At 33.7% G+C, this 72,089-nt stretch overlaps 5 protein-coding genes and 1 long non-coding RNA gene across 16 annotated transcripts in view; 3 read left to right on the top strand and 3 right to left on the bottom strand.

The window, feature by feature from the left end:
• The window catches only part of LTA3 (Dihydrolipoamide acetyltransferase, long form protein), a 13,065-nt gene extending 12,177 nt beyond the window's left edge, over positions 1-888 (top strand). For all 4 annotated transcript variants that reach the window (XM_020693346.2, XM_020693347.2, XM_011078938.3 and 1 more), the window contains exon 23: positions 459-888. In XM_020693346.2, coding sequence (XP_020549005.1) covers positions 459-517 — 59 coding nt within the window. In that variant the 3' untranslated portion in view covers positions 518-888. The remainder of the gene's footprint in view (positions 1-458) is intronic.
• A 4,908-nt stretch (positions 889-5,796) lies between these two features.
• Positions 5,797-8,005, bottom strand: LOC105161297 (3-oxoacyl-acyl-carrier synthase-like protein (Protein of unknown function DUF455)). Its single transcript, XM_011078937.3, has 4 exons — positions 7,639-8,005; positions 7,401-7,520; positions 6,601-6,831; positions 5,797-6,365 (listed from the first exon to the last, which is right to left on the bottom strand). The coding sequence occupies exons 1-4, from the start codon at positions 7,831-7,833 to the stop codon at positions 5,979-5,981; spliced, it is 933 nt and encodes a 310-aa protein (XP_011077239.1). The 5' UTR covers positions 7,834-8,005; the 3' UTR covers positions 5,797-5,978.
• A 4,089-nt stretch (positions 8,006-12,094) lies between these two features.
• On the top strand, positions 12,095-18,917 carry LOC105161296 (S-adenosyl-L-methionine-dependent methyltransferases superfamily protein). Of its 3 annotated transcripts, XM_088880132.1 has the most exons (12): positions 12,119-12,277; positions 12,424-12,502; positions 12,770-12,864; positions 13,346-13,378; positions 13,484-13,571; positions 13,661-13,770; positions 14,315-14,437; positions 14,535-14,627; positions 15,382-15,450; positions 15,866-15,954; positions 16,051-16,148; positions 18,524-18,917. In XM_088880132.1, exons 2-12 carry the CDS (start codon positions 12,455-12,457, stop codon positions 18,680-18,682), a joined length of 1,005 nt encoding a protein of 334 aa, XP_088736258.1. In that variant the 5' UTR covers positions 12,119-12,277; positions 12,424-12,454; the 3' UTR covers positions 18,683-18,917. The 3 variants fall into 3 exon arrangements, with proteins under 3 accessions (XP_088736257.1, XP_088736258.1, XP_088736259.1); XM_088880131.1 differs by lacking the exon at positions 13,346-13,378 and having other exon boundaries at positions 12,095-12,277; positions 13,500-13,571; XM_088880133.1 differs by lacking the exon at positions 13,346-13,378.
• Positions 18,918-36,648: 17,731 nt separating this feature from the next.
• Positions 36,649-53,375, bottom strand: LOC105161295 (uncharacterized). Of its 6 annotated transcripts, none has more exons than XR_016065337.1 (13): positions 53,211-53,375; positions 52,065-52,343; positions 50,895-50,949; positions 50,671-50,825; positions 50,519-50,600; positions 46,086-46,297; positions 40,798-45,963; positions 40,656-40,700; positions 39,491-40,473; positions 38,841-39,393; positions 38,149-38,754; positions 37,719-37,870; positions 36,649-37,482 (listed from the first exon to the last, which is right to left on the bottom strand). It is a non-coding gene; the product is annotated as an uncharacterized LOC105161295 (long non-coding RNA). The 6 variants fall into 6 exon arrangements; XR_016065335.1 differs by lacking the exon at positions 50,671-50,825 and having other exon boundaries at positions 39,491-39,567; positions 39,693-40,473; XR_016065338.1 differs by lacking the exon at positions 50,671-50,825 and having other exon boundaries at positions 52,065-52,175; positions 52,278-52,343.
• On the top strand, positions 36,709-46,743 carry LOC105161294 (transcriptional activator DEMETER). Its single transcript, XM_011078935.3, has 20 exons — positions 36,709-37,501; positions 38,179-40,023; positions 40,107-40,469; positions 41,620-41,710; positions 41,801-42,807; positions 42,883-43,196; positions 43,284-43,363; positions 43,498-43,582; positions 43,660-43,751; positions 43,820-43,888; positions 43,992-44,028; positions 44,175-44,257; positions 44,385-44,816; positions 44,915-44,951; positions 45,039-45,096; positions 45,394-45,533; positions 45,641-45,706; positions 45,901-46,015; positions 46,089-46,127; positions 46,226-46,743. Exons 1-20 carry the CDS (start codon positions 36,709-36,711, stop codon positions 46,327-46,329), a joined length of 5,850 nt encoding a protein of 1,949 aa, XP_011077237.1. The 3' UTR covers positions 46,330-46,743.
• A 5,011-nt stretch (positions 53,376-58,386) lies between the features above and the next one.
• Positions 58,387-69,354, bottom strand: ATVPS33 (Sec1/munc18-like (SM) proteins superfamily). The gene is made up of 22 exons (XM_088879780.1): positions 69,199-69,354; positions 69,058-69,097; positions 68,881-68,961; positions 68,201-68,395; positions 68,002-68,112; positions 67,823-67,888; positions 67,520-67,627; positions 67,372-67,416; positions 66,011-66,067; positions 65,639-65,733; positions 65,145-65,196; positions 64,941-64,997; positions 64,049-64,111; positions 63,868-63,974; positions 61,721-61,843; positions 61,550-61,631; positions 61,380-61,450; positions 60,434-60,514; positions 59,632-59,689; positions 59,475-59,536; positions 59,078-59,171; positions 58,387-58,687 (listed from the first exon to the last, which is right to left on the bottom strand). The coding sequence occupies exons 1-22, from the start codon at positions 69,249-69,251 to the stop codon at positions 58,598-58,600; spliced, it is 1,791 nt and encodes a 596-aa protein (XP_088735906.1). The 5' UTR covers positions 69,252-69,354; the 3' UTR covers positions 58,387-58,597.
• Positions 69,355-72,089: the final 2,735 nt, after the last annotated feature.

Below are 72,089 nucleotides of genomic sequence, written 5' to 3'. Positions count from 1 at the left end.
TAAATATTGATAAGTTTTGTGAGGCCATCTCCTTGGTGTGGCCCACATTTCTCTCTGACTCTTGTCTCTCTCTCTCCCTCTTCTAACCAAAGAAGAAAAAACAAGTAAAGGTTAGGAGGTCAGGTCTTATATTTTTACAAATGTTCGAGTGTCTTTCAATTTCAAAGTGTCAAAGACTCTTGATCTCTAATGCCAATGCTAAAATTTCAAGCACTTAACATCTTCATCTGACATGGGGCTCGATATAGTTCATTTACCAATTACAACCCAAGAAATATTTCTCAATTTGCAATTTATATTAGTTATTCTCCAGTCAGTTTGTTTAAAGTGGTTATGGAAAAACATCTGCCTCATCTCATCTCAATGAGTACAAGAGACGATTAGTGTTCTTTCTTATGTTCGCTTCCCTTTACCATATCCATTCTTGTATGTAATTCTAGAAACAATATGTTTTGCAGGAACGTTCTTGAAAGCATTACGGTCAAATTTCAGCGACATTCGAAGGCTTCTTTTGTGATGGCATAGAAGTTATTTTCTTGCGAAATATAACACTACTAAATAGCCACTGCAACGGGAAATTTATCTGATCACAAGCTGGAATTTCAGCATATTCAAGACGTCCTACAACTCGGTACTGTTTCTTCTATTGTGCAGTTTCCCTTTCCTGGGATTTCTACTGGACTCATAAGGTCAATTTTTGGGGCTTGTACCCACATAAGTTAGACTTTGCCAATATTTAGGCTTCACCGCTCCTGAGTTGTTTTTCTTTGCCACTACAAAGATCAAGCGTAAAATTGCTTGTTTCTGTTCTCCTGTAAGGAAACAATCAACACGCGGAATACGTTATCTGGCGTTTCTGCAATAAATTGATTTCGCGCTCGTTTCTCATTGTCTTTTTGCTGTTAATTTTATCTCCATTAAAGCTGTTCATAATTTAGAATGTACCCAGGCTTTCTGAAGAACTTGTAGCAAGCCCATGAAAGTCGAGGCTTGTTTGCATATATTAGTTTTCAGTGGTCATTTGCTGAAAACAATGTAGTGTAGAATTTGTTGGATGTTTAGTTTAGTTCAAATGGATAAATTGAAGGCAGAGGTTTGGTTTTAGAATTTTGGAGGATAGAAAACGTCATAAATATCATTTCTTGTTTGTGTAGTGTTTTATGTTTTTGTATTAGTACTATATTTGAGTTTAAAAAAAAAAAATATTGTATATGTATATATATATGTATGTATGTATATCTAGGTAATGATTGAACAAAGAGGACCGCAGTAATTTTTCAGCTTACAATATCAAATAAGAAGAATTATTTGAGATTTATTATTTTTTGTTCCTATCATAAAGGAAAAATGTTACTGGATTGTATACAGTGTAAATTACATTAATATCCATTTAGGTCTAAATATTTAAATATTTCGTACCTTTTTCAATTCCATTCCGTGAGGTTAGAATCAAATTACTCCCCAGGAGATTATAGTTCAATTATAAATACATTCACATTCAGTAAGAAAAGTTTACATAAACACTCTCTATAATATAGTACACTAACATTCTGAAAAGATGTATTTGTAATTTTACACAAAATAAAACATATTTATGTATTTAAATTTAATTTCAAGAAATGTCATTATAATTTATCCCTAAATATACAAGGTTAATTGTATTTTATCATCCAAGCTACATTCGTTTATACACTTTGTTTGTTTAAATTTTTCTTTTTGACAATTATTATTTCAACTTTATGAAATTTTTCACTTTGTCATAGTTTTTTGTCACAAAATCACCACATGTTCACATGTGATTTAAGGATTATGCGATGTATATTTTTCATATATGCACAGCATGTGATATTTTTTCAACAAAAATCAACAAAAAAGTCATATATGGTAAAGTGTAAATTTTTCAAAGTTGAAATGGTAAGTAGATATAGAAAGAAGTTTCGATGAATGTATAAAACGAGTATAGTTCGAATGGCAAAATACAATTTACCCAAAAATATAGTTCGAATATATTCATGTACTTTGTATCGAAATTCTTTTTTGTATCAACTTACTATCTCAACTTTGCGAAATTTGCAATTTTACTATAGACGATTGTTTTTTTTTTTTTTTACTGAAAAGACATCACATGATGTGCATATGTAAAAAATATCATATTATATAATTCTTAAATATCACATGTGATAAAAAAAATTTGATTGAAAAATAGTTATAAATCTAAAGTGCAAATTTTTGTATAGTTAATATAGTAAATTGATAAACAATCTGATCCCAAAGGTACACACTCCAATGTCGGTTAATGATTTTAGACCGATCTCTTGCTGCAATGTTTTATACAAGATCATTGCGAAACTACTTGTTCAAAGACTTAGTGTGCTGCTGGACAAGATTATTAGCCCCTGCCAGACAACATTTATTCCGGGAAGAAGCATTGGGGACAACATTATGTTAGCCCAGGAATTGTTCTCGGGCTATAATCAGATGCGTCTATCTCCCATATGCGCGCTTAAAGTGGATATAAGGAAGGCCTATGACACGGTGGAGTGGGACTTCCTATTAGCAGTGCTGTAGTTATTCAGATCCCCACCTATGTTCACAAGGTGGATCAAGGAGTGTGTTTCCACAACATCATACTCGATCGATCTCAATGGAAAGCCTCATGGATTCTTTACAGGAGCGAGAGGACTACGACAGGGAGACCCCCTATCTCCTTATCTGTTTGTCCTTATTATGGAAGCTTTACATCTACATTTCCTACAACGGATTGAGCAGAACATGCTATTCACCTACCATTGGAAGTGTGAGAATTCTAAGGTCTTCCAGTTGGGATTTGCAGACGACCTTCTCCTATTCTGCAGAGCTGATTGTGACTCAACCAGAGTCTTCAAGGAAGGATTGGATTGGTTTGTGGAATTGTCGGGCCTTCGATTGAACGTTCAAAAAAGCCACTTAATCATCAGCCGTTCGGCACAAGTAGTGAAGGACCAGATGTTGGAAATTTTGGGTTTCTAGGAGGGGCACCTTCCAATGAGGTATCTGGGTCTTCCCTTAATCTCTTCTAAACTGTCAATCTTTGACTGTCAACCACTTATTTCAAAAATTGATGCACGAATTACTGGATGGGAAGGGATCTCTTTATCATATGCGGGGCAGGTACAAATCATCAAATCCATGCTTTCGACTTTGAGCTTATATTGGGCATCTGCGTTCATACTTTCTAAGAAAGTTATCAATGAAATTGAGAAGAGGCTGAGGACTTTTTTATGGAAGGGTACGACATCTAGTGGCTACACCAAGGTAGCCTTGAAAGATGTGTGTCGACCGGCGGATGAGGGGAGACTTGGATTCAAGGACTTATCTATCTTAAATCATGTATTAATGAGTAAGAAATTATGTGATGTCATCCGGTGTGACGGGATATCCATCTGGGTTCAGTGGCTTTACCAGGGCCAATTACGGGACACATCGATTTGGACAGTCACTAAGCATGGAGGATCTTGGGGATGGCGGAAAATGCTCAGGCTTCGTCCTTTTCTCCGCTCTATCGTGGACTACCAGATAGGCACTGGAGAGAGATTTTATATTTGGCAGGACCCGTGGCATCCTTTGGGACCACTTATCGAGCGGTTTCCTCGCGGTCCACGCCATCTTGGTCTTGAAAAATCAGCAAAACTCAGTTTGGTGATTTCAGCAGGAGAGTGGCATTGGCCTCTCATCACGGATTTCGAATGCTTGGAGATCACACATAATTTTCCGGTTATAGTTGGAGGTGAGGATCGGGTGGTTTGGAGATATGATGGAGGACAACCTACTACTCAGTCCCTCTACCGATTATTTGACCCCACTGAGCCGAAAGTAGGTTGGTCTTCACTACTTTCGGGCTTCTTGAAGATCCCTCGACATTTATTCATTTATTCTTGGCAAATTATCCACCATGGATAAACCATGGCTCTCTTACCTTGAGGCATGCATCTTATGTGATGAGAGAGCTACAGAATCTCACTCACACTTATTCTTCCGATGCAGATTTAGTCGACAGTGCATTATAGAGATACGCAGACATATTCAATTTCACTGGCACAACAGGAATTGGGCTACAGATATTGAGTGGGCGAGGAGGAAATGGAGAGGAAAGCACATTGTTAATATCGCTTACCGTACACTACTTGCAGCATGTATCTACCACATATGGAGGGAGAGGAACTTGAGGATATTTGAACACACTGAGCGGACACCGGACACTCTGAGTAACCTGATCACCGATGATGTCAGATAGCGGATTCTTAGCGGTAATTTAGCATCATCAGTCAGTACACGAGCATTGTATAGATTATGGCATATCTCTTGGATTGAGGGAGAAACCATCTGATAATCACATGTTGTACTCGAAAAACCCAATAACAGTCACCCTTAAGAACCATGATTACCAAGACCCACACAAGAAACCAGTGAGGTTTCTTTCTCAGAAAGAGTTCACAAAGAACAAATATCGAAGTAGAAATAGAGGGGGATATTAGTCAGTTGACAGAGCTCAAAAGCCATGGATGGCTTTATAGAGAAGAGATATGTAAGGAGTGAGAACTGAAAGGTGGTGGCAGGTTTCCAATGACATTGAAACAAGGTCGCGAAGAAACAGGGAAAATAGAAAAATAGAAGCGACGCAAGAGAGAAATGGGGAACAGGGTTAGGGTTTTGGATATACCAGGTAACTGGTTCAGGTACAGAGTGGACCAAGCAAATTAGTGTGCTGTGACTGAAAATGGGCCGAGCCATCCAGTGAATAGTTGGACTTAAGTTGGGCCTTCCAAAAGGTCATGGGCCATTTATTCAACAAATTCAATAAGTTCAATGTATAAACCCATGACAATTATGTTGATATGTCATTAACCAAATTATTATCTATACTTTTATATAATTGAAGATTACCATTTTGTTGTTTTCAATATTTTTTATTTGCTCTATTTTTTTTAAAAAATTATTTTATTAATTTGTATTTTTCACCTTCTCAACTTCTATTTCTCTTTTTCTTCTCTCCCCCTGCTTTCCAGCAATTTCTCATAACTTTCATCTACTCTTTTAATACTTTTATTTATTCAATTAATATTTATATTTTTTAAAAAATAAGTAGTTCCTAAAATTTAAAATAATTAAACTTGCATAAACATCTAAATAATTATGCAATAATAATTTTTTCCAATTAAAATAATAATTATTTTCTAAGCTAATGTATGAGGGACCAAATCGCACTAAAAAAAGAAAAGTGGAGCACTAAAAGTATTCTCTAAAAAGAATTGATAGGGGTAATATAGAAAAATCACCCATCAAAGGGACTAACTTAAAATGAGTTGAAAAGACGGGGACTATTTTAAAGTTAAAGTTAAATGTCGGGTACTAAAATGAGTTTTACCCTATATTGGACAAATATACACATATAAAGATTTCTAGATTTGTACTTATACGAAGGTAGCATGGAATCTAGATTTTGCTTTAATTATTAATAGGGTAAAAAGCAATTTATTCCTTGTGTTCTAAAAAGAATATTAAAAAAACCCCTCTATAATAAATAAATTAGCAAAAAAAATCCTATAAAAAATTAAATAGACAAAATACCCCCCTTAATTTGATGAGTGCATGATATGTACCCATTTTAAGTTTTCTTTTTATTTTTTTAATTAGATAATTAATATCCTTAATCATGAACTGTAGGATCTTAATTGGTTAAAACCAACAATCAAGATTTTATCTCTTTAAATTAAACCTGTTTATAAGTAAGAAATAAATAAGTATATCCAAAAGATATATAGTACTAAATATTTTATATAAAATAAGTGAAAAATATAAAATAACTTAAATTTATAATTCAAATTAAAATTTAAAATAAACAAAAACAGAAAACAAACACAGTCATGGCTTGTTTGATCATTTTCTCTTCGTATTTTCTGTATAACAACAAAGACAACAAATCTGGTACGGGAGAGCTCTCATTCTGCAGAACCGTCTTTGACAGCAAGAGGTTCATACCATTGAGGTCCGAATCCAGCAGCACTTCTTGCTGCCTCATTGAAAGGTGGCTTAAGCGGTCCACGGAAGAACACCCTCACGCTTGCATGAAACTTTTGAATTACTTCATCATGCATCTTACTAATAATTTCAGCTTCTTCAGGTTCACTTTCCTTGGAGACCAGGGAATCAGAAGCCATTAGTGGACTTTTTGACCTCAGACAGAGATACTTAAACCACTTGACTCCAGTGGCACAATGAGTAATTTCTTCTGGGTAAACAACTTTCTCCAATAACTCGGCCGTTTTGTCATCACCTCCTTTCCGGAAACGTGATATGGTTGTCGGCAGCACATCAAGTCCTCTAGCCTGACAACCGATAAGTGAGGTCATTACTAAACAAGAAACAAGTGAGAGTCATAACAATATAGGCAGAAGTTAAGGAGGCCTTTCATGATCTTCTCAAGCCTGGGTATGATTGGTACTCAATGACAATCACTTGCAATAAGTCAAATGGAATAATTGAAACTCAAATAGGATCCTGCTCAACCACATTCTACCCTCAAAATTCTTTTAATATCCTTTTTCCGTGAGAAATAACTACCTCATGAACACAATGTTCAATTGCCAAACGTGCCAACAGATCCTTTGAAGTAGCAGTAGCTGAATCCCAGAGACCATCATGAGCAGGCAGCGCTCCATAGAAAGATCCTAGTTCCTTAAGTCGCTCTGCAAGCAGGGTGAAGTGCCGGCCTTCATCTTGTGCCACTTTCACAAAATCTGTGAAAAAATCTCTTGGCATGGACTCTTGCCTGCCAAACCGAGCAATTATATCCTACGGAAACATAATGGAGGGACTGCATTAGGACGATGCAGGAAAAAATGAAAGCATAAAGAAATGATTGTGTATTGCTTAGTTGAATAGAAAGACGAAGATCAAAACACAGAAGCAGTTTGCTTTTGAAGATCTCGAGAAGCCAACGCATAATAAGTAACGTCTAGATAACACAAACACTATTCAGCCTTGAATAGTTGACCTACCCCTTTGGGAAATTAACCGGATGACCTTAAAACCTTGCTTTTAGTACCCCATTTAAGCTAGATTATTTACTTTTTTCCTTCAAGAATTTTCTTGTACCAGATCAATGTCTCCCCTGAACTGGATAATAAATTTATTATAAAAATCCTATATCCCAAATTCTATTCTTTAAGAACCATGCAAATCTTTCAATTCCTTAAACAACAACCAGAATTTTTTCTTCAACTTAAAATAAAAAATAAAGCTCATTCATCAAGCAATTCATATCACTTCCATAATCCATACAGTAAGAAACATGGGAATGAATGGAAGAAGGAGAAAAAGAAAATGAAGAACAGCAACGCAAAAATGAAGTAAACAAGTACCCAAGATAAGTCAATGGCCCAACTTTCAGTATGCACAAGACTGTGCACAAGAGCTTGTCTACTCTGTAAACTCCCAGCCTTTCCCAGCTTTGGCATCTCACTAGGAGACACGAGCTTCACCTGTACACAGAACAAATTATATACAAATATATATATTTGTCTACAACAAAAGAATTCGCTGCGGCGTTTGGTCGAACACTTATCAGGTAAACAGAATGCGACAATCGTTTTATCTTACATTGGCGAGCCGGGCAGGGCGAGCCGGTACAGATATATCCACAGAAGCATCATAGGCGCGAGTGATATGTCCTTGCAGCCATTTGTTTGCAACTTCATCGCCAAGCCGAGCTTTCTCAAATGGGTCCGCGGTGTTCAGCACTCTCAGCGCAGCTTCCACCAGACTCTCCTCCGCAACGCCGCTGCTGCTGCTCATTACTTCCTCTGTTGCTTACTTTGATTCTCACGCTGAAGAGATGAAGAAGATACGGAATACCAAGTATATATGTGAAAGATCTTAGAGAGAAGTGAGAATGAACATGCAGTACTCTCAGTGCTCATGCAATCTTGGAAAATAGGAGCATTTTGTAGGGGAGAATATTTTATGTAATTTATGTTTAAGCCCCCATTATTTTCAGTATTTGTAGTTTTTGCGCCTTTATATTTCTTGATTTTAGATATAATTTTCATTTTATATATATACACTCTATTATTATACTATTCCAAACTTATAGTTTTAAATATTTTATTTTATTTTGAGACTTAAAAGAGTATTATATTAACTTAAATTTTGGTTATTCATATTTTTTCAAAATATATATAAATGTATTTATATAGGCTAAACTTCAATTTAACCCTTTTATTCTCCAAAAATACTTAAAACCTCCCTATTGCACACTAGAAGTAACACTAAAAATGGCTAGAAACATGGCCAAGTTGCACAACCTGTTGCAAAAATATTTGGTTTCAATCAATCGAAATGATGTTTTGAAATATTACAATCGGATTTAGAAATCAAAAGCAAATAAAGCTATATTGGAACAAGTAACACAAAGCAATTAGGAACGCTATTTATGACTAGAAATATAAATTGAAAACTTACAACAATTCTCAGTTCAATTGAAGTCGTTAATTTTACCGAATTGCATAATACTGCTTGTCTCTAAGAAAATATACGCCCCGTACCAGTAGTGCACCGGATTCAACGTAATTTCTCCTAGGATAAGACGGTTATAGTTCTTTCGGTTTTAGCACCATACCGAATAACACCTCGATCAAACACCTCGATCAAACACTCAGAAGCTCATAATCAAACTTTACAGCTCAAATCTTTAAAAAAAGAAAACTATAGAGGCCGAGAGAGAAGGGGGAGAAAATCTCAACAACTAGAATTGTTGTTAGCTCTTTTTGTGTTGTGTGTTTCAAGTGAAAAATGGCATGGGCATGCCAAAAAGCCAACCATAAAGAGAGTAATGAAATCAGCCATAAAGGCCTTAATTTGGCCAAATAAAACAGCCAATTTTTGGTCAAAAAACCGGATGTGTAATTGCATGAAAATAATGGTCATGATGAGGAGTAATTTCGCCTTCAAATTTTGAGTTTTTGCATTTGAAAAATCAAATTCAACACAACCCACTCGTCTACAACACTTTTCGTTAAAAATCTAACAGAAATGGGGTATTTTGCTATATTTTCAATAGTAAAGGAGGTTTTTGCCTATAAAAATAATACAAGAAAATTTCGCACTATTTCAACAAAATATAGGGGGTGTTATGCAATTTATCCTCTCTCTCTTTTTTTTTTTTTTTTGAATTTCTCTCCAACATTACTTATATCTATTTTGGTTTGAATCATTGTTGAAATATTTAAGTGAAATGATTTAGTGTAAGACGATGTTTATGCTTAATGTAGTGGTTTTTATTGTTGCAAACAAGACCATATTATGAACTTTTTTTATGCAATAGAAATTAAGTACAATAAAATTGAATAGAAAACAACATGCTCAACTTTCATAAGTTTAAATTAAATAATATTTTTCCTAGTGGACTCATTTAAAAATTGACCAGTAAACATAAAAATCCACCAAATTTCTAGGCTCAACACACAACAATTAAAAATTAACTGAACAAAATCAGGCATAAACAAACACCACAATTTTTCAAACTACCTTAATCGTGGATGATGTGAGGCAGAGTATCCTTAGCATTAACTTAGCTAATTCTGTTAGTACAAGTGCATTATATAGATTATGGTGTATTCCTTGACCTGTCGAGGGAAAAACCAACTGACGAGCACTCTGTTGTACTGTACATTAGTCATAATATTCAATTTAGTTTAATTTTGCTTTCTTCTTTAATAGAGAATGTATCTTTATAGCTACATTAGTCATAATATTCAATTTTTTATTCACCAATTCTATATTTTTTTTAATAGCATGAACATAACAATAAAATTCATATGAATTAAACTAACAAAATTATTTACCAAGCTCAATATAAAAACATACTAAATTATTTAGTAATCTTACTTTTAGATACATATTAGATAATATAAATAAAAATATCATGTCTTATTATTATCTCAAATTAAAATATGAGATATTGATAAGAATATTAACATATGTTGAATTTTGAGTACGAACATAATATAATATTAACTGTGTAGTTAAGTATATAAATATACTTAAAAATAAAAATATTTAAAAAAGACAAAAACCTCGCAAGCAGAAGTAATAGAGCTCGAGTCGAGCTTGAAAGCGAGCTGAGTCTACTTGACTTGCACCCCCTAATATTTGGTATGTATATAATATTGATATACATCATATTGATCATTTCCTTTTCTTTTAATTAATTTTTGTAACTTTATGTGTATTGTATTATATTTGATGCGACTAGAAATGCCCAGATCCAAGAAGTTGATGGATGAGATCCTTGGACCTTTTTGCAAGTTTTATAAGGTGGAACCTACAAAATAAATATTAGCACTATGATAAGTCAATAATTGGATTAGATCAAAAGGTAGTTAAATAAATTAAGAGAAACAATAGATAAATTGTAATTTTGTATTTGAGTGTAAAGTAAAGGTACCCATTTCGAAGGAAGAGATCTGCTATTTATAGGCAGACCCAAGTCCCTTTTCCTTTGGGTTTCGATTGAGGAGGAACACCCGGTTGTGGTCTCACTGGGTGCCTTTTGCAATACGGGAAAAAGGGCACTGTGTAGCTAGTAGTTCGCAGTAAATGACTACTTTCGCTATACAACAACAATAATAGAATTTCTATTGACACTCGCATAAGCGCTGACAAGAATAGCAATACAAAAAATTCAACAACATCAACACAAGCAAGCAAGGTAAAGTACAAAAGCAGTAAATTGAGCGTAATTTCAGAATGTAAATTTCATTGATATCAAAAAACAAATAAACATTGTACAACGATGCAAGATCAAGGGGATCGAGGGGGACACTAGCATGCAAACTACACAAAGCTTCGAAAACTTATTCATATCTGTAATAGTCTTAAAAAGATTTTTTCTATTTAGAACACTAGATACTAAAAAAAGTTGAAATTCGCACCTCAAGAGACACAAAGTCTCCCATGAATAAACATAAGTTTTTACAAGTGTACAAGATAAAATACCTATGCCTAAAACTCTAAGACTGCCGAGTCCAGTATCTGCCTGCGAAGATTAGTGGTCTGCCTGATTGAGCAGTTATGTGGCCCAATGTGCGTCAAGGGTGCCTAGAGTGTGGGTTACCCTTGACATTTTCCCCCACCTGAGATGGTGACATCCTAGGAGTAAGGGAAGCATAGTAGGCTTTGACTAGAGGTTGGAATGCCTTAAGGTCTGTCACCCACTCCCAAGTATTTTCCTCGTTGTCGCATCCCTCCATTTTCACCAAGTACTCTGTACGACATGCGCTTCAACCACCTTCTTCTTCAACTTCGTCAATTCAACTTGTGGGCGGCTGGAACAATTACAAGTTTCATCCTCCTTCTCTATCGAAAAGCTAGAGCTTGAGTTGAGCTCGAAATCGAACCCTTGCGAGCTTGCTCAGCTTATCTTGCACCCCTAAATATGCATGTATAAATCTATACTATTATAAAGGGAGGACAGTTTATTAGACTCACAATGGTAGTCTTAATACTACTACATTAAATTATTATAATATCAAAGTACCATTCAACTTCATAACTAATGTTAAATTAACTACTCAATCAAGTTCCTTTAGAAATTTAATTCTATGCAATTACGTGTACTCTCAAAAGTTAAATTTACTCCTATTTTGTTTAAACTTATTGTTAATCAAAATTGAAATAACATATTAGTATTTATTTTATATATATATAATCAACTTTATCAATATAACATATATTGTATAAAGTATCAATTTTTAAATTAATTTGAATAAAATATGTATTGATAAATAATGCATAAAAAGAATAACAGATAATTTTTGTATGTGAGGTTGTAAAATAATGACAAATTTTAATATAAAATGGTAAATTATGAAAATAAAATAAAAATATTATTAAAAATTATGCGCACAGATACTGCATGCCATCGCATTTAGTATAATGTATTGAGACTAATATACATGAAAATAATTACAATTGCAATGTTCGGATAAACAACTTGGGGTTGATACACAATTTCTCCAAAATAGTGGGCCTTATTTAGTAATATTTTGGCCCCTGGAAAAACTTTCCCTCCTACTGTCAGTTCTCTAGTGCAGGTGCAGCTGATGGGGTTTTAGAGATTTCAAAGATAACGATGCTGAGCTCGTTCCCACCTCCCCGGCCGACGGAGTCGATCCACCATCGTCTAATCGAGTTCGTGAAAACTGCCCTCATCAACATCTTCGTCTCCCCTTACGCCACCGTAACCCATTTTCCCTTATCATCTCTCTCTCTCTCTCTGTCTCTCTCGTTTGGTTAATTTTTGAATAATTACATCGATACGCTCTTCTTGCAGACAGAGGTTTTTTTTAATCTTTTTGTGTCTGATTATGTATGGGTTTTGGATAGGTGTGTGATTTGTATTGTGGGAAAGTGCCAGATGAGGCAAAGTGGGATGAAGCTCAGATTGGTCACTACATTGGCATTGGTAATTTGATGAACCTCTCTTTATTTTTCCAAATGTTTTCTTTTCTAATTCTTGTGTGTCTGTTCTTTTTGTTGGGTCAGAGGTGTTTGAAGGGAAGCTCTAGAAGAGTAAATTTTCTTATCATTTTGACTCTTCATGGATTGTTTAATTGTTCAATGTTGTTACTCTATATACATGGGCTTGTATAATTTTGTTGTTTTTCCTTTCAGTTTAATGTGTTAAACGAGGATTGTTTTTTAGTATAAGATGTGTTATTTCACTTCGCAGATGTGGCTACGTCTGGAGTTAGTGAAGTGCGGGAAGCATGGGAGAGTCGACGCAAGGCTTACACTTCCGAGTTTCTCGAATTTGATCCTTGCATTGTGAGCCCTATAAACTTTTCCATATACTGATATTATCTGTACTTTCCTGTATCTGTCCCTGAAACTGTCAATCTGGAATGTCTTTCTTTTGAATGAGTTGAATTCTGCATGAAGAGATTATCTTGCTTATTTGCAATAAGAGAAAAAAGAGTGGTGTTGTTAAGTAATTTATTGCTGATGTAGAAAAATTCTGGGATTGATCCTGGAATGGAAGGGGATGAAATTTCTTTATTAGAACTTAGGAGTACGACTTTCTTCCTTATCAAAAGGACAAAAGGAGGTGCTTTTGTTTGAGGGCGTAAGAGGGGAACACAATCTACAATAAATGCTTTTAATGTTACACATAGAGGTTATAGAAGCTCATTTTGGTTTTCTAAAAAACAGATTGCAAGTATAAAATTTTTTATATTCCTGATGAACTTGTTTCCCCTCCTCCATCCATATCAATTGCTCACTTTTTCTCTTTTTGGTTTGCTTTCAGTGTGGTCAATTCTATTTCCAACTGGTTTGAATTGTACGTGATCATTTTTGAGCTTTTAATTCTTACTGCCCAGCATATCTTTGTTTTTTGGGCTTGTTTGCTTTTTATATTGATTATTCTCTTTTCACTATGTGATAGAATTATGTCTTTACAGGAAGAGGTAGACTTGTACTGGAAGAACAAGGAAAACCAGGCTGATATTGTTTTCTGCATGCAGCATTTGCCGGTAGGAGATCTTTTCCATCTGTGTTTCTCCTTTCTCTATGTGCTTAAAGACAACAATAGATATAAACCTTTATATCCATGTGTTGCCAGTTATGTGTTGAAACTGAGGAGAAAGTCAGGAGACTGTTGCATAACGTCTCATCTCTGCTGAAGCCCGGAGGTTATTTTCTTGGTATTACTCCGGACTCATCTACAATATGGTATGAAGATAAATTGTGAGAATTTGTTGTTTTCTTAACATATGTACTCTTCTCCAGCATATTTCGATGTGTATACTGCCTTTTGTTGTAAACCCTTATATTTCTTAGCTTTATGGATATTAGAGTTCTGAGTGTCAACCTGATTGGCATTAATAGGTTCATAATGTCATTGTAGTTTTCAATTGATAGTCAATAGTCTCTAGTGTATTTTCTACTGCATGAAAGATCTACTTTTGTACTAACTTTATTTACCGTTTTTAGCCATGTGCTTTACTGCCATCTAATGGAGTGCTATGTTTATTAGTGTAAAATATAATACAAGAAGTTTGCCTAGCTTCCCTCCATATTTTTATGCAGTTATTATCATTTGTATGTAATCTTATTATCAGCAGTCCTGTGTTGAATATAACATTCCTCTCTCCTAAGTTACATCATAAGATCCTGTGTCATGCATTGTTGAGGGAAACGGTTTATCGCTTTGTACATGCTGCCTCACGTGTTCAGACTTCAAAGGTTTTCTTGAGTTGTGGCTTCCTATTTCTAGGTCTAAGTACCAGAAAAATGTTGAAGCATACCACAATAAGAGTGCTGGAATGAAGCCCAACATCTTTCCAAACTGCATTAGATCTGAGAGCTACATGATCACTTTTGAAGTTGAGGAAGAGAAGTATGTATGGAATACTATACAATATCTTATGCTCCATTTCTTTTCATATTTTATTATGAGATTTGATCTCCCTAATATATACTCAAATGTTTTCAAGGTTTCCGTTTTTTGGTAAAAAGTACCAGCTGAAATTTGCGGGTGACATGTCTGCTGAAACTCATTGCCTGGTACATTTCCCGAGCTTGATCAGGTTGATATTTTTTCTTATGAGTTTCTAGTATCAAATAAGATGGTTAGCATTCTCTTTTCTCCATTTGTGATCTGCTGTAAACGCATCTCTAGGGTTCATTTAGCTACCCTAAGCTTGTTGGTTTAAGTTTCTAAAATGAAGATATCTAAATTAGGATACGACAAATCTTGATGCCTGATATTATTCAAGTCATGTTTTCACAACCTGAGCGAACTTCTCTGCATCTAAAGGCTCTAAGGAGGGCTAGGTGTTCATGTGACATACTCTACTTGGGTACTGCACAGCTGGAGGAGTATCCGGTACATTTGCATATGACTGGATACTTCATGCTTTTTTATTAAATAAAAAAATTGGGGGCCAAAATTTAAATAAAATAATATTGTCAAATCTATTCTGAATCTTTTTGTATAATTTATTTAATTTTCATATTCTGTAATATTTGTTATTCTTTCACTCTAACCCAAACTATGACCAAATATGAAAAGATGAAGACAATTATAAGGTTAATGATTGATTAAATATTTATATGAAAGTTGTATTATAATATTATAGTTAAAAGAATATGAGTTCTTAATTAAAAATTTATATTAAAGTTGTATTTGTATAATCATATAATTTATATTATATGTTTAGCACATGTATAGTATGCATGACTCCACTTATTATTTCATTCCTAACTATTACTTTGGAATTGACATTCCATCTTTTTACAAATTTCAAGTTCTATTATCAGATTGATAATTATGCCCTGCAGGTTAGCTAGAGAGGCTGGTCTTGAGTACGTGGAGATACAAAACTTGACTGAATTTTATGATGACAATAGGTGAGATTTTTCTTCATTTGCATCTTATCTTCTTCCCATGTGTTGTTTACTTGCTAGGTAATTGCAATATACTCTTCTAATTTGGCAACATTGTGTTGTTGTAGCCTCATACCCAGATTGTTATATGCAGTTGAAGTTGGAAATATATTTCTAAATATAAACTCTGGCACATTGGCTGGAGAATTCTTTTTCCAAAATTCTTTTTTATTGGCAGAGATCATTTAGGAAAGCTCTTTTGTGGTTTCCTTCATGGACTTCTTTTTGTATTCAACCTTTGGACATCTTTTAACTGAAAATAATGAATTCGATGAGTGTTCTGAAATCTTTACCAAAGCTTTGCGTTACCTGATTTACTGCATGATTCTGGTCTATTATATCAGTTAGACTGCTCACCTTTTTTAACTTGTCTCTTAAGAGCGCAATTGGCAGGAATGCTCATGGATGCTGGTCATAATCTTGTTGATCAAAGGGGAAGACTTCTTCAGAGATCATACGATGTTTTAGGTGATTTTTCCTTAATCCTGCTCATTATTTCTTTAGAATTGATGAGTTTTCTGCATTGCAATACTCTGGATGCATACTAAGTCACCCCTGTTGCAGGTCTATACACCACATTCATCTTTCAAAAACCAGATCCAGATATTGCCCCTCCTCTCATGACGCCATTGTTGGAAGATGCAAGCCACAATCACGATGAGGCAAGTTTTGTGACACTAAGAAGCGCATCATAATAAGGGAACTTTAATTTTGGCAGCAATTAGTTCCATCACTAACTGAGTAGCTGTCCATGTGGTTCTTTCCCAAAAGCATTTTAATCATAGATTGGCATACTATTGCTTCTGTAGTAGGAAAGATTTGATTTCAGAAGCTTATATACTGCTCATTCGGATTCCTCCATTATTCTTTGACATTTAATTTCTCTGAGTCTTCTTCTTTTTTTTTTTTTGAAATATATATAAAAAAAAGGAGGGATAAGTTCAATATGTACCTGGAAAACCTTAATGAGAGTAAAAATGACATTTAGAATCCCCAAATTCTTGGGAGGAAAAGATAAGAAACTCCAGACAAAAGGAAACAACAGGCAATAATGCTATGGAAATCATAGATCATATAACTTTTAGTAGCAACAGTGTGGATTCACACTAAAGCAGCTATCTTATGTCACCATGAAATCCAATTTTCCTCGTAAGATTATGGTTTTACGAATCCAAATCAGAAAGGACTTATATATATAGCACTCTTAACTATAGAAATCCAAACTATGCCTCAAACCGGACATTGTACTTGTTCCTATCAAGAGTCAGTCAGAGGGTATTTTGCACTTATAGTACATCTGTTGCTTTTATGATGAACTCTTTTAACTTACCATCTTCAGTATCAAAGACATGGAACAAGACAAGGAAAGAAAAATTAGTTCACAAGATACTGCAAAAGGTCTAGATGAACAATCTTATATCTGGAAGAAAAAGAAAGAAGACGAGGAAAGAAGTCAATCTCATAAAGAACCATTACCAATAGAAGTCGCAGCTGCAATCATAGTTGAAGATAAGGACTCACCAGAAAGTTCTAGGATAAGGAAAAGTTGAAAACTTAGAAAGAAGAGTTAGAGAATCAACATATCAAGAAGGAAATATTAAATGATCAACAATCTTGGTACATAGTTTACATAATTAGCATAGAGGAAAAATTATGCATCTTTCGTCATTATGTAAAATCCACATAATTATTTTATAGATTATTTTCTATAATTGATTTTCAGTTAATTATATTATGTATTGTGTTTAGTCAAAATGTTCCGCTTTTCCATGGCTTCCACACATTTAAGATTTTGGGCAAAGAAAAAGAGATATTACATGTGAAAAAAGTGGAAACTTCAAGCATAGGAAAGCATTCAGTTTCGTTTATTACTCTTAGATGAGATAGAGCACTGCTTTTGTGCATTGGATGGCTGGGTTATTATATTTATCTTTTATCTGTAGCTGAACTTAAAAGTATTGTTCTGGATATTCAGTTATATGTATGCCTACTTGTTATAATGACCTATGGAACTGCCTGCAGCTTTAAATGGGAATTCAGGAAAGAATTGACTAACATAAAGATGTGACTAAAACTGACCAAGGAACAAACTGTGACATGCAAAAGATATCCAATGTAAATGTTTGAAAAATGAAAGAAAATCTTGGATCATCCTTGGTAATTGAAGCAATGTGTCCTTAAGGTCAGAATGTGCTCCCCTGTGACACAGGGACTTCCCCTTTTATTGAAGCTTTATATTCCAAAAAATGACATAAATCCTTAAACTGTTTCCACCTTTATTTACTCATCATCAGCTGTACTAGACTTTCATGCCTCGCGTTGGTATCTCTCTTGTAGTTGTCCCCTCACACCATGCAGCCAAATGTTTTGGTGTAAGAACGATGCTTTCCTGATATTCTAAGTAGTTTGGCCGAATGTTTACTTTCATGGCTACGGCATAGGATATCTCTCTTGGACCTTTATTCATTCGCTAAGCTGTAAAAAATTATTAATTCACAGGCATCTACATAATGTGGAAACACTTACTAGACTAGATATCTTAAACTAAATGGCGAGGATCATGCCATGTCTGCAAAATATGTGTCCTTCTATTGACTTGGCATCGTTCTCAAAATTTGCATTGAAACACTTGGCGTAGTCAAGAAATTTCATACATAATGAAGTGATTGATCTATTGAAGTGCACAATATTTACACAACTCCCTTAGTCTGACTGTTTTAGCTGAACGTAACCACCCTAAAAAGACAATATGATAAATTGGCTGTGCATTTGTCCAATGCCAAATTTTCTATGAAATGAATGCAGCTGGCATTGTTGTATGTATTCATGGTCGCATCTATGAATTTCCTTTCTGTTGATAGTTCTGGTGCTGGGCTATTAATAACACATTTCACTCACCTTGTTCTTCAAGTTTCCGCAATGGGTTTGCTAAGGTCTTCTCCAAATTTGGATCCACCTGACTGATATTCAAATTGTTTTTACAACAATGGATAACATATCAATTTTGCACTAATATGATGCCTTGTGATCAAGTCAGGCTCCTCTGATGCCACAGAGAGATTGGCAAGTGGTTGGCTGGAGAGAAGATGACAAGAATGTGCAGCCAGAGCCAAGCTCAGGGCTGGGTAAGATAACCGAGCAGAAAGGCATATTAGGTCCTGGTCCAGCAGAGCTTCGCTTTCCAGAAGCTCTTTGAACATGCAGAAGGGAACCGGTGAGGTCTTGACTTGGTTCCTCTAAAAACCACTAACATTTCTCATATTTATCAAAACCACTCACACATTTACTGATTGTATATACATGTGTTATTTACATAATTCTGGTGCCACACATTTCATTGAATGCTTATACATTGTCTCAGCATTCATAAACTTGCCTTAGTTTGCTTCCACTGTTGTGGCTTTGCTGACGAGAATCGTTCTTTCTGATTAGTGCTGTTTAGTGTATCATTCCTGTATGAAGTGTCTTAGCCATGTTTAGTAAGTTGTTTGAGGCGCTTATTCCCCGTGTATTTTTGTGACGGATTTGGTTCAAGGGGTTACTCTCTGTGCCTTCTGGGGATGGAGCAATGGAGTATGATTATACATTAGAACTTAACCGCATCACTCTAGTTTTGTTCAGGATATTGACACCCCATCTTTTGCTCTCTTGAGCTGACCAACATTTGTTTTCGAATATTGGGTTAGTTATACTTAGATCTTTTCAAAAATACGAAATTGTACTTCCGCAAAAAATTGAAAAAATTACACTTATACCCCCAGAAAGACTGTTAATTAACCCAAACAAAATTAATGAAATGTCAGCATTTTCTGTCTAGTCCAAGACATTGACAAGAGGTGGTGATTCTAAGTGGATTATATTCGAGAGGGATATATAAGTGTAATTTTCAATTTTCTTAGCAAAAAGTATAATTTGACATTTTAGGAGGGGATTCAGGTGTAATTAATCCGAATTCCCTTACCTTTATTATTCTTATATGGATTATTATTATTAAATTGTGCCAATTATCTTGAATTAAAGTTTATCGATTCTTTGATTAAGCACATGTTTGATCCAGCATATGAGTTTCCTACTTTATTAAGCTGATTAATAATTTTTTTTGATTAAGCTAATTAATCAATTCTTAATTAAAGCTAATTCATTAATTAATGTGGTTATAATTTGCTTAATATACAGTTTGCTCAATGATAATGTGAAATTCTTTTAGACACTAGCCATTATGGTACGTCGTTCTACGTGTATGTTATAGATAATTTTTCTTACTTTAAAATGTATTATAAATAAAAATAAAATATATAATCATTACATTATATTAATTAAAAAAAATTAATAATTTATTAATTAATGTATATTTTAAAAAGCTGATAAGTTAGTATAAATGTACATGTAGTTATAGAATAAGCAATTAGAGGCCCACGGTTATTGTGGACGAAAGCATTCGGATTTAATGTAAAGATTCAAGATGTTTTTTTTTAAAAAGAATAAAATTTCATATTAAAAGAAATTAAAACTCATTAATATTTGAAAGAATAGCAAAAATAGTGCGTAAATTTGCATTTAGAACCACTTAAATCTCTTATCTTTATTTTCTAACCTTAATGTCCCTAAAATTTAAACTTTTTCATTACAATCCCTCGTGAACTTCCGGATAAAATGTCACCAAGATTTCAATTTTTTTAGAATAAGATAGAGAATTCAAATTTAGGGACTAAAATGCAAATTTCAAATTAGAATTGACTCAAAAATTGAAATCCCAGTGAGTTTTTGCCGGAAAGTTCAGTAACAAATATGAATGTTTTAGGTGAAGGCAAATTTCGACTTACATAGACGACCTACATCTCCCGCTGATGAAAAACGACATTGCAATATTTAGTCTAAGTCTCTATACACTTATAATACCCAGTCTTGAGTTTTCGACTTTGAACGTTTCAAATTGACCCTTGGTCCCATAGTTGCCAGCCTATGCGCAGCCCAACTCTTTAAGTTTAATCATTCAACTTGTGGGCATTTGTTTGATATTGAAACATCGTTCAATGCTAAATAGTAAGCACAACAAATATTTAAGCCATTAATAAATATTTACTTTACTCATCATAATAATATTATTTTAAAAAATATTGACGATTAATTTTGAAAATCGTCAATCTAATTGATTTTCAGGTTATTTATTCGAACACTAAACTGTTGGTTATTGGTGTTTATTTAAAAGAAGTTGCTCCTTTAATGCCCAACAGAATATTGAGAGAAACTTTATGTGAGATAAATTGGAAGTCATAAAAATAGTTGTTACATGTTTTGTGGCAGTTAGCAAACGTTGCGAAGCTCTTGGACTGATGCATAGATAGGAGCAACGTTTTTTTATTGGAAAAGATACGGCCTAAGAAGTTTCTTTATCATTTTTATTTTAGTTTTTTGCTTGGAAAAATACGTACCAAGTTTTATTTCCACAAAAACATATAAACAACACACATTTTTCCCACTTTTAATTTTCGTATTTTTAATTTCTCACAGTATGCTACTGACCATCAAGAGAGCAGCCTTTAAATAAGCCTCAACGATAAATATTTGAGAGCAGCCTTTAAATAAGCCTCAACGACAAATATTTTAGGCGGGAAGCTACGGTACATTCCCGACCATAATAATGACCAATATGATATTTTTTTTAAATTCAATGAACTAAAATAAAAAATACATATATAGAAATAAATAAATCTCGGCAAGACTTTGGCTGGGGAGCGACTAAAATGACTAATTTAAAATAAAACTTAAAAATTTAGGGATGCTAACGTAAAAAAATAAAAATTACGGACTAAAATAACTAAAGTGCTCTCAATGCATAATCCAATTGTGATCTAATCTATTTTCAGACCATCTTTTTGTATTTAATTTTCCAACATATTTTTAGCTCTATTTTTATTATAAGAAAAAATGCAAGGAACCTCCTTGTGATATCGTAAATGAGCAAATTACTTCCTAATAAAAATAAATAAATAGCATTTACCTCCCTATATTTTTTAAAATACAATAATTTACATCCGTATGATTTTTAAAAATGAAGCAATTTACCTCCCTTTATAAGGAGGTAAATTGCTTCATTTTAAAAAAGTATAGAGAGATAAATTGCTATATTTTTTTTATAAAGGGGTAATATGCTCAATTTTAATATTACAGGGGAATAAATTGCTATGTACCCTTTTATTATATTTTTCTTCATCCAATTCAACCCACTATTTTTTTTTTTTTTTCTTTTGATGAATGCTAACTCCACTCCATTATCATTCATATTTCCACTGCAAAAGTAATCAGTATAGCTACCGAAATTAATTCACGCCAATAAATGAAAAATATATATTTAATACAAACGTACAGTGGTCAGGAGAGTACTTATTAATTAATCTGTCCTCTTTGCTCTTTACCCCCACCACTTTTGCTTTTCCTATCAATGCTACAGTGCAAGTTGGTGAACATTATCTTTTTGAACAAGTTCAATTTTTTCATTTACGTGATATAAGAGACGGATGCATTTTGAGAGCATTTTGGTCCACACAAAATTTAAAATATAGTGCTTTAATTGGCGGTAGAAAGCCAAACGACAGTAACTTTTGATTTAGGAAGCGTTGCAGAATAATTTACTTACGTATGCAATAGTGTTTTCAAGAAAATCTAACCCTTTAAAATTCGTCCCCAAGTTATCGGACGACATAGGGTGGGGGTGAATTGTATTTGTGGCGTATGACGCGATCTAGGAGTTACGTCTTGAGGGGCCATCGTTTGCCGTGGATTTAATTTATTAGAAGAAATATTACTCTTGGTAATGACTAATTATTATGTTAAAAGTAAAAAAGTGTGGAGGATAATAATTAATTATGGCTGCACAATGACTATTAGACGATGTTTCCACAAGCGAGGCTAAATCATTTGTCACAACTAAAGACCATAGTGAATGCTTTGGTTATAGTTAAAATCATTGCAAGTGTTAATTACCCGTGGTTAAAATTTAATTTTTGTTTCGGTACTTTTTACTGTGGTGGATAGCATTAATTCGCTATGATCTTTAAGCCACGGTCATTTACAAGATAAAAAATAATTCAATTTCTTGTAATGATTGTTTTAGTTATTACATCAATATGTAATAAAGATTATTACAATAATCATATCCTACTCGACAGCACTTACTATTACAGTAGACAACAACTCCTACTAAGCAGTAGACAAAATCTCACGCACATAGCGCGATTCGAACTCATAATCTCTAAAATCATGAGACCTCATTTTTGCTAATTGAGATAGACCTCATTGGCTGCTTGAACGTTCTTTTTAGGGTATTAATTTTTAGGTCAAGTTTCAACTTTGTTTAATTATTCCGAAACTTAGCCCATATTTTTTTTTATAGGTTAGCTAGAGTACTAAGTTTAAATAGCTGCAAATTACATTTTTGAGAATTCATTAAAAATGGGCTAAATCCAAGCTACCTCTCTATGACCCCCCCCCAAAAAAAAAAAAAAAAGAATACATCACACTAACTATTACAGAGGTTAATGCAATTTATCGTCAATTACATTACAAACGAGCAAATTACTCTCATATAATAAAAAAAATAGTAATTTATTTTTTCTACACTTTTTAAAATGAAGCAATTTATCTCCCTTCTAAAGAGGTAAATTGCTCCGTTTTGAAAAACACAGGGATGATAAATTACTGCATTTAAAAAAACACAGGAAGGTAAAGTGTTATTTTTTTTCATAGGGAGGCAATCTGTCCATTTGCAATATCACAGAGGGATTGGTTGCATTTTTTTTCAAATTTTTTTATATTCACTTGTATCTAATCTTTCTTACCATCATTTAATAATTACTGAAGTCTGAATATTCAGCTAATACTTAGTTTTCTTTTCTATCCAACCCCAACAAGCAAAAGATCGATGGTGTTGAGTCTGTACAAAAAAATAAAATTAAATGCTAGCTGAATATTTTAGCTATTATAGTTAATAAATAAGTCGAAACATGAAAGTTGGTAAAAGACCGAATTTTTTTTTTCAACTTTGCGAAGTTTGTACTACCCTTATATGTTCGTTTTTTTTCTTAATTTTTTGGCCAGAAAAACATCACAAGTTGTATATATATGAAAAATATCACATTGCATAACCCTTAAATATCATATTTGCACTGCATGTGATATTTTTTTGGTAAAAAACTTGATTGAGAAACAGTTATAAATGCCAAAGTGCAAAATTTTGTCAAGTGAACACAAAAAAATTAGATGCCAAAATATAAAAACAGTATAATTCGAATATCAAAATATAATTAAAACCTAAACAAAATTTAAATCTACTAAGATTTAGGTGATTATTTTCACGGCTTGTGATATATAAGTACTAGCTTTGGCTAAATCTAAACATAACTTATTACAAGTATTTATAAATTTCAATTACGAATATGATGAGAGAGATTATTTAATTATCAAAATACCCTTATCTTTTAAGGTATTTTTATTGTATATTTGACTGTATTTGACAAAGTTTGACCCATCTTGACCAAGTTGAAAGTCAACTCTAGTGGCTGTCCTTAGATCAGGTGACGTGGCGGCATCCCAACGAAGCCACTTGTAACTCGCTCAAACGGTACCGTACGATTACAAATAGCTTCATTTATGATTATTCAAACACACATTTATTATTGTTTACCGCCATTTTCTGGTCTCCTTTGACCTTACTGTGCTTTCAACCTCATATTTTTTTATCCCACATTTCTAACTTAGGCATCGGAGGGCCATCGCCGAGGGCTACTCGGCTAGTCTTACGTTTACTTTGTTCTCAAGATCCACTAACAGGTAACTCGAAAGAAGGATCTAGCGACCCGACCTTGGGACTCATTTCTGCGATCCGATCCGAATTTTGCACGACCTACATTAGAATAGTTGCGATAATTAATCCATCAACAATTAACATTAAATAATAATTTATGATTAATCAATAATTGTTATTATAATTAACAAAAAATGAAGTTTACAAACACTTGTACATTAATAAGAATTTAAACACGTAACCTTGTAATCATGGAACATCAACCCCATGATCAAAAAAAGAATGGCCGCAACCACTTAAACTAAGTGTTTATTAATTTATTACTATAAATAGGGATAGAATGAATTTAATCCCTATGATATGAGAAATGAGTAAAAAAATTCTTATAAAAAATAAAATAGTAAATTATTCCCCGTATTTTGAAAAACAAAATAAATTACCATCGATAAGGGGGTAATTTTCTTATTTTCTAAAATACAAGTTTTTCCACTGAAATTTATTTATTCAATTCATATATCACAGAGGGTAAATTGCATTTAATCCCAAAATATTATATTTTTTTATTTCTAATTCATGCTTTTAAGCAATTTTAAATGGAGTTATTCAAGTAAAAAAAATTAAATGAATTCTTACTAAAATTTATAATTTATTGATAGAATTATAAATATTAAATTATTTTCCACAATACTCCAATTTTCCACTTTTCATTTTTTAATAAGATTAACGAGAACTCGACGATTGCACCTCATAGAATTATTCTCCCATCACTAACTGTTTACAGGTCGTGTGGGGTCCACTTGTGCTTGAAGTGGGCTTGTCCCCTATGGGGTGGTCATCCAATTATTTATTTAATTGAAATAAATATTACATTATTATATCGATATTTCAATAAATCGAGAATATATTGATGCATCTTTTTAGCAGACATCAAACTGTAAAACAAAAACAAAAATAAAATAGTAAATTAAAAAAAAAAATTGTATGTAGAAGTACTCTTTTTTATGTGGACTAAAAGGTAGACGTATTTTTTAAAGTATTTTGATTTACAGAAAAATTAAAATACAACCCTTGAAGTACGTAGTTTGACGGTAAAACTTCATACGACCAATAACTTCTAATTCAGAAAGAGTTAGAGGATAATGTAACTACATGTTCAATCATCTTTTTGATAAAACCTAACTTCTTGAAGTTCATTCCGAAGTTATCACACTGATCAAGTTACGTGTTGAGGAGTATGGGGTGATCTATGAGGAGTTATAATGCATTAACACTTTGAAAAGTTATCTGATGCAGTGCCAGACACGGATCGGACATGCCATCCGCTTGTCTGAAAATATAAATATAAGATATAAAATAAAAAAGGATACGGCATTGGAACATGCGTGTCCGACACGTTTTGGATACGCTTAAGATTTTTTTTTTATAATTCAAAAGGTTTTAGGCTGTCTTTGAAATTAAAAAAAATGAGATTAATAAAAAGGAAAAAAATTAATTTACTGTAGCACCCTCTATCGCTACTAGGGCTATATCTCCCTTAAACGTCGTACTTAAGACAACCCCTGTATCTATATATTAAATATGCACATAATCATCTAATTAATATGCACGTAATCCTAACGTCAGAACAGGCATAATCAACCCAAAATATTATATATATATATATATATATATCAAACACCACAAGGTGATTCATCATAAGTAATCACCATGCTTTTACGTTCTCTTTAAACAAACAAAATGTGATTTGTATTCTAACCAACAATGAGGAGAAAACTGCGTACTGACCCGATCTGACTGAATATAGCGTTTGGACCTAGCCTTCGACAGGCAGACACCTCAAAGTCAACTCCTAGAAAAAACTTCAATAGAGGAATGAGTATGCCACTCAATAAGAAATAACCAGCCCCATCTACATATGTATATTAAATATAGCCCCAAATAAGATAAGTAGGCAACATGCATAAAATATAGTCAATTTAATTCTATCATAATCAGTTTCATTGCACCACATAGCTAACTCGCAATAAAACAACCAATTGAACTCCCTTTTTTTCCTAATTTGCTTACCAGAAGGTGATATTATGTTTTTCCCGTCAACTCAATTTCACCGTTACATAAATTCAAGTGAATCCTCTTGACAGTCGGCTCATCAATCTCGTTTCGCATCATAGCTCTTTCAATTCGAATCATAGCTCTTTTATTTCGCATCATAGATCTTTTATATCGCATCATAGCTCTTTTATATCTCATCATAACTCTTTTCATATCACATCTTTTTCATATCGCATCAAAACTCTTTCATATCACATCTTTTTCATATCACATCAAACCTCTTTTCATTTCATTTCTTTCTCATATCGCATCATAACTCTTTTCATCTCATTTCGCCTTACAGGCTTTTCAACGACATCAATGGGTATTCACACCATAATTATATTCAATTTCCACCACTTTCTCATTTCCACGTATCACCATTCTTGTAAACAACTAGTAACGTAAAACCATATATCAATATATTCTCATTTTTAGACACCCACACATATCATACAACAAATATAATATTGCAATGTATTTCTCTCATTTCACATACATCATATCGTCAATCAAATTAAATCATCCACCACTCATATGTTTCAGATAAACCAGCTTTAGCATGAATCACAAATTTATATAACATCAATACCACAAATAAAGAAAACATATATAGATAATACTAATTATTTACTTACATCGACCTTACAATGCTTTTATCTACTCAATAGGTAATGGTTCGGTCCTTTCACTTTTCCTCTATATCCTATAATGAGTTATAACGCATACAATTAATATATCGAGAATATCATAAATTTAAAATAGAATATTAAATATTATTCGCACAATTTCTAATAATTTTTTAATATTTCATTTCTACCAAAATATAAATCTTCGTTCTAGTTCTTTTTAATAACTAGACACTCTAGGCTTCATAAAAATACTTATAAATTTATCGTTTAATTCATAGGGATTCATTTAACCAAACTCCTTATACATTTATAACTATCATTTTTAATAACATCCCTAAATTAGGTTATCATTAAAAACCTCATTTTTTCTCTTTAATAACATAATATTTCTTAAATATAATTTCTGAAATATTTCTATGAATTTTCTATCAATTTTTGGCTACTATATAATTTAATTAAACAACAATATGTAGAATTGTGTATTTGGTTAATAATTCCGATGGAATTACATAAATTAACTATAGTAATATTTAAATTCAATAAATTTAATAATTTAATTAACCAACGATATCATTTTTATACCCGATTTGATATTTATTTTGGCACTAATTTAAATAGTCAAAATTATAAAATATTTTGATTAAATAGTACATCGCTCAATATAAATAATATTTAATAAAAAAATTAATTAAATAATATAATTATATAAATTAATAATAATTATAATCATAATTTTCGTACCTCTGTTTCTTTTTCTTTTTCCGCCGAGAGAATTGCAATTTTTCAGTTGTGTGTGTTGTGTGTTGTGTGTGTGTATTGTGTATGTGTGTGTGTATTGTGTGTGTGTATTGTGTGTTGTGTATGTGTGTGTATTGTGTGTATATAAAGAACAAAAAGAAAAGAAAGGAAAGAGAGTGAGGCGGTGGGGGTTGGTGGCCCCACCTCCCACTCTCAACTCTCTCTCTCTCTCTCTCCTTTATATATATATATATATATATATATATTATTTACTAAATATATATAATAATATTTTTATTTTATTTATTTAATTAGATTTTTTTCAAAATACCCATTACGTCCCAATTTTCTTAATTAATATCATTTGCTCCCAAATATTATAACGAACTCCAATTTAATCCTTTTAAATTATTATTATATTTCAGTTATTACCTATAATTTATTTACTAATCACTAGGTTTCATAAAGATTTATCAATTAATCCTACTATTATTAATTATAATCTTTGAGGCGTCACATTCACTCCTCTCAAATTAAAAATTTTGGGATGAAATTACTAAAAATTCGAGGGATAGCCATAATGATTTAACTAATCTGAATACTAGAAATTTTTCTTTACGTAATTTTTAAAATAAACTGATTATGTATATTTTTTAAGCCATATTTTGTTCAAAATATAAATAAACATGCTTAGTTTATATTTTTATCTTGATAACTTTTATATTGTATATTTTAATTTTATGAAAAATTGAGAAAATATATAATGAAAATATATATCATATATAGTCATATCAGTGTCGTGCCGTGTCCTAATTCTTTTATATTTTTCATATTACATGTCCGTGTTCATGCATCATAGAGGAGGACTTATGTCTTAAGGGGCATCGTTTTGCAGTGAATCCATCGTATCAATCACAGTCCAAACACTTTTTACATATTTAAAAGTCAAATATTCAGCTAATACTCGATTTTATTTTTTTTCTTCAACACTAACAGGCGAAGAATAAAGGTATCAAGTCCAGAGCAAAACTAAAAACTAAGTACTAATGAAATATTTGAACTCTTATGATTAGTAAATGCGAGGAAAATATACAAATGTAGGTTAGAGAAAAATTGCATTTTGTCCCACAAGTTAGTCTTTTTGTAATTCTGATCTCATTATTTTTTAATTCATTATATTGCATCTCATAATTCTAAAAATAATTGTAATTTTAGTTTCAAACCTTAAATTTGTTAATTTTTCGACGAAAACATTAGCAACGCCCTTTAAAAGAGCACGTGCCACGCACGTGATGTTTTTCTAATTATAACTTTAACGAAATTAAGGTTTGGGGTAAAAATATAATTTTTTGTAGTTATGGGATGTTTTTATGGTAAATTCAGAAACAATAGGACCAAAATAATTAAAATACTAACTTATGGGACGTAAAATATAACTCTTCCCTTTCCCTCCATTAATTTTGTTATTACGGCATGTGCTTAACAAGATGTTGAATAATGTGAGTATTATTAACATAAAATGGAAATAACTTTGTAGGTATATACTATGGGGGTATTTTCGAGAGTTTTTATTTTATACTTTTCAGACAAGCGATGCTATGTCGAGCACATGTCCGAGTTGTGTTCGTGTGGAACGCGTGTGCAACACTACATCAAATAATCTTTTGAAGTGTTCGTGCATTATAGTTTAAGTGCAATGGTTCAATAATGTTTACAAAGATTCCAACTTTTAGCTCTGCATATTCGAGGTGCGTACATAATTTAAATTTTTATTATATTTATTAAATTAAATGTAGAAAAGAAAACAAAATAAATAAATGAATAAATTACTCCTAAATATTCATGAATATGGTATTATTCATAGAAAGTTAACTCTAATGAAAAATAAATATATAGTTGATATAGACATATTATCAATTTATTTATTTTCTGTTCAAACCCCATCATATACAAAATTATCTCGCATCAACGGCAGTCACAAACCTCAAATTGTTAATGATTAATGCATCAATTCTTAGCATTAAATAATAATTTATACTTAAATAACAATTATTATTAAATTAAATAAAAAAAACTAGTACTATTATTAAAGTAAACCAATAGTTATAGATAAATAAGAATTTGAACGCAAAATCTTATAATCATGGAACATCAGTTCCGAAGCCGAAAGAAACGGTACATCAACCGGTAAAGGGGTGTTTTACAGCCACTCAAAATAAACGTTTATTAGCTTACTGTTAAAAATAAAAATTTTGATTTACAGTTTCTGCTTTTGAACGATTTAAATTAAACTTATTTAAATTAAAAGTTATAAACAATTTCCTATCGACTTCTACTATTTATTAGTAAAGTTGTAAATATTACGGAAGTGTTTGTCAAAAACTTATGTTCTTATGAAAGTGTTTAATTTTAGAAAAAGTCGACAGGTGATTAAAATATAAGAGTTGTGACTTGTGAGTATTTGAAAATAATAATTACAAGTAGACAAAATTTGGCATATTACCAACTTATTTGTGAAAATACCTAACTACCCTAATAGGTGACTAGATTTTAGCCGTTACTAAAAAAGGTATTCTAGAAATATGCAAAAAATAGTTAGGGTAAAAAAGTCACAAAAAAAATTAACTATTTAAAAACCCTTAGACTGCAATAAGAACTTTCTCGGCAACTTACTGCTTTTAGCTTATTTTAGAATCAGTATAAGCGAAAGTTGTGCGTCTGAACGCCATCAATCGGCTTAATTTAATCTATAACTTGAAAAGCACTTAATTTTAAGTTTTTACAAATGCTCACAAAGTTGTTTTTCACAATATTCCAACTTAAAATTTTTAATTTCACTTTTCACTTTTGATAAGAGTTATGTGAATCCAACCGCTTTAACTAACAGAATTATTATACTGGTCGTCTTTCTCTCTCTTACTTTTAACTACCAAACTACCACTAACTGCCTTTGGGTTGTGTGGGGTCCACTTGTGATTGAAGTGGGTTTGTCCCCTCTTTGGGTGGCCATCCATTTATGTTTTAATCAACTGAGATATGTTATTTTTATTTATTTAATAAAAACGACAATTACGTCAATATTTTAAAGAAAATGATCAATATATTTTTTTAAGTTTTCATCAAATATAAAAATAAAAAAATAAAATAATAAATTTATATAAAATAAATAAATATGCACAAAATTCGATCAAACTCTAATTCGGGATATAAATTTTTTATTATAAGATTTCAACTTTAACTATCAGATTAAGACCTCATGGGACTGGTCAATGCTAAACGTTATGTCTTGATGTGAATAGTTTTCCTTTATAAATGTACTGTATATACGTAATATTTAATTCAATTAAATTAATCAATGAGACCTAACTCAATTTATAAAATGAGGCCCCATAACCTTAGAAGTTATGGGTTCGAACCGCACGCATTCTATTGCATAGTAGATTTTGTCTTTATAACCCTACTAATGAGTGGGATATTGTTCTACTGCATAGTAGGTGTTGTCTGTCTATTATAATAATAGGTGTTATTTAGATATAATTTATCTGATATTGTCGATCAGGGTATGATTGTTGTAATTGTCTTTGTTAGATATAGATATTGGACATGAATGATTGTAATAATTTATTTCAAATAATAATAGTTTATCGTTTTCACTTCAAAGAAAATCAATCAAATTAGCTTTTTTTTTTTTTTTGTAGATAATTCGTGATTCTCTTTTATATCTTCCATAATTTATTTAAATTACTTGTCTATTGTACAATTAGAAATATAAACTTTATTTAAATTTTTTTTAATAATTTATAATTTTGGGTATTACTACATAATTATCTCTAGATTGCGTCATAATGTTAAGTTAAACTAAGTAGCGTTTTATACAAAATTATGACTATGTTTGGTTTCATTTTTGGATAATTTTCGAGACAAGATAAAACATACCCAATGTTTGCCTCCTTGTTTTCACACATTGATTGTGTGTTTTTTTATTTTTGAACTTTCTGTATATAATATATATATACACACTTATATATATAAATATAATATAAAAGAAACATGATTTGACAATGAACAGTAATTTTTGTTTCCAAAAGATACAATATTAAACATACAATATTTATATACATACATAAAAAAAAATATAAAAGAGACATGATTTGACGATGAACAGTAATTTTTGTCTCTCAAATCCCAACAACACTTATTTTAAAATATTTTAAATTACCTCTAAAAACAAATCCAAACATATACGCTATCTCCAACACACACTTATTTATCTCTATTTCTCTCTCTCTATCTCGAAAACACAAAATAAAACACTCTAAAAATAAAATCAAACATAAAGTATATTTTTAGTCTATTTTCAATGGTAAATACAATTAAAACTATAAAATTTAGTAATCCACTAAAATAATAATTATTAAATAGTTCCCTATCTGCCGTCATCCGTACAAACAATTCGTAATTTAATTACAATTACATACAAAAATATAGAAGATTAGATAATAATTTAAATATTATGACTTATTATATATATTTAGTGATAAAAATATTTATTTTATCACTAAAATGAGTTTTATAAATTCAAGCATTTATAATTATTCCTCAAAATTTATTATTACTAACAAAAACTTGCATATTGTGACAAAAAATATTTTTTATTAAATATACATTTTTAGTGATAATTTTAAAATTATTACTTGATAATTTTATTATTGATATTATATTTTCTTATGGTGTTATCATATATTAAATTTTTTTTCTTGTATTTAAATAATTAGGACTATAAATAAAATAAAAAATTGTTACTTCCATGATTCGGACATAAAGTAGAATGATAATGACCCCTCAACCATTTCAATTTCATTTCATCCTTTACTCTATCATTATTCTTGGAATAATTACACGTAAATTTTATATAGTTTAAAAAATTACATTTAATATCTCTGAGGATTGCTTTCGTCTAACAAATAAGTCTTTTTGTTAGTCAAAATTCACTAAATTTGTTGAAAATTTACAAAAAGACTAAATAAAATTAAAATTTGCCTTCGATCGACTTGTTATTAACTTATTGCAAGTCAACTAAAATATTTTGACTAAACTACCTTTATAATAGTAAATTATACCTCCTTACGTACATTAACGTGTGAAAATATATGAGGATAATTTGGTCATAAGATTTGACCTGTAATGAATTAGTAATAAGTTAATCGAGGGTAAATACAAGTTTTTATTAAATTTTGTTGCTAATATAAGCAAATTCGTTGGTTTCTTACCAACGATGAGACTTATTTATTAGACGGAAGCAAACCTCAGATGTATTAGATATAATTTTTCAAATTACATAATATAATTACACCAAATTTCATAGGACAAAAATATAATTATTATCCTTAGTTCTGTGTTTGGTGGGGCAGACACGTTTTGCACGAACTACTAACCAAAGAAATAAGGAGTGCATATGTTTCAGCACCTTTTGTTTAGGTCCTCCCACCGCCACGCACTACGCGGAATTCACGAGGATTTCAGACAATCAACCTCAAATGACGATATTGCCCCCCGTCTTCTTACACACGCCCGACAAGTCGCCCTCTTTCAATTTTTCCACACTCATACTGGTGTGTGTGTGTGTCAAATTAGAAAATTAAAAATTTAATTATTATTTTTAAAATTATATTTTAATCGTATAAATTCAAATATTTTATAGAGAGATTTACGAAAATTACGAGTTTAAAAAGTTAAAAATACATTAAAGTTGAAAGTTAGATGGTTAAAAAAAATAAAAATTTTAAATATTTGGTGAAGCAATATTAAAAATTTTAAAAAAAAATTGTATTTTAAAAATATCACGGGTTTTCGTATAAAAAAATTATCGCAAAACATCCTAATTCAAAATATATATACACTACAAGAAATTTAACATTTAACGACGACCACGCAATGTGGTTGCGATTTTTACGAGTGTGACTAAAACATTTGTTCTGACTAAAAGTCATGAGAAAAATAATTTTCGTTGCGGATAGTTTAAGTTTTTATTTAATCATCATTAATTATAATTATTTACCATGATTTTAATTTATAACCAATAGTAAAAAAATCTCTATTAGTATAGTTTCATACTGCCGTGTCTTTTTGCATAAAAAAATCCATCGTCAAGAATACAGATCCAAACATTCTCGTTCTGTTACGTCTTTTTATAGAAAATAAATAGCAAAACATACTGATTCAGACATATATTTTTCACGTAAAATTCGATTAAAAAAAAATCACAAACTCGCTCGAAAATACTACGAATATCGATCCTTATTTTATTTCAAAAAATAAAAAATAAAAAGATTTATGGTGCCAACTATACCCTGATTTTAATATAATTAATCAGTTGTATATAAATATGGTAAGTCATAAATCAATAAATCAGCAATATTCTGTATTTCATTTAATATTATGCAACAACAGAAAAAACATTATGGGCAGAAAGCTGTTCAACAATTTAATTCAAACTTTCCAAAAAAATTATTTAATTACTAATTAATTATTGGAAAAGAAATTATAAAAAAAATATATTGGCTTTTCATAATTATTTTCTAGAAAAAAATTAAAAATTAAAATTTAATTGTGTTCAGTACATATACATATGTGTATAAGTATAAAAACATGTATATGTCAACAGCGTATTTTTCTATTTTTTCTTTATAAGAAAATTAATTACGTCATTACATATACGTATAAATACAAGTAGATTTGTATTTTTAATTTTAAATTATGTTGCATCTTCTATTTCATTTAACGTATACGTTCTACGTCTATCAATTTTTTTTTCTCTAAATAAAATAAATAGCGTAATTTTTGCATATATATTAATTGGGATAGAAAATGCAACGAGGCTCGTCAAAGTTAATTATGTCATTACATGTACGTATGTGTATATGTATAAATACAGGTATGTGCCGTAGCTGTATTTTACTATTGTCAGGCGTTTTCTACGTCACATTTACTGACTGAGTTGTTAACAGCAGTGAGGAGACTCACTTACCAAATTTCTAAAGCTTGGAATTAATGCATCCCAAAATTGATTTGGGCAGAACTGAATTTGCTATGTCAGGGCATAAACATAGGAAATGGCAGTAATGCCCTTGGTTAAGGTTAAGTCATTTCCTGAAAGCAAAACTTGAAATAAATAAATAAAATGTTGCTCATAAGAAAATTAGCCATACTAAATAAGATGGAAATCAAGTTGATTTAGGTCAAATTTTCTAGATTTTCTGGTTATTTTTAAAATTATTCCATATTAAAATTTTAAAATCTGCAGTAAAATATGAGTGTTTGTGACAAAGATCTCGTCAACGATGCTGTAGGGGACACATAATTTGTTCTTTCCCTGGTCAACTTTGTACTTATTATTTTTTGGGAAACTAATATTAAAATCCTGTTAACAAAATTAAAAGAAAAAACACGTGTCGTTGTAATTCTAACCGGTACATAATGACATGAAGATCGTTATAATAGAATTACAAGAAATCATGATAATTTTCCTCTAAAACTAATTCGATATACCTGCATTTAAGCATTCGAAATCAAGAATCCGAACGCTTTTCATACTAGGTAAGCTGTTGGTCAGCTCCATATCTCTGTTCAACGCTCGAGTTGTGTAGATAACAAAGAATTCAATGCGGTGCTCTGAATGCGGACGCAATCGATATAAATTCACGTAATAAAAAATAATGTCATGTGTGGATCGCCGTAATCAGGTAATTAGATACGCAATAAAAACGAAAGAGAATGAGGTTTTCTCTTTTGCCATGGAGTAAATCAAGAGGGAGGGATTCAAAGATTTTGTGAGCCATGAATATGGTTAATTGACCATAGTGAGAGTGCCCTTATTACCAAAAAAAAAAAAAAAAAAGAAAAAAAAAATTTCCAACTTGCCTAACCATGCACATTTCTTTTGTGTACATAAAGCCTACCTTTACTGTTCATTTCGTTTATTACTTAGTAACATTACTTCTCTCTCTTCCTCCCTCTCCCTCTCTCTCTCTCTCTCTGTGTCTGTGTCTGTGTCTCTCTCTCTCTAAAACTCCACTGTTGTAACGATGAGGGACTTTGTTCTCCGGCATTGACTCGTCGTTGGAGGTCGTCACTCAGGTTGTATATATAGCTGATATGTATAGAGATCGGCCTGCTGAATTATACCTGATTAAGTTCTTGCTTTTTTTTCTCTCTCTTTGTTTTTCTTTTTGTGTGTGTGAGAAATTCTGGTGCTGAGTTAATTTCTCTTTCTGTCTCTCTATGTCTGTTTTTTTTTTTTTTTTTTTTGGGGGGGGGGGGGGGCGCATGGCTTTGTTCTGGGCGTGAAGAGAGGATATGGGGACATGGAGAGAATCTCCATTCAAGATTTATGGGTTTTTATTTCAACTGAGTTAAATTTGGAATTAAGAATCCTGGAATTTACTTGTGGTGATTCAGGTGCTGCAACTGTTTGTCGTGATTTTTCTGTTTTTGTTTCCAATGTTTCCAATTTGTGCAATATTGGTGTGGGTTTTTGGTAGGTTTGCAATAAGGTACATTTGTTGATAAGTAAAGTTAGGCAGCTGGGTTTGCAAGAAGTTGGGAAATTTGGTAGAGATGTATATGAATTTGTTGAGAAATGTTGCTGCTTTTTGGGATTGAATTTGTGGGCATTAACTGCTGTGGATTTCATCTCTCTGGGAAATGCACTTGTTTTTCCCACATGCTGCAATCTTGATATATATACATATACATATGTGCAGATTTTTAGCAATTTTGTCTTAGTGAAATTTTTTTCCTCCAGTTTCTTTCAGGAAGAACAGATGGTTCGTTCTTGGCTATCTATTGGGTGATTTGATGAATTGGAGTGATGATTTGATTTACGAGTACAGGGAAAAGTTCAGATAAGTGGAAAATTTCTATAGAAATTTTTCATTGTTTTTACATCAAATTGGAGTGATGAATTTGGGGAAGGGATTTTCGGTTCCCTGGGAGAAAGGGATGAAGCAGAATGGGGAGATTTGGATTCCGGCAACGCCAGAGAAGCCGGTTTTGCAGAGAGGAAATAGTGCAGAATCTAAAATGCCAGCGTCTCAGAGAGGGGAAGGGAATTGGCAGGATTTGCTGGGAATTTACACTGGGCTTTTACAGAATGAGGCGGCTAGTGAGCGGCCTCAAAAGTTCAATCCAAATGTCGTTCTAAGTCCTAATGGCAGGGAATGTAGCGTTCAAGGTGTTGCTCCAGGCGAGACGTATAACTGGCTGCAGCAGAATTACAATCCGACTGGGGTCATTCCAGTGAGCACCAGAGTCCAGAGTAGTCGAGATGTTGTTCCTGTTGGGAACTATAACCGGCTGCCTTGGAATTTTAACCCCAGTGACCGTTTAGGTATAAACATCATGGATCGTAACATTCAAGATGTTAGAACATTGCAGAATTCGAGAAGTTTGAACCAAAATGCTGGAGGTGTTGGGTCAAGCGTGCAGAATGTAGGTGAAGCCATCCCTCCTCAGAAAGTTAATTCTTTAGCAGAATTGATGGGCATGAGGAGTGCTACTCGTGCACCGCTACCGAATCTAGCACCAAACGGGAGCACTTACGTCGTGGGCAGACCAACTAGTATTTGTCTACATTCGCAAGGTGAAAGGAACCAGATGGCTTACACATTGGTTGGTGGAAAACACCAGCAAAATCACGTCTTGCATGCAATCGGTGACGGTGATGGTTACAACCTACACGAAATGCCAAATAGTGAGTACATCATATGCAAGACTAAATTTTTTGAAATTGTCCTTATCACTTCATCTTAGGACAACCCCTACATGTATCTGCAAGTGATATATGTTGCTTTAAGTCTCATTGCCACTAATATAAACTGAAACAACAAATGTGCTGTATCATCTCAAAACTTTCAGTAAAAAAGTAATTTGCACATGAAAAATGAAGTGACTTAAGCATATGTACTTACCTCTGTGGGGAAAACTACAATCTCTGAGACTCTGTCCGACATTGGCCTTACACATGCTGAAGAAATAAGATGTCTCATGTTGTTCCTTGACTCATAATGACGTCCATATTAGGTGCTAAATGACCAGCAAATATTTGCATGGCCATATGTATCTGAAAGAACAAACTCATTTTCAAACACTATACTTGATATTTGTTTATTTTCACTTTTGCTTGTTGCTTTATATCCAAGCTGCTAGATAGAGGATGCAGATCTCTTGCACCTCCCTACCCTTATACATCTTATTTTTCATGATTTTCCATGTTCCTCAAGTTTTGCCTATATTATCTGTTTCACATAGCTACCTATATATGGCCCTTTATTATTCTTTACCGGGCAAGTTTAGAACAACTGAGATTGACTTTAATATTTTCTGGAATGTTGCCATCACCTTATAATCATAATGTTGCATTTTCCGTAGGTAGACTTGCAGTCCCTTGCTGGCCCGACTATAACATAAATGTACGTCCAAGATTGGAAGCAGGGGAATCCTCAAGTGCCCCAAGGCCATTCCCATTGGGGCCAGTAACGCCAGATCAGCAAAAGCAGCCAAAGAATTACCACATCATTCAAGTACCAAGTTTGTTGATAGATGAAACCTCAACTCAGGGCAAAGATAAGCAAGAAACTGCTGTCTTGTCTGCACAACCTCAAATTCTCGAGAGCCAATGTAATGAATTCTCACTCAACACTTTGGATAAGCCAACTGGAGCAGTTTTGACGCCACCAAAGGAAAAGAACAATGCTGGTGGTGAAAATGGAGGAATTGATCTCAACGAGACACCACAACAAAAAACACCCAAGAGAAGGAAACATCGGCCAAAGGTAGTGGTTGAAGGTAAACCGAAAAGGACTCCCAAGCCTGCTGCTAAAAAAAGCAGCACTCCTAATGAAAATCCTACTACAAAAAGAAAGTATGAGAGGAGAAATGGCAGTAAAACCTCAACAAGCCCATCGACTGATGCAGTAAATGTGGTTGAAGCATCCAATATGGAACCTGCCAAGAGATCATGCAAAAGGGTGTTAAACTTTGACTTAGATACTGGAGAACAAAAGAAAAGCCAGGGAAGAGAATTTGACTACCAAGCACAGGACAATGAAGGGTGTAAGCTTCCTTTTAATTTGAATTTGGATTCTGATATAGCAGAGAGGTCTAAAGAATTAAGCGAGCCATCGGCATCCACACCAAAGGTACGGCAGCAAAAGATATGTGGAAAAGAGATACAATGGATAGAGACTGCACATGATTTTGTCCCCTCAAATAACATCCCTCCCCTAGAATCCACACCAGTGGCAACTACAGCATCGCCACCACTGACATCTACTCTGAATATCATTGCCAGGAGTTTGAATGTCAGAAATGCTAGTATAAATCAAAGTAGTGGCAGTAATAGGTACAGTCAGGTTCATAATCCCATCAGTGGAGGCCTTGCCCAGCTTGTCATTCAAGCAAATACCATAGCACCAAACTTAGAATGTAGAAGACAACCAGTAACTCAGAGTACACCTCATATTCTGGAGGATTTGGTGAACGTTACTGAGCATAAAGGATCCAAGAGAGAGCACAGCCATCCTGAGCTGAGACAGCCCCATGCTATCACCCTCATGGGTTCTCAATTGTGGTCCCACGGAGTCTCTGCAACAGACAATTGTGACAGAGATAGCAGCAAATTATTGCAGAACAGTTTTGAAACAGGCAAGAAAAAGAAGATTGACGAAAAATTTCATGGAACCTCGTCCAGCATGCCTTCTGGCATTACAGCTGTTGATAATTTCTCAGGACAAATTGAAAGCAGGAGTATGATTTTCCCTGCACAAAACTCCAGAATGCACCAGAACAGTGGGTTAACAGATTCTAATAGTAATGAACTGAGCAACTGCAGACATTCGAATGATAAACTGAACATGGTCACTTGTGATTGGTATACGACCTACCCAGATTTCAGGCATAAGTTTCAGCAGCAACCTGCTTCATCTCAAGTGCATTTATGTGCAGAACAAATGGCACAGAATACATCCAACCTTGCTAAAAAGAAAAGCACTGACTCCCTCACTGCAGTTACTAACTGGAATCTGGAGTCTGCATCACAACAACACCCTAAATCCATTCCACCAAATGAAATTATAAATGCGCCTGATCGTGTTGCAGTCAAGAGACGGACTGCTGGACAGACATCATCCAAAAAATTGCTGATTACAGATAAATGTCTTCAGCAAGAGTCCAAGAACTTGAGAAGTTATGGGCATTCCTCCAAGAAAGTCACAGGTAAACACCTTTAAGTTATCTTGTTAACATAAGCTGGATATGCTCTTTAAAAAATTAAAGCTATTTTTTGTATTTCTGTTCAGGGTCAGATGAAGAAAACAGAACTTTATCATACATTGATGATATTGCCGACCGCATGAAAGATTTGTGCATCAATGATAAAGGCAAGGGAATAGAAAGGAAAGAGCAAACTGCACTTGTTCCATACAGAGGAGATGGTGCCATTGTTCCATTTGAGGAATTTGATCCAGTCAAAAAAAAGAAACCACGGCCTAGAGTGGACCTTGATCCGGAGACAAATAGGCTGTGGAACCTTTTAATGGGTAAGGAAGGAAGTGCAAGTGCAGAAACAATGGAAACTGATAAACAAAAATGGTGGGAAGAAGAAAGAAAAGTCTTCCGGGGTCGAGTCGACTCATTCATCGCACGAATGCATCTAGTTCAAGGTACCTGCTTCCAGAAAATTTATGTCATTAATATTGCACATATATAAATCATCCACCACAAGATGTTTAATGATCCAAAAAGTTATATGATTGTTCCCTATCTCAATTGGTCATAAAAGAATTTGTTTCAAACGATTGAGAAACAAAAGAGAGAAAAACCAGATTTTCATTTAACAAATAACTTACTATTTCAAGTTGGAGATTGGAGCTTGGGTTGGTCCATCTTCATTCCTACAGCATTTAGGACACCCATTCAGAGGAAAGATGACAACTATGTCTTAGACATCGAAAGCAAGAAATACGGTACAACTTGGAAACAATGCCATACCTTAAATGTCCTGATGTACTAGTGATGAAAAAGATATTGAGAATGAGGCCAAACTTTTGAATCTGCCCAGAGGGCTGAAAGTCATCTAGCTCAAATTAAATGTTAGTTATAAAAATGGTGGGCAAGCTCATGGCCCATCCTCATAAGGAGATCCAAACTAAACACGAAATTCCAAACATACGTGTATTGAACCCACCTTCTTTTGGGTAAGTTCCCAACTTAAGTATATTTTATCTGGCATTTCAATTTGCACTCTAGAAATAAGCAAGTCTGGACTCAAAATGGGGGCTTAAGGCGTATTGTCTTCTCGCACTCCTTTATTTGGTTTTCTTGCAGAAAGCTCAGCAAATCTGCAATGAGTTCTACTATACTGAGTTTCATCATGCAGATTTACATTGGATTTGTTGTAGCTATCCTCGATGACACTTTCTAGCACTTTGAGTGGCTCTGTTGGTGTTTGTTCATCAACTATGGGGAGAAATTTCCCATACAAAGCTCTTAACATCTCAACTGATGAACTTGAGTTGCTCGTCTCATGGCGCTCTTTAATTAGGAACTTTTGACCATTTTTTGAACCACAATAATCCTATTTTGTCGAGTTCTAGGAATGCTCACTACAAATTAGTTAGTCGCATACTAATTTTGTAGTATTATTATTCCATAAAACAGACTTAATCAGATACTGTCTTCAAAAAATGATCAAGTTCGACCAAAGAGTCAACCTAGAACAAAAAACAATAACAAACTAATAATCTTGGATTTACCTCATCAAGTTAACTGAATTCTAGACCGTAAACCTAAAACAAAATTGCATCTTCACAGGGGACAGGCGATTCTCCAAGTGGAAAGGATCAGTTGTTGACTCAGTGATAGGAGTATTTCTCACACAAAATGTTTCAGATCATCTTTCAAGGTACAGTTGAGTTCTCCGTGGCCGCAGAGTAAGACCATATAATGTAAAGGATGCTAATCCAACTTTTATAACTTTCCTCCTTGCTTGCAGCTCTGCTTTTATGTCTCTTGCAGCCAAGTTCCCTCTCAAATCAAAAACTGTGAGACAACCATGCTGTGAAAATGGGGAAAGTCCATCAGTTGAATGCCATGAGGTTCGCATAACATATCCAGATGGAACAACTTATGATCACAGAATTTTAAGACAACCATCATACAACCAAAGCTCAGTGACATCCACTGAATCATCTGAATACAGGGGAGAAAATGTCATGACAGAAAAAAGAACCTCCATAATAAGCGACCATACTAGGAGAACAGAGGAAGAGATTATTTCATCACAAAGTTCTTCAGAGTCTTTTATTTTTCAAGCATCTGAAGATATCAGATCAAGCTCAGGATCAAACTCAGAGGCAGAAGATGGGTGGAATTTCAGCAAAAACCTTGGTTATCTAAGTGTTTCTGAACACACTGACAGAATTGCTGCATTGCAGCAATCTCAGTTTCAGTTCATGGGAAGTTTATTCCCAGATAAGAGGCCTTTGATTGGTCATCAGCAATTAGAAAATCCAGTATACAGGCAAAATCCAGGACCAGCCAACAGCAGCAATGGACATTCTTATCCATCCATTTCCAAAGTCCCTCATCATCAGAGCTCAGTACCCTCATCCTCCACTAATTCCTGGCTGAGCCTGGAAAAATGGGAAGCAGATGTTCTTGCATTCTCGGGAAAGGAAAGCATATCTTCTTTGGTTTCAACAGACTTTGATATTAGCAATAGAGTAGGTGTGGAATGCAGAAACAACAACATAGGACAGAGCCCAAATATTACTTTTACAGCCATACAAGATGGAAGAGCAAAACTTCAGCCATCAGCAATGAATCATGCAATTCCAAACAAAAACCTTGAACTGCAAACTGATTTTATAGATGTGTCTCAGAATGGAAATGGCCAACATTCCATCAATCATAAGCAAGGAAAACAAGAGGACTTTCACAAGGATAGTGTGTTTCGGATGGACCCCACAGGACCTGGTGAAGCATCTACACAACCAAGTGGTAATGTACTGAACTACTTCCCCGTTATTGCATCTATTGGACGATACTTTGATGTTCAAGTTAATTTAATTGCAGATACCTGGAAACACGATGACAGAAGACTTGAACCAACTGAAGTGGGACAAGTGGATTCTTCCGGCGGACCATCCGTTAAGGTCAGCCCCACAACCCCAAATGCAAGAAAGAGAAAGGCTGAGAAGGAGAAGGCAGAACCATTTAATTGGGATACCTTGAGAAAGCAGGTGCAACCGAAAGCTGGAACAATTGGAAGAAGCAGGGAGGCAATGGACTCCCTAGATTATGAAGCATTACGAAATGCTGATGTCCGTGAGATCTCTGATACAATCAAAGAGAGGGGAATGAATAATATGCTAGCAGAGCGAATGAAAGTACGTAAAATGATTATATTTGATGACTCTTTAAATTACTCACTACTTCAAAAACACCTAGAAAACAAGGAATGTCCATTTTTGCAGGATTTCCTCAATCGTATAGTTCAAGATCATGAAAGAATTGATCTAGAATGGTTGAGAGATGTCCCACCGGACAAATCCAAGTAAGTCTCTTCATTAAAGTTCCATGCATCCATATGCTAATAGCATATAGCGGTAGGCATCTCCATATATTCCGCCCAGTGTCTGCTAACATCTAAAAGGGAACTCTTTGCTTGCTTAACAAAATTTCTTGCAGGGATTATCTATTGAGCATACGAGGGCTAGGGCTAAAGAGCGTGGAGTGTGTACGCCTTTTAACTCTTCATCATCTTGCTTTCCCGGTAAGGTCATCTGCCTGTAAAGATCAATTTGTACCCAACAAGACATTTAATTCTTGCCTGACTAATCCACTTATTAGGTTGACACAAATGTTGGGCGCATTGCTGTTCGACTTGGATGGGTTCCTCTACAACCCCTCCCTGAGTCACTCCAGCTGCATCTCCTTGAACTGTAAGTACATGTTAAGCATCAACAAAGAGAGCTTGTGAACTGTCTGTTACTTAATTGTTTCCTTGCAGTTATCCAGTGCTGGAATCAATCCAGAAATATCTTTGGCCCAGGCTCTGCAAGCTGGATCAGGAAACATTGTAAATTTTTCTTAATTGCAATCATCTATCTCAATTACAAGAACTCTACACCTAGCTTTGGAAATCCCAAATGTCGACTAATTAATATATTCTGACACTACAGGTATGAGCTACACTACCAAATGATTACTTTCGGAAAGGTAAGCTTTTTGCCTTCCATATTTCTTCACTGCCTCACTAGTAACCAATATGTACACTAACCACATGCAAACACTAGTAGTCATTATGTACACTCGCCATATGGAAACAGTATCTCAAAGCATGGGTTTCCATATATTGGCTACAGGTTTTCTGCACAAAGAGAGAGCCAAACTGCAATGCATGTCCAATGAGAGGAGAATGCCGACATTTTGCAAGTGCTTTTGCAAGGTTACTTATGTTGTCTTTCTAAATGATATTATCTCTCTATAAATGGCAAGAAAAGCTAGCCAGTGAAAGACTTACATACATTGAAAGATATCAAACAGTCATGATCCAACATATGCATTTGGTGCAGTGCAAGACTTGCTCTTCCAGGGCCAGAAGGGAGACAAATGACCAGTTCAGCTTCCCAATATAGTGCAAGGAAAAGCTCTGAAGTAGTAATAAAGCCTATCGCACTACCTGCGTCCGAGGATAACATAGAGAGGGGAACGGGGTTGACAAGAAATTCTGAACCACTCATTGAGGAACCAACAACCCCAGAGCCACCCACAGAAGTGTCAGAAAAAGACATGGAGGATGCATTCTATGAGGATCCAGATGAAATTCCTGTCATAAAGCTCAATGTAGAAGAATTCACAACAAACTTGCAGAGCTTTATGCAAGAGCAGATGGAAGTGGGAGAAGGTGATATGTCAAAAGCCCTAGTTGCTTTGAGTCCAGAACTTGCTTCTATACCAATGCCCAAACTAAAGCACGTCAGTCGACTGCGGACAGAGCATCAAGTGTGAGTTAAATGTTTCGAACTAAAATATCGAACCTATTAACTATACAGCACAATGTAGGTAGAAACTATCAGCAACTAATGGCTTACACTTGGTGCAGGTACGAACTCCCAGACTCACATCCGCTACTGAAAGGGGTTAGTTATTTCTCAGCTCTAGTCGTAGCTACTATAATTCTACTTATATGCAACTTGTTTCACTGATGTAAAAGTTAAAATGTCTAGATGGACAGACGAGAACCCGACGATCCAAGTCCGTACCTTCTGGCTATATGGACTCCAGGTAAGTTATATAATCTAAAATCCGTTGACACAGTCCAAGAATGCCCACAGAAGGCACTTGTTTCGAGAATGGTAGCCTAATGCTAAAAGTATTTACTAATTTCTAAGCCTCACCAAAGAAACATAACAACAACCCCTTCCCCCTCACCCACTAATACACCTGCATGAAATAAATAAATCCAGAAGAAAACAAGAGCATAGGGTCATCCTGAAGGTCTGCTGTACTTCAATTATCTTGATGAAACGGACTGTTAATACAGTCTGCTGATTGTACCCACATTGACGTCATCTTAACCAGGTGAGACAGCAGATTCAGTCCAACCTCCAGAAATTAAATGCAGCTTTCAGGAAGGAGGCGGCCTGTGCAACAAGAAAACATGCTTTTCATGCAATAGCACAAGAGAAGCACAGGCTCAAACAGTCAGAGGCACAATTCTGGTGAGAACAAAATGCGATATAATTATCAGCAAAGTTATGACAATTAAGGAACCCTTTTCTTTTCGTCTTTGTTTTGTTGCCGTGCTGAAAAGCCCATCTTGTTGTAGATACCTTGCAGAACAGCAATGAGAGGCAGTTTTCCTCTTAATGGCACATATTTCCAGGTCAATGAGGTATTAAATTCCTATTTTCAGGAGCTTGTGTATATAGCACTAGCAAAGGGTGATTTCTGCAACACGAAATCATATTGGAAAAGAAACATTCCCCATTTGATAACTTGTATAAGAATAGGTTTCCTTACTCAATGAATAGTTACATGCTTTCAGTGGAGGAAATAGAAATGCAATCCATTATTACTCTTATGCAGGTATTTGCGGATCACGAATCCAGTTTGAACCCTATCGATGTGCCGAGAAGTTTGATATGGAACCTGCCAAGAAGAACTGTATTTTTTGGCACTTCTGTCTCAACAATTTTCAAAGGTAAAAAAAGAATCATTACTTTATAGCTGAGGTATAAAAAGAAAAAGCCACTGAAATTCTCTCTGCTCACCAGGCATGTCAACTGAAGATATCCAGTACTGCTTCTGGAAAGGTATCAAACGGGCTTTCTTTCAGTATTGTCCCTCTTGTACATTGATGATTATTGAGCCGTAATTTTCACACTGGTGTAATTTCAAAAATGCACCACAGGGTTCGTATGTGTCAGAGGATTTGACCAGAAAACTCGAGCACCGCGACCTCTAAAGGCCAGGTTGCATTTACCTGCAAGTAAGATGGCAAAGCAAAACGAGTAAAGATGAAGTAATGCTACTGGTAAGGTTGCTAATTCAAATAGCAACCAGCATCTCCAGGAAGAAAAGAAGATGCAGAAGTAGGATAACTGTAGACAGCTAACAATTTTTTTAGATCCATTTGTTCCTCCTCTTCCCATGAGTTGCAGGTAACCTGTTCTTTGAGCAGCTTTATGTACATTTTTTTATATCAAATAAGTTTTCTACTGCTCAAAGTACGGGTTGTTCATAGAAAGGAGTTGCATGTACATCGTACATTCCCAATTTTTCATATTTCTTTTTTTTTTTTTTTCCCTCCAATTTATGCTCACAAAGTGAGCCATTTTTCAATGATACCAATGTTAAAGGGGAAGGGGAATAAAAGAATGTAATCTACAGTTATATTACATTTATTCATTTGTCACAGAATTCTCTCCATGCAAAGAAGCTGCAATTTCCTCCCAGACATAAATTTTAATTGCAATCATCAATATCAAAACCTATTATGCAGACAAGATCTACCATATTATACACCAACTTCATCCTTTCACCAACTGAGTCACATGCTTTCCACTATTAGTACAAATAGCAAGCAAGAAAATTTTGGTCATATAACAATACTATATTTTAATATCCTAATAAAGATACCATCTACCACATTCATGAACTTGAAACAAATACCAAATTTGTTGGCAAAATAATAAACATGGATTTCATTTTTTAAGAATCCTGTGTTCCCCAAACATGGGAATATAGATCCAATGGAGTTAAATACAAAAAACTGATAAATAACAAACTTAGATTTCAAAACCTGAAGGTAACTTTGAATGGCAAAATATTACTTGAGGCAAAAGACTGAAACAGAGAAATCCAAAAAAATGTAGTATTACTCATACTTAAAAACCTATCTTCTGAAACTGCATAAGCCACCCTCTTATAACAGTTTCAATCTGGCATGAACATTAACCATGGCATAATTGCAACTAGCACATAATCTTGCCTCTTATTCTGTATTTAAAATGAGAAATCTTCAGGTGAGATTTACAAGTATCACAAAATCTTGCCTCTGATTCAGTATTCAAACTGAAAACTCGTCTGATTGCATAATAGTGGGAAAAATTCTAAAAAAGTTATGGACTCAAAAATGCTAATGATTTCCTTAATAATAATCCATGTATTGGATTACGTCAATCTCCAGATCCTATGCATTGATGACAAAATAAGTAAAGCAGATACCAAACCACTGTCCGAAATCTGATTATATTTATTTGGCAACAGAAAAAGCATATTGCCAAATAATTCATATTCTAGAGCACAATTTTCAAACATCAACTGAGAATAATAGTGCATTATGTATTCCCGTCACATATCTATGCGAGAGAGATATGAGTGCAACCAATGCACCCAGCGTTCACTAGAATTACCAACCTAATGAAAAGCTTGCTACACATTCATGTATGTGAGGAAATTTTATGGTTCATTTCCTGTGCATTGAAAACAATGCGAGAGAGATATGAGTGCAACCAATGCACCCAGCGTTCACTAGAATTACCAACCTAATGAAAAGCTTGCTACACATTCATGTATGTGAGGAAATTTTATGGTTCATTTCCTGTGCATTGAAAACAAAAATCATATCCATGCAATAAAAGAGAATCTGATACACTCATACACCAAACCTTAGATTTCATGACTCCACTACTAAGTCTACTATAACACAAAAGGTAACCTTTATTTAATTATTGTAAATCTTCCAATCACAATATCGAAAAAGGAGAAATTTTAGCATATGGTAGTCCCTAACCCACTCCCCCCCCCCCCACACAAAAAAAAAAAAAAGAAAAGATAAAATGGCTAAAGCTATTTAAGAAGCTCAAAATAAATATCTAGAGAATTGTTTAGTTTGATCTCTACTAAATTGGAATGCGAAGTGTTTTGTTTCACTTCTAAGGCTTCATTAGCCAACTTGAACTGCAGAGAAAAGTTTGGAAGAAACTATTGAATACTCAAGTATCAGTTTACTTGATTATGGTACAAGCATTCCTCTTATCAATATATGAAATGAAAATGTTTGGTTATCATAGCTTAAACTTTAGTAAATTAAAAGCCAACCAAGAGAACATTTACAGACTCTCCTTACCATCATATACAAACAGCATCCAGTCACTGTAAAGTACGGGGTGCTCAAAACTAAAAATTCCTCAGTTGAATTCCTACTTGCCAAAAGGACCAAACAGATTACTGGAGACAAGCAAAGGAAGATCGCAAAGCATATCTTGTGAAGTGTGATATACTTAATTTGAGCACATTGTTATCACTCTTAATTTCAGGATTCATCTGAATGGTAACATTTTGAATTCCTAAAGTGATATTGGATTTGTTATAGAAATTAGGCAGACAGCATAGGAGACAATGGATACTAATGCAGAGCGTGTTACTTTTAATGAGAATAAGCTAATATCCTAGTAGCTGATTTCTCATATCACTGGACCAAATCATAGCCTTTGGTTAATCATGTTTCCCCGAGAAAAATGTAGTCGTGGCAAAGTGATAGGAAGAAAGCCAGAGGATGTGGGGTATCCTAATAGTAGGTACTATCACTCTCCCAATTGAGGTGTTAGATATCAAATGTCAAAAAGAAAACCAACCATGAAGAATTCCTCCAGTAATGCCTTCTATAATAGATAATAAGTTTACATAAAGAAGTCATCAACTCAATACTTCAGTATGACATAAACTCCTTATCAAGGATAGGGGCAAACTGCTATGGCTACAACAAAAGAGTGCCAATATGCTGTATGATGTCTACCAAGTTGAGAACCACATGTCCTTAACTGTAAAGCAGTGCCAAGAAATGTACTACTTTAGTAGTTATTAATTATTCACAAGGGTCTCTAGTTTCTCATGCCTGAGTTCTATAAAGTTATGAAAATAACTGCCAATTTGCAGAACTCTATGGGCTTGATAATTGCACCAACTCCTTAAACAATCGTATATTGGACATCTTAAATGAGATCTAAATTGCTAGTTGGAATCCACAATCCGGGACTTTTAGGTTCTTATCTATAAGTCTATAAAGAGTGCCGATTGAAGTCTGCAGACTTGCAAATTAGACCATATTGTTCAATGAATACAATGTCATATATATGATATTCTACAGGAAACAAATACTTTAAAGGTTCTCAAAATTCCCTTTTGTCGGGAATTTCTCTATTAGGAAAGATCAGGTGATTAATGTCTACAAACCAGCAGATGCAGAACTCATTTCAATCTTCTAGTGCCAAGTGAAGTGACAATTCAAACAGATACATCGAATCACCCAATTGAATGGTAAAGGAAGAGAATTGTAATCCTATAAAGTCTAAACAAGAGTACCCTCCCCACAGCATCCATGCACAACAGTTGTCATTTCTTCAGGCCTATATTTGAATCTCCAGAGTATGGGTTTAGGTATTCCGGTAGAAGGATAATAGTCTATCTTTCATATATTACATAGAATTATGGAAAATTTGCCTCATTTATGGTTTAAAGCAATCTTACACTTTCAAAATATGAATCGAGTGCTTAACATGCCAAATTAGTAATCTATTCAGTAAGTTAAACATAGTTCCTACACAGACTGAAGGACAGATACAAGTTGATCCTTCAAGGCAGTTCTGTCTTACTGACAACAACATTCTATGATTCCTTCATTAAACCTATGTAACCGATCAAAAATACTTTCAAGGCCTTAGACTTGGTTATCTGCCACCTTTTGTCCCCAAATTTCCATTAGCAGTGTTCTTCATTTATCATAATCACCAGTAAGGGGAAAAATAAGTTGCTATCTTAGAGAAGCTAACAAGGGATATCAACCGAAAAAGAGAAACAAAAAGAAAAAATAATATTAACAATGACCAGCGATATTCAACGGACCTTAACCATAACACCTCATTGCAAGGATATATATTCTTACCTGGGAAACCTTCACAGACACCCTCAATTTTACTATTAATTTAACTATAAAACTAAATGGATGAAAAGGATACAGTTATAGATCTGATAAAATTCCAGGAGAAATTTAGTTAAAGGGACAGCTAAAGTTAGAAGTGGAACACATGGCAAGATAATTATATGAAATCTATTTGGATGGAAGGAATTATATAAAGCTTGGAGCAATTAAGAGGATAATAGTGTACGACAAGAATGGGTGATGCATTAGATGTTACCATACTTTCCCAGTATAGTAAAGAGTTTGATCTTGGACATTTCTCCTTCAGTTACCCTTTTCCACCACTACGTCAAATGTCTTCATCCTGCAACCATATAAAAAAAATAGGCTTAAACACAGAATGAAACTGTGCTAAAAACATACATATTACATACCAAAAATAACTATGAAGCTTGGATATGTATGAGGCATTCCTGGGGTTATTCCCAGATAGATGTATTCGTGATTAGAGTTATGAGATGTGAAGCAACTGGCTCTGGAGACCAATGCCTCAGAAGCTGTAGCATTCCCTAAAATGTGACTAGGTGTTCTGTAGAGATATAGAATGATTAAATCAAACAAAATAAACTAAACCAAGAAACTGTGTAACCATTCTTACTTTCTCTTGACATCCAGGAAATCCCCATCTTCTATCAATTGATATTACTAAGATCCTGCACTTGTATTTCAGATAAATTTCTTAGTTATTATGGCATGTCCGCCGCGATCAAACAATATCCAATTTCTTTCACCTTAGCTTCTCAATCAGGTAATAAGTGAAACATAAAAATTCTAAATTCTTAAAAATATTTCTGAATCTCTAGCAATCAGACATGGTTACATTTTTTGAAACCATAAAAGAACTCCAACACAAAATAATTACTCCCTATGCTGTTGCTACACCTTGTGAAAAGTGAATAAACTCTGTTGCTCTCATCACAAACAAAACCATTGATGATAAAGAAGATTTGACAGTTCAAAGTAGCTATACATTTTTATTATCCTCCATAGAATCTATGTTCCCCAACACAACATTTAATGAATAAAACATGTGGAGAAAACATAGCCAACCAACTATAGGCCAAATGCCATCCAAATCAGAAAAAGAAAACCATCTCTGAGAAGAATCGATGATAGATCCAGTCCATAGATAAAACATTAACAAATCACATAAGAAATTAGTGGCTTTGCATGAAAACATTCAATGTTCCTGTTAATAACAAATGTATGCAGGTACCAAAATAGGTCAATAAGCTCTTGGACACATACATATGAATATATATATATATATATATATATAAATATGCATGTCAAGAAAGATTGCTTAAAATCAGTATTTCTTCATAATCTGCCAATTGCATTGCACTGACCGTTAAAGAAACTTAATGCATGTATGAGAAACTAACGACGGATCGCCCTTCCAACAATTGTTCCCCAGGTGGTGGATGTTTCACTGCTAAAACCATGCTCTGTATTTGCTTATTCATACTTCAGTCATACACCAAACTTGCTAAAATGTATTCGAATTAAAATATTGATATATACATACGACGAAAAAAGTAGATAATTTGTATATATTTTCAAGATCTTATCTTCAAGTTAACATATTATAACAGATATGTATGCAGTCAGTTACTAGAAAAATGGCCATTTCAACTTTCTGTTATCACAGAAATTTTGATGCACAATATCCTCAGCTAAGCATAAAGCTAACCCCTAGAGAAAGCCATTCCAGAACATTTAACATGCTCACAGTCATAACTGAATTTATAAGGACTACTCTATGTACCTTACAGCTTGCCATAAAATCATTTCCAAAAATGTCCATTTTCTCAATGCCACATTTCTCAGCATTTGCACGAGCAGCAAGAATAACTTTCTTGTTAACGGCGGTCATTATCTGATCAACCAAAGACTTGTGACCAATTGCTGCCTCTTGATAGCTCATCCAGTACTCCCATAACTAGTGCAAGTCATTAGACATGAGACAGGCCCTACTCACCTTCATTGCCACTCGCGTAAACTAACTTCAAGTAATTGGGTCCAGCAGTAGGATAAGCAATGGAAGCTTTGAGAAAAATCAAATCTAGTTAGAATTTTTTTATTCATTTTATGATGTACACAACTAGTAATCTAATGCAATATTTCTACATTAACAAGCTTTTTCAATAGGTTAGATAGAAAAACTCCCAAAGGAATGAAAACAAAATAGGTGATAAGGAGTACCACTTGATTCGCAGAATCTTAGTCAATCAATAAGGAAACATGGGAAAGTGACAAAAGTTTCCATATTCAACACATAGATAATTTAACCAATAATCAGAAATTCAGTGAAAATAAACCAACTTATTTGAAGTGGAACATTCACACTCTGCAATGAACCCCTTCCCCTGTCTAAATCATTTTCTGTCTTCCTACAGAAACATTTTCATTGTTTCTTTAAGCACAACGATCCTAAATAAAATGTAGAAAAATATAACAAAATATTCCTTCATCAAAGGATAACCACAAGTATATTCTTATTAGAAGATATTTCGTCAACACATCATATTTTACTCAAATCCTATTACATTAACAAAATAAATGCAGTTCAAATAGAACTCAACAGGCCCTAGTCATATTCTCGAAGATTGAAAAGTAAAATATGCAATGACCTTGGTCTAGAAAAATCACAATAAAAAGCAAATATTACACTATGCCCAAATACGACTTAAAATTTTTAAAAATAGACCAAACCCACTAATTCTTACAGCACCCGTGCAAAAGATAAACAATCATAAACTTTTTCTACAGCAAAAACATTGATGGGCTTGAGATTGATGCCTAATACTACATACAGATATACAGAAATAATCAATTAGTAGGGCATTCAAACAATAGAAATTCACAACGAGCAAAAATGGCAATCAAGCATAGGTTAATACTATACTTATACCTGGGTAGTATTAGATGAGAAATTCTCGGAGGCTCCAGAAAGAAAGAGAGAGAGAGAGAGAGAGAGAGGGTGGCGGGGAGGGGGAGAGAAACGTGGTGGAAGTTTTGCCGCCCTTTATTTGAGTTTGCCGCGTGGTTGCCAGAATCTTTATGCTTTACAAGAAGGTTTTTGGGCTTTAAATTTTGTGTTTTTTTTCCTTTTATTTGTTTATATACATATATCTTTTACATAATAAAATAGTATAGATATATCTATACCTATCTATATTATCTTCTATATCTATATCTATATATATACTTATATTTATTTAATAAAAAGAAAAACCCTCGTAATTCACAAACAACGGTAATGACACTGCCACACCAATTTTTTGTAAAGTTAAAAATGGCCTTCATGATAAAATAACTAACTTATTCAACTTTTCAAAATTTACATTAATTGATAAATTATTTTTTTTCTTTCTTTCTTCTTATTAATGCAATATACTGATTTATATATTTTACTCTTATTTATAATATATTTTAAAACGTGAAAGATTATTTATCATATGTACGTAAAAACGACGTGTCACAATGGTTAGTATAATAAAAAAAAAAAGACATTTCATACTCATAAACGTTGTTTAATGACACCGCTGCACCAATTTTTTTGTAAAGCCAACAATGCCCTTCAACTAATAAAATAATTAACATATTTAACTTTTCAAATTTTATATTAATTGATAAATTAATTTTTTTATTTCTTTCTTCTTTTTTATTTTTAATATAATATATTAATTCATATATTTATTTTTATTTATAATATTATTTCTAAATATATTTGAAATTATATAAAAAATATATATTTATTATATACACGTAGAGACGGCATGCCATAATAGCTGGAATATTAAGTGAAAGCACCCTTCTCACTTAATTTTAGTCTGTCATTTATTTTTTAAAATTTTAAATTACTTAATTATTATTTAACTTCTTTATTTTTCATAACTATCTTTCAGTAGTTCATTTTTTTCATGTATTTTTTTTATTTTTCTTACATTATTTATTATTTTTGTATGTCAACTTTTTTATAAATTAAAATATTTATATTAATTTATTATCTTAATATATATTTTTAGGTACTTTTTTATCCTACAAAAATTAAAAATATAACTCATATAAATATTTTATTTTAATTTATTTTTAAAAATTATGCTCTTTATTAAATAATAAATTTTTTATGTTAAATAATATTATAAAATTTTCACACACATAGAATGTGCCATAAATTACTAGTATAATATAATATATATTTCTTAGGTACTTTTTTACCCTACAAAACTAATAATGTAATTCATATAAATATTTTTTTTAAATTATTTTAAAAATTATGCAAATTCATAAGATGTACTGCGCTTACTAATATTATCTATATTTTATTATAAATTTTTATATACTTTATTAAATAATAAATATTTATTTTAAATAATATAATAAAATTTGCACACACATAGAATGCGCCACAAATTACTAGTATAATTTAAAGATACTCAAAATTCTTTTGAAAATACTATTTTTTTTCAAAATTATTTACTATATTTTTTTTGCACTTGCTAATATTGTTTTTTCAAAATTATTTACTATATTACAATTGCTCTACCATATTGAAGATAATTGAAATTTTATTTAAATAAAATATCTAAATAACATTTTTTTTAATCAAATTTTATCAAAAATTATTCAACAATTCACAAATGTCTATAAAAATAATGTAACACACAGATCAGAAATGAAACAAAATAATTAATAATGAAAAACATACGAAAGACGAAACGAAATATATGAACAATACAAAATTAAATATTAAACAACATCCAAAACCACGTGGAGTTGCGATAGAAGGTGGAGGAGAATGTTCGGGTGGTTAGGTGAGGACGACGGTTTGGCCGATAGGTGATCGAATTTGAGGTATTATGATGGAGCATCCAGATCTAGGCCTATCAATTGGTAGGGTCTTACCATACCCAAACCCATACCTAAAAATGCCCAATAGAATAATCAATATATACTCAGATCTAATGGGACAAAGAGAAAAATGAAAAGAAAGGTGAGTGATGATTTCGCAAGAAGAGAGTCATACACAAAACAAAGAAGACTCGCCGCTATGTTCGACTACGATGAAAGATTAATTATTTTTAGTTGCTTGATCAATCACAAAATATTTGCGCTTCAAACCAATTTTACGAGTTTTTGGGTTCAACACATTAGGTCACTACTATATTGTTTCATTTAATATTCGTGACGGTGATACTTAATATTTAAGATATTTCCATTTATAAGTCCACAAAATACATATGCTTTAAATATAAATATCTTATTGAGTATATAATATAAAGTTATGTGCACTTTTTATGTGATTTAAACTGTCAAATTAAGTATAAAAACAAATAATTTAATTTCATACAACATATGCAAATCGTACTCAATGTGGTAACTATACTTTCTCAATATGATAATTTAATTTCAATTCGCGGGGTTTTGAGGACATAAATAGGACCTTTCACTATTATGTTTTTTGGATAAAATGCTACATTTGTTTCTTTGTGTAATGAAATTGTACGTTGTTTTTATAATTTAGATTATATAATGCATCATTTGCGATAAACAATTGAAAACAGTCAGACTTGATTATAATTGAAAATGTTGATTATATGTGGAATGGATGCAGATTGTTGTGTTGAGTGATGGATGCGATGAACAATTGAAAAATATTCAATGATGATAAGTGGTTACTCACTTGTAATGTACAAGGTCCAAAAATATTCTTTCGACTCCCAAACACTTTCCCTATAAATTCCAATCGAACTATGCATTACATATGCATACCAATTGTCATTGCTTAAGCAAATTAATATTCTCGTTGATTCCACTGGTGTAAGTAGCTATATCGTGCCTCTATGGAGGTTTTTGTGATTTACACTTAAAGATTTTTACGGCATTCACTGGACACTTGAGATGGAGCGAGTGTTCATCACATGTTGTGTTGACTACTCGGCCTTTGGGGATTGAATAGGTGAAAAACCCAAGTCCAATGACTATTCTGGTCGTATACGTCTGTGGAGTGAAACTATGGTTCGCTTTTATGTTGACCGATTAGGGCATCTGTGAGTAAGGTATAAGTTGCATATTTTCTAAGCAACATAGGAATGTCAACTCGGTTTGTGTTGCATTGTTATGTATTAAAACTTGTTGATAAGTTGTACTTCGTATACTATGTAGATCGGAATAAAGAATGCATTGTTTAGGTCAATATGACAATGCAACTATATTTGGTAGCGCGAACTACCAAACAATTTTCAATTGGATGTGATATATGTCAACCTTGCCATATGACCAACTTCTTAGTAGAATCCTGACTGGAAAAATGTGACTGCAATTGTCCTAATTGAGGTCCAAAATTGTGAATACTTTTTTCTTTCTTGAACAATTTTCTATGCATAAAATTGCTTCCTCAAAGTGTTGATAGTAATTAAAATCCTGCAGTATGTTGGTCAAGTTTACGTCTGGGGCCAAACAATGACAAATATATGCTCCCATTAGATATAGAGAACAACAATTGTTCAAAAGCTGACTTATTTTACAATCTTTAATTTTTCTAAACTTCTGCTTTAACAACAAAAATTTTGTGGTCTATTGGATATTGATGATAACCTTGGGAGAACTCCCTTCAACTCCACAATATTATTTATTTGACACGATTAGTTGAAGGGAAATATCCAAATCCATGTGTTATTATTTTCAATAATCCATACTTGTAGCACAAAATTCTATTATTCCTCCTCTAAATGATAAATGATTGATTACATATTATTATCATTTCTTGATGTCGATGAGCATAAGAATCTAGAATTGCCTTGAAGCTAAACCCTAAATTATCTAATTAAGAATTTTATCATGTGACTAAGTATCTGCATAGAGCTTTGGAAGTGGTAATGGTGATAACCAGTAACTTAGGTATCTGAAATAGTTCGGTCTTGAATTTGCTTGTAAGGCTGGCGCCAAGAATCCCCATAATATATATTTTACTGTGACCAAATTGAATTAATTTAATTAGAAATTCAAATAAATCCAAACAAGAAATCCCCATTTTTCTCAAACTTCAACCAAAAGCAGAAGCAGAAGCAGAAGGAGCCTCCGCATTTCAAAGCTAACAACAGCATGATGGCAAGCATAATGCACATAAGGACGCGTCAGCAACTCGCAATCCCACCTTCTCGCCGCCTCTCTCGACGGTTTCTCCACCTCTTTCCCCATCACCAGCCTCGCTAGTTGCTTCACCCCCACGAACGTGAATTGTGGATTTGTGAGGAAACCGATGATCGCGGAGGGGATGGAGAGGCAACAAATGAGTTGAAAGATGAGGCAGCAGCGGCCGACGCAAACCGGCAGCGTCACGGCCCGGCTCGTGATGTAGGGGTGGCGGCACCACTCAACCTTCAGTATATATTTTTTCTATTTATTTATCTATTCTATATAAAAAAAAAATATTTTTATCTCACAAACGACGATTATAACACTGCAATACCAATTTTATTATTATATCAATAATATCACTAAATTGATTTTCTTTCTTTTTAAAAATATGACGTATTGTTTTATATATAATTTTTTTATTTATAATCTATTTTGAAATATAAAAAATTATTTACTATATACATGCAAAAACACGTACACGGTGGCTAGTTTTTAAAAAAAGTTCGGTACTCAATCGATTTCGATGACAGGAGCAAAAAACTCAAATCTGTTTCGATTACAGGAGCAAAAAATTAAAACCGACCAAATTACCAAATTTTTATAAGAAAAGTAATACCAAATACCAAACGAAATTCTGGATTCAATATTCATTTCGATCCGATATGGTATTCGTTACAACCAAAATTTTGATCGACTCCCGATAGATTAAACCGAATATCGTACACAATATCCCATCACCCCAACTGAGCGAGCTACCAAAGCTATACCTTCTCATAACAGTACTGATCTAAGCAATGCTATTTATTATACCATTCATTATAATTAATTGAAAATATTAACAGAGCAAAAGGGCAAACAAATATATTCAAAGGCTGATAAAGATTTACAACCAATTTTTAACGTGTAGAAAATAAAGAGGAGAGGGAGAGGGAGAGAGAGAGAGAGAGAGAGAAATGAATATGTTTATATCAGGAAGAAGTAAAAATAAAGCAGGATCCATCAGCAGCAGTTGGAAAAAACAGACTGCAATTGCTCTCTTACTCACACCAAACCAAGAAAACTAGTAAGAAGGAAGCCGGCTGCCACAACACTGCATCCTTTATCCTTTGAAATTAATAAAAATGAAGAACCAGAAGAATGACGGTTCTTGATTAATCACCCCAGCTTCTCAATGAAGGTTTCTGTCAAGGCCTGGCCATTCACAATTTTCGTTGTTCCTACAATCAAGTCGTATGCCATTCCCTCCTGCAGAAGACGTTTGCGCCATAAGGAATGGTATAAGGTAACAATGACGAGACGGGGACTTAATCTACAACAACTGCCATCCTGATCAGATAGCTATTAGCTAATAGAAACTCGTGCTAAGAAATTTCATTGGACAGTGAATATCCATCCCATTTCTCTTTGGTAACTGATGATGAGTGTTTGGGAACATGATTCGAGCAGAACATATTATGCCCATGACCATTGTCTTTTACTCTTTTATCTTACAGAAGATGGAAAAGCAAACTTGGTTCAACCGGTTACATTTCCTAAAACACTCCTCTTTGTTAATCCATCACTGACATTCTGAATCTCTTGACTGAAATGAATGAAAAGTTCTGTATACTTAATGATGGAATATTAAAAGCATACCTGGGAACATAGGAAACGAAGGGCAGAGATCTCAGCAAATGTTACTCCACCAATGAAAACTACAAGGACTAAGGAGCGTCTTCCATCAGCAAGTCTGGAATAATTCAAATTGCAGTATTTGATCAGATCAGAGAATTGCATAACACACATTTGCAACTCTACCATGAGATGCACCACCAAGTTTTCTCATATTCATGCTTATCATAACTATAGCAATTGAAAGTTCTGCAAGTTTTCTAACTACTTTGTGATGCAGACACTGATGATATGGATCCAAGTAACCCACCCCCATTTCCTTTTTCTATTTTCTTTTGGGTTGGGGGAGGGGTGGAGGAGTTTGGTATATGATGTACAATTATCATATGGAAAATCTATCACAAATGTTGACAAATCTTACTTTTCAGAACTGTTCAGAGATCCTGGCAGTGTTTCATATGATGGGATGCTAGCATATCCACCCTGTGAAAACATACAAATGTTTCTATAAGCAATTTGTTCCAAGGTTGACATGAAAAAGTGGAGGTCGAGAAACAGAGACATATAAGATGACTGACTCTCTTGATTTCTGAGTGTGGCCCAGGCAGCAGCCTTAGTATTTCTTCAATAGGGCGCCTGTAGGATAAATTGCAGGCGAAAACAGAAGAATAAAAAATCAACTGAAGAGAATGAAAATTTATATTTGGGTATAAATGTCTTTCTTCTGTCTTCCATCATATGGAATGATGTGCAACAAAAGTGTCATTTCAGATATATCATAAGCATTTAATGTCATTTTCAATTGTGATAAGATTCTTTATTGCAACAATCATGAACTTGAGGATGAAAGCTAAAGCTTCAACGAGATTTAATAGAAACGTCAAGCAACTTCTCATTGGAAATTGCAGAATTTCAGGCATACTAAGAACATATGAAAATAATAGCTCAGTGATGAGAACACAACTCAAACCTTAGTAGAAAGCATTACACAGCATAAGTTTATCATTGAACACATCATTTTTCCTTTTTCTTTTTTTTTTTCTTTTCCTGTTTCCAGTCAGCTAAGTCACAATCTTCTAAATAGCTACAATGCAGAAATTAAATGGGGAAAAATGAAGCCTAAAAAGTAAACATTGTGAATATAAGAAATTGTACTTGTCCAATATTTAATTAATTTCTGATACGGATACGTGAAGCACATAAACATCCTACAGACTCCTTGGTATCATATTTCAATGAACAATTATGGGAGATAAACCACAGCAAATTAGACTAACCAAGAGAAGTTCATAGCCTGCAATTAATGGGCACCTGAATTACTATTCTGTCTGAGCACAAGAACAATGTAAGGTAACAGGAAAACTTTGAAAATAAGCTCACCATCCAGATCGTATTGCCTGCTGAACAAGCCGAATGCTCAGAGGTGCGTATCCAGAGAAAACATAGGCGATATCATTTGGACTGATAGAGAGAGAAATTAAGATGTGTGAATATCAGCAAAAGGAATCACCCTCAATTAAACCCTAATATTCACTAAATATACTAATCATCATAATCATTTGCTTTTATTCTCACTGGAATCTTTAACTCACAAGTGAGTTGTAAAAGTAGAATTTCATTCTCTGCATTTAGGACTTAGCAGAAATGCAAGATCACAGATCTTAACTATTCACATAAACAATGACAACACCTAATGCCTTCAAGACATAGACAATAAGATCAAGCTTGCTACCGCAACCACTTCTGGCTCATAGCACCTGAATTTCCACATGGTCACAATACGCTCATTTCCAACTAGTACTCACAAGTCACAACCTAAGGTATCCTCTTGTGCTTGGTAGAAGTAATTTAAGTCTCTTGAATGAAATTAGAAGCAGTTCAATCTAATGTGAATAGATTACGAGTCCAAGTGTCCAACTTTGCAGGTCCAAGCCCACTTTCAAGCTGTCTGCTGTCAAAGACATGTTTTGCTGATTTACAGCAATGAGACCCAGTTGGCAGCAATGAGGCTAAGCCAGTAACATTTCATGGTATGCCAGCCAAAAGAAAGTATCCCACAGGCTCTCTAAGAGATATAAATAAGCAGCACTGCAGCAATATAAATATTAGTTTTAAGATTTTTCCATAACCAGATTCATCTTCATTAAGAAATTATATAAGTTGATAATGAAAATGATTCTACAAAATTGGCCAATAAGAACAAAGTAATTTATTAACAGATATAGGGGACCTGCAACATAGTTCAGGAGCTGCTACCTAATACCTCACATGACATTCTTACTACAAAATAAACAATAGAGTGCAGTCAAGATCAAAAGAAAAATACTTCGCGGTGTCTGTGTCCTCAACTACAAGTTGCAGAGCACGTTTGATTGTCAGCCAGTTGCTCCTTGAGTCCTGCAATACACAAACAGAATAACTAACCATTTCATGAAGATTCGGTTTAGGTTAGAACAGATGGATAGGCATACCGAAAAAAGAAATTCCTTATTTAACCTGTTTCCTGAACAGCCCAGCTTTTTCCAAGTTATTCAGCGTAGCAATATGCTCAAAGCCGTAGCTATGAAGAAGCTCTCTCCTGAACCACAAGTAAAAGTTCAACAATTTGAGAGAAATTCCATAATTTTTACAAGTTTAAAAGCAAAATGAAAATATAAATTCACTTGCCTCAGATAGTCAAAATTCTTTTTTGGCAACCCTGAGTTTGTTACTGAAAATAAGATTAGAAGGCGCAGGACGTTTACAAGAGGCTCCTGCTTATGAATCATTTCTTCAATGTAATCAAAGCATCTGCGGCCATACAGATTGCAGTTACAAAGAGCAAAAAGCCCATATCAGTAACAAATGTAGAAGAAGGACCACGAGAAAAACAGGTGTTGAGCTGGTAAATCTGTAGGATTAGTTGAATTTAGGGTGTTCATCACACAAGATGGTTAAGGATTAACAAACAAAATGTTAACAATTTTTCAAGAAACCCATAAAGCTGACAATCATGTCAATCTCTCGCACTAAAATCAACCACAAGAATTGATAATAATCATATTCAAAAAACATTTGAAAACACTGACAGATCAGAAAGTGCCTCTAGCATATCATGTCCAAGATTTTCAATATATATGGAAAGGCCTTTTGAGTCATACAGTTGAATGCATTAAACATGTGGTTTACAGCAGAAAATTACTTTGATCTAGTGGTCAAGAATAAAATAAAGGTCTTCCCCCAGAAACTCAGGAAACTAGAAGAAATGGGTGCAGATACACATTATGCATTCGATAAAAACAAATGTCCAATATTCATCCAAAATCAGGCAGACATCAATAAAGAGGTGGAAAAAAAAAGAGCAACCATGAATCCACAATTGATGTAAAATTGTGCATGCATAGCATATATACGTCATATCTTCTAATGTAAGTCAAGGAGGTTGGGCCACAGAAATGAGAGTAGGACATCCTAACTTCACATCTGTATCCATGTATTACAATTGAGGAAGCATTTGACCTTGTATTGATTTGAGAAACAAGAGGTTTAGATCTCGATTATTTGGCTAGATGTGCAGGGTAATGAACCAATACAGAGGATTTTTTTATTTTTTTATTTTGGGGGGGGGGGGGGGGAAGAATTTCAAATCCATCATAGTGATCTTCAACAATCACAAAAGAGATATATGAGGATATGGATTCTGTTAATATGTACAAATTTTGTACATTGGATTTGAAATCCTGCAGTCCAAATCCTTCAATCAAAACGACTTGAAAATTCGAGTAGTGTACCATCCTTTATCAATGATAGAGATCGCACAAGGTAATGCTGCCAATTTCTACCAGAGAAATCAAGACACAGTAACATATGAAATAAATATTAAGGGAAAGTTCTATTCATGGAAACTTTACTGAAATGCACTCGAGTGTCTTCTATCGGGAAACTTCAAAACTCCATTGCCAAGTCAAAGAGAAGTATCAATATTCTTCAACATTTTTAATAACCTATGGAGATCTTAGAGAATCTTGGTTTAGAAATATAAGGAAAACCAAACTGGCATCCACCCTCCAGACAAAATCCCATGCCTGTTTGCACGTAGCTTGGGAGATAGAAGGGGCAGATAGGTGGGCCAGCTTGGGTTAGGTCAGAATTTAATATACTTGTATCAGTTAATTAAAGGCTGAAATGGTTTGTGCAGGCAGTGGCTGACTTTATACATCCTCTGTTTTAGCAAGATGCAGGTCGAGAAGATGCACCAAAGATCACGCAAGCAACATGAGGCATTAGAGGGAAGCATGAATTTGCCCATTGAAGTAGAACTTAGGCGCTATACATGCTGCTGGCTCGCATGCAATCATATGGTTCAACATAAATAAAGCTTGTCAACTGGGTTAATTTATAGCCACCTTACAGTTGACTGTCCACCAACTGAAGAACAAGGCAGATGCTCTGACTTTGAATAAGAGATAATTGCAATAGTTTCTTCTTATCTTATCCATCAACTAACTTATCCTCATTCAGAATCCCATATACTGGAAAGTACCTACGTTTCCCATTGAAATGCAACAGGGAAATAGTCGTTTATCAGAACAAGCACAGAAGATATTATTATCATGGACTGAGAGTTTGATTAGTTCCAGACAAAACCTGCTTCCATCTCTGAGATAAACAAAACCCACCATGCTTAATTTTTTTACCCAACCTAAAAAGACCCCAAATGTCACTCCTTATCATAATTATAAATGTGATTAACAAAGCAATAAGAACTCATCAAGACTCAATAAATATCTAACAGAGATAAGAATGCGGAACAGTTGAAAAATTTCATAGCATACATGTCATAGCTCTGCGCCTCCACAAGTGTTTGCTCCATATCAAGTCTCCCAAGAAATGACGGTTTTGATGTGAATGTCGATAAATGCTGAGCAAGATTTATGTGCCTCTGAGTTGACAAGGAGAGGCACTTAGTATGTAATAGATTTCCAACATATACGCAAATTCTGAAGGGATACTCACAGTCATTTCAGGCAATGAGTTAAGCTTCTTCACAAAGTCCTTCAATTCAGAGACGGTCTGAGACTGTATACAGGGTGCAGAATCAGAATTCATGTACTCTAGTAGCATTAATTTAATGCACAAAGTTGTTCTATACAATAGAAAGCAACCTCCAGATTTCTGGAAAATGGCCTGAACAGGGTTTCTGAGAATTTCTATTTCACAGGTCAGGCACTGTATCTGAATGTTCTCATTTTCTTATTGTTTGTCAATGTATAAATGTTCTATGCAAATTATTGTTCTCATTGTCTTATTGTTCTCTTAGAATTCAGAATTCATGTACTGTAGTAGCATTAATCTAATGCACAAAGTTGTTCTATACAATAAAACGCAACCTCCAGATTTCTGAGAAATGGCCTGAACAGGGTCTGAGAATTTCTATTTCACAGGTCAGGCACTGTCTCTGTGAATGTTCTCATTTTCTTATTGTTTGTCGCCATATAAATGTTCTATATCCTAAAAGAGCAGTTTTACTTTCCTGAAGGATACTTAAACATCATAACATGGTGAATAAAGCATAAAAGTCATAAGGATTTCCTATTTCAATGGTTAACTGCAACTCTTTGGCCACTCAACTTTGGAACAATACTACCTAGCTTGTACATGACAAGTAACAAGAGAGACACAAATATCCCAGAACAAGATATCTGGTGGGAAATTGACCCACAGCTTGAAGGACATTCAAAAAGCTTATTTCAAGAAAACTCAGGCTTCATTAAGATTAAGGTAACCTCAGAAGTTTAATTTATTTTCGATGTCAACTCAATAAGCAGAATGACCATGTTTTTGCAACAAGAACTGGGTGAAAACAATAAACAAAAGGCATCTCAAAGGTGGATTGGTGGACACTTACAGTAGTTGAAATCTCTGTATAATCTTGCTTCATGGATGTTGCTTTTTGTCGAAGAACCTGAAACATGCTGCAAATAGCAATTAAAGAAATAGAGCTTCAAAAGTAATAGACTAGAAATACGCCTGAACAAAGAATTTCAAGACACAGGCATAGTAACAAGCATGTGAATGTGATTGTTTGAACGCAAATAACAAATGCATCAACCTGGACAACAACTTCAAAATTCAGATCCCGGATCTCTTTGAATAATTTGTCACTACAATAAAGACAACAGAATTGTTAGTCATCATAGCATGTCTGGAACTAAGAAATAGAACTTTCTATTGACTTAGCATGTATTTGGGTATACCGGTATACCCATGTGGATAACATGGATGAATTAGGTAATATCAACCCTGTGTCAATTACACTAGTCAATGAAAATTTTCAAGGGGAAGCTGGAGTAAAAAGAAAGCCTAAAGCAATCCAAATAGTGTGGATGTGGGATTAGCATTCAAAATATAGGAAACATAAATGAACTTCAGCGAAGCAAAATAAATCATGCCTAAAAGAAGAGATGAAACACTGACAAGCAAGGGGAGATGAAAAACACACAGCCTAAAGATGTACACTAAATGATTAATTCAAAATTCCTACATTTGTTCAATGGAAACTGAACTATAAAACAAAGCACACTATCAATTAATGAAATGTTGTACCTAGAATTAAGGGGAACCTTTATCTTCTTGCCTTCTTGCTGAACTCCCATGATAGAAGCATCTAGCTCCACAGCACCATTATTGACACCAAGAAACTGCACCGAACCTATTAGAGATAGCTTATAAACAAATCCAAAAAGGAAAATATCCAGTACTATTATTACGTCATCGGTTCTTAGGGAAGCTCATGGCCTGCATGTACATTTAACCATAACCACTGTGAATGCTTTTTCCATTTACATAACAAAATTAACAGAAACACTTGTATGATAAAATGATATCCACAACTCAAATGCATTTCAAGTTTTTCATAATAGCCTTTCAAGATGGCATTTGGAGAAAAACACAGTTTCATCTCCACTTGCAGTCTACCTCATCTAGCAATCCTTCATATGTCAACTGAGAACACATTGGAGTGACCATGTCCACCTGCAACAAGAAAATAACTCAATAGAATCTCAGTCTATATGCCAAACAGTATATAAAAATAAGCAAGTGTTAAGTTGTATAGATGTAAGTAACCTAAGAGGTCTAGGTGTGTTAATTTGTGGAGACATAAACTTGCAAAATAATGCAATAAGAGAGGTTATCAGATTAATCATTCCAGAGTTGGAACAAGTTTCACACTCAAGACACAGAATATAAGCCTACTTTCAAACAGTCTACAATAATCAGGTATTACCATTTTGGTAACCTCCCTTGAGAGCTCTTCAATAAATGCAACACTTTTTCCATTAAGAATCCAGCAAAGGATCATGACAAATGCATAAGAAGCACGTAAAAGGAGACTTAAGTGAAAATATTGGCTGTACATGAGACCATGAGAGTTGCTCTTGCAGAATTACTTCCTATGAAGGGGTGTCCATTGGGTAGGATAACGATCCTAAATAATAGGGACTAGTTAATAAAGCAACAACCTCAATTACTTCCAAGTGCACTTTTGTGGCCAAAGGACCAAGTGGATCCAAGAAAACAACATAGTTGCAGGAGAATAAAAGGTTCAAGTCAAGCTGACAATTTCATACTATTGTAGCTTGATGCTTCTGAGTCTTAAAGTTCAACCATCTGAGGTTTTAACATGTTTTTATCCATGTCAATTTGCATTGTTCAATAAATTTTAGATTTATTCATGTAGGTCTGTGTCCGGAGGCCTTCCGGTATATTTGATGCTATGACAAACAACTAACTTAGATGGGTCACCCTTGCAACTGAACACTGATTATATGCCAAATCTCATGCAGGAATAGATGCTAGCACTTTCAGAACTGCATTAATCCAAAACAGCACCCTATAATCCTTAACATCCTGACCGATGTACATAGCTCTCCCCAACCAATTTAAAACAAAAAGAAATGTATTAAACCCTAAAACCTAGATGCATTTTCATATATCATTTTCATCACCCTAGTCTGACCATAAAAAGTTAACTGGTCCAACTACAATGCTTAAATTTCACCCAATTATTTTAGGTGTCAAACTTGTGATCAACTGCCAAATATGGCTAATATGATCTTGCAACTTCTTGTCTTCTTAGCCGTTAGCATGCAAAGCTTAAGGCCTAGCTTTGTTATTTGACAGTTCAATTGACAGTCTACAAAGATATCAAATAGATTCCAGAACGCCTATAGAATAAATTGAACAGGGAATAATACTTACCTCTGGACAAACTATAAGGGGGAATGTAAGGTCATAAAATTGGGAAATATATAAGGAAAAACAGAGTGGAAGTTTACCTCTCTATCTAGAAGTACAAGAGTATTTATTTCTGGAATGCCCATCTGTGGTTCGAGCAAATAAACAGTCAGCATGTTTTCATACAAACGCTCAATATTAAAAAAAAAAAAAAAAAGGTATTATATGCCTTTAGTGAAGAATAATTACGTCTGATGTATTAACAGGTTCTTCAGCTTGCATGCGGTTCAAAATGTCAGCAACACGTGTAGCTGCTTTGCCTTTCGCCCGAACATTTGGTATTAATCCAAAGGAAAACTGCATTACAATCAACATACAATTGTCAAAAGAGGTTGAAGAGAGTAAAGGCAAAAGATATTGGAGACCACAAATATAATTTTCCTTCAATTAACATGGTAACATACCAAACACTGATTACAGAATTTAGTAAAGCTCTGAATATTTTAAAGTTCTCCACCAACATTAACAAACTATGCAGAAAATCAACTATACCTCTAGATTGTGAATGGCTTTTGCAATATGCCAGAGAGACGTAGCATCTCCATCTGCCAAATATTCCTGTCAGGCATATCGTGACGTTAGACACAACTGATTCAAGATTGAAAGAAAAGATAGGCTTTCTTCTCTCAAATTAATTAGTCATTTCCAACATAATAGATAAAATCACATACTTTCTGAGCAAGGTCAAGTTCAAATGATAATACATCCTCATCCAGAGGGATCATGTATAAGGGAAAGTCCCCAATATTCAACAACTCATGCACTTTTTCCTCCTCAAGTACCTGTACACAGACAAACATAAAATACATGGGGTGTTGTCACAGAACAATTTTCTAAAATCTATCAAATGTTCAAACATATGCTGCTTACCTTCTCACATACAACCGCTCGACGTGGAACAAAGTAAAGATAATATTCTCTGTGAAGTCCTTTTGATGTATCATTGTGAATATGCGAGCAAATGAATTTGATCAAGTCAATCTGAGCTCGAACAAGGTAGACCACCTTGGTGCGATCGGTTTGAATTGGCTCAGCCGTTAGATGCCGCAATTCAGCACCATGTTTCTGATCATAAGAAGCATCGTTGATTAAATTTTTCCTTAGCAATCACCAAATTGTTCAAATTAGCAGCGGCAGAATCACAAGTAATATCTCTACTAATTAAGTTGTAGAGGCTTCATCCAGTGTTTTTCTTTCACTTTTCCATGTAACCAAATAATTACAGATGCCCACATGAATACAAAATTCAGGACTTCAACAGGAAGTAATAATTATCCTTCAAAACTTGTAAGAGAAATTTTCTGAATGATTGAAACATAACCTTTTACAAGTTCAAAAAATTCCAGGCCAGAAACGAGAGACAATTGCAAATGTTTCAATAACCCCTCTGACACTGGATAAGAAAACCCCACATAAAATGCAACAGAAAATGCCATACATTGACCTTAATCTGAAGCCAGAACCTTCAACTATTGACCATCTTCAACGATGTTAAAGGAATCATTCGAGTAAAATAAAAGAAAAATGAGTAAGCAGACGAACACAAATACCTTCAGTTCTGAACTTTGGACAAGAAGCGAGAGCGAGCCGCTGAGCTTCGGATCAATTACCAAACACTTATCTCCTCGAACCTTAAAGAAAAATAACAGAAATTGCAAAACAAATAAATAACTCAAACAATTACAGTAGAACAACGATTGAATTGAACTGCACTGAACTGAACTCACATTTTTTAGTATGGTTTCCAGCTCCGCTTGAGCCCGGGCTCTGGATTTCAGCAACAATAAAACAAAAACTTAAATATATAACAAAACAAATCCCTTATGACCAATTGAAAATTTGCTGTCAAAATGTTCAAAAGATCATACCGTATGGCACTGAGATTGATCGGGGCGTTCTCCAAATTGGGAATCTGAGACATTGTTTCTCGCTTTCCCTTTCTCTCTCTAAATTCTCCTTCCGGGAGATGGACTTTTGAGTGAGTGGTGAGTTTGTACCATATGAAATATACTTTTCCTTAATCTAATGAAGCAATATTAGTTAATAATTAGTTCAACATTTGGGAATTGGAATGAGCTTCGGGAAAAAAATAAATTTGGCAAAATCTCATTTTTTGTCCCATTAAATTTGATCATTCTTATTTTTTCGTCCTTTAATTTTACATTCTATTAAATTTAGTCCTGTAACTATGCTCATTAACTAATTAGTCCTTTTGGTAGACAAATTTAGACTAACATATTTTATTTTAATTAAATTACTAGGGATATTGTAAGTTCTCCATTTTATTGTTATTTTAGTTTATAATTTTAGAACGTCGTGAGACAGTTCGGTTCATATTCCGTGTGCGCGTTAGAGCATTGAGATGACCTTTTCGAAGTATGAGAGGACCGGGAAGGACGCACCTCTGATGTACCAGTTATCGTGCCCACGATAAACGCTAAGTAGTCAAGTAACTGCTTTATTTATCACCAGGTAGAGATTAATATTATATGTTAGCGGCATGAAATTCTTTGGCGTTGAATTAACATGTTCAGGAAGAACAGGTTGTTCCAACTCGATACCGTCAAGAATTCTTGACTATTGCATGGGAACGGGCTCATCTTCAAAGTATTTTTCCCTTCCAATATTTTCTATTAGAGCTTCCCTCATTCTTTTTATTGAACATAAATGATGCGAATAGGGCTTTAATGAGTTCTAATATGCAATGTCAGGCAGTGACTCCCCTAGCCTTCGTCTCTCAATGCCAGTGTCAGCCCAACAAAGTGCTTTCGTCGTTGGTGTTCTTTTCGATCTCTACGCATTTTACCGCTCCACCAAAAATTCCCTCTGCCCCTACTGTACTCCAGCTTGGTAGTTTCTACCGCCTATCTAGGGTTGTGCCCTAGAATTTGACCGCGGACTTAAAAGCCACCTACAGATGCTTTGCGCCCAATCGTTCCGGATAACGCTTGCATCCTCCGTTTGGAAGAGCTATTGGGTATGTCACACAGGTTAGTTACCCAAAATCCCTTCTTTTCTGGCTAGGAAGCATATGAGGATGCTGAAACCTGTTCCTGTTACGACTAGTGCGAGTTGCTCATCTCTTTGATTAGCTCACGGTGTATTTCATGGTATTAGAATGCCTAGGCCAATAAGCCGAGTTAGAAGCAATCTTTATACCTTCTATACAAAAAATATATTAGTATTCAAATATCAAAAATTATTGTAGAGTGTAATAATTAGGAATTTTGTCGTTGTCTTTACAGGTAAATAGTTTGTGCGACTGAAAATTTTGTGAAGATACCATTTGGATTGAAGAGTCGGACGAAAAGATGACATCATGGTATGAGTCAAAGGAAGTTCAAACTCGACCTACCTCTGCAAACATATGAAATTTATGATTTTTCAAAATATGTTCACATTAATTACATGTAATGTTATTTAAATATTACATGTAATTGTATTTAATGATATAAATGTATATTTTCTTCTCCTTTGCCCTTTTATTATATTTGTCGAAACTTAAAATCGACAGCTCTAAAAGATGCAAGTTCTATGTAGAGGTTGGAAAACTATCATTGAAATCTGAACCTAGACAAATGGATTTTTAAGTATCAAGAAAATACAATAGACATGGGTAATTAGGTATGTACATGATGTGTAATTCTTTAATTTCCTTCTCAAATTTCAATTTTAGTTACAAATATGGCAATAGTGAGAAAAGAAAAATTGATTGGATAGAAGGCTGACATCTTGCAAAGGTAATTTTTTTTAATAATTTTTTTAATATTTTTATAAAATATTGTGAATTTACACTAATAAGGTTAATTATATATATTAATCATATATTTATTTGAATGGTACATGTACGTATATTTGATCTTTTTTTTTAATTTCAGTTCACTTGATGCTATGTATCGAAGGTGGTCAAAGTATGTAATTTAAACATATTGATTAATGTGTACTATTATTTTTATCGTAATTTTTTTTATCATTATTTACACATATTTTTATTTACGTATTAAAGCATGTGCATGGACTACTAATTTATTACACCAAACACGTTGAAATAACTAACTTCTGACAATATAATTTGCCTAAAATACCCTCGAATATACTTTTACATAAACCAACCACCTCCTAGACACTTGGTTATATCATAATTTCATTAGGGTATTTAAAAGTAAATTACTTTAATAATTTCGACAATTTATATATTTATTTTTATTTAATAATAAAGACAATAAAAATTTTGGGTAGCTTTTTTTTATTTTTTAAATTTTTTTTCATGCTTTTGTTTTCTCTGTACTACATTATATCATTAAATTGTCTCGCTCTCTCTCTCTCTCTCTTTCTCTCTCATCAAGCTTTCTCTCTTTCTCTCTGTCTCTATCTCTCTCTCTCTCTCTCTATCTCATCAACCTCTCTCTCTCTCATCAAGCTCTCTCTCTCTCTTCTCTCTCACACATACACACATACACACCCCAACACACATACACATGCACACACACACACACATACACATACCCACACACACTGCACACACACACACATGCACACACACACACACACACACATACACATAACCACACACACTGCACACACACACACATACACACACCCACACACACTGCACACACACACACATACTGCACACACACACCCTACACATCAACCTCTCTCTCTCTCTCTCTCTCTCTCTCTCTGACATCAAGCTCTCTCTCTCTCTCTCTCTCTCCCTCTATCATCAAGCTCTCTCTCTTTCTCTCTCTCTCTCTCT

Source organism: Sesamum indicum, linkage group LG4, assembly GCF_026168435.1.
Source record: "Sesamum indicum cultivar Baizhima isolate 11 linkage group LG4, ASM2616843v1, whole genome shotgun sequence".
Taxonomy (NCBI): Eukaryota; Viridiplantae; Streptophyta; class Magnoliopsida; order Lamiales; family Pedaliaceae; genus Sesamum; species Sesamum indicum.
Note: the sequence above shows the minus strand (reverse complement) of the source record. Positions and strands in the feature narration are given on the sequence as shown.

What these genes read in the sequence shown, in the direction of transcription:
- ATVPS33 (XM_088879780.1), bottom strand. Translation starts at nt 69,251, where the DNA reads ATGTCTCAGATTCCCAATTTGGAGAACGCCCCGATCAATCTCAGTGCC. An exon ending in TCCAAAGTTCAGAACTGAAG is followed by an intron (nt 68,396 to 68,880) that starts GTATTTGTGTTC and finishes TCTTATGATCAG; the next exon opens with AAACATGGTGCTGAATTGCG. An exon ending in AACTTGACCTTGCTCAGAAA is followed by an intron (nt 67,889 to 68,001) that starts GTATGTGATTTT and finishes TATGCCTGACAG; the next exon opens with GAATATTTGGCAGATGGAGA.
- LOC105161296 (XM_088880131.1), top strand. Translation starts at nt 12,170, where the DNA reads ATGCTGAGCTCGTTCCCACCTCCCCGGCCGACGGAGTCGATCCACCAT. An exon ending in TGGTCACTACATTGGCATTG is followed by an intron (nt 12,503 to 12,769) that starts GTAATTTGATGA and finishes TTCACTTCGCAG; the next exon opens with ATGTGGCTACGTCTGGAGTT. An exon ending in CAAGCCACAATCACGATGAG is followed by an intron (nt 16,149 to 18,523) that starts GCAAGTTTTGTG and finishes TGATCAAGTCAG; the next exon opens with GCTCCTCTGATGCCACAGAG.
- LOC105161297 (XM_011078937.3), bottom strand. Translation starts at nt 7,833, where the DNA reads ATGAGCAGCAGCAGCGGCGTTGCGGAGGAGAGTCTGGTGGAAGCTGCG. An exon ending in GGGCCATTGACTTATCTTGG is followed by an intron (nt 6,832 to 7,400) that starts GTACTTGTTTAC and finishes ATGTTTCCGTAG; the next exon opens with GATATAATTGCTCGGTTTGG. An exon ending in TTGAACATTGTGTTCATGAG is followed by an intron (nt 6,366 to 6,600) that starts GTAGTTATTTCT and finishes ATCGGTTGTCAG; the next exon opens with GCTAGAGGACTTGATGTGCT.
- LOC105161294 (XM_011078935.3), top strand. Translation starts at nt 36,709, where the DNA reads ATGAATTTGGGGAAGGGATTTTCGGTTCCCTGGGAGAAAGGGATGAAG. An exon ending in CCTACACGAAATGCCAAATA is followed by an intron (nt 37,502 to 38,178) that starts GTGAGTACATCA and finishes CATTTTCCGTAG; the next exon opens with GTAGACTTGCAGTCCCTTGC. An exon ending in TTCATCATCTTGCTTTCCCG is followed by an intron (nt 43,583 to 43,659) that starts GTAAGGTCATCT and finishes TCCACTTATTAG; the next exon opens with GTTGACACAAATGTTGGGCG.